The following is a 66,157-nucleotide window of genomic DNA, read 5'->3' on the forward strand; positions in this document are numbered from 1 at the left end:
GGGCCTCCAGGCCCGGGGCTGCTCGCCCCGGGCCTCCAGGCCCGGGGCTGCTCGCCCCGGGCCTCCAGGCCCGGGGCTGCTCGCCCCGGGCCTCCAGGCCCGGGGCTGCTCGCCCCGGGCCTCCAGGCCCGGGGCTGCTCGCCCCGGGCCTCCAGGCCCGGGGCTGCTCGCCCCGGGCCTCCAGGCCCGGGGCTGCTCGCCCCGGGCCTCCAGGCCCGGGGCTGCTCGCCCCGGGCCTCCAGGCCCGGGGCTGCTCGCCCCGGGCCTCCAGGCCCGGGGCTGCTCGCCCCGGGCCTCCAGGCCCGGGGCTGCTCGCCCCGGGCCTCCAGGCCCGGGGCTGCTCGCCCCGGGCCTCCAGGCCCGGGGCTGCTCGCCCCGGGCCTCCAGGCCCGGGGCTGCTCGCCCCGGGCCTCCAGGCCCGGGGCTGCTCGCCCCGGGCCTCCAGGCCCGGGGCTGCTCGCCCCGGGCCTCCTCGCCCGGGGCTGCTCGCCCCGGGCCTCCTCGCCCGGGGCTGCTCGCCCCGGGCCTCCAGGCCCGGGGCTGCTCGCCCCGGGCCTCCAGGCCCGGGGCTGCTCGCCCCGGGCCTCCTCGCCCGGGGCTGCTCGCCCCGGGCCTCCAGGCCCGGGGCTGCTCGCCCCGGGCCTCCTCGCCCGGGGCTGCTCGCCCCGGGCCTCCAGGCCCGGGGCTGCTCGCCCCGGGCCTCCTCGCCCGGGGCTGCTCGCCCCGGGCCTCCTCGCCCGGGGCTGCTCGCCCCGGGCCTCCTCGCCCGGGGCTGCTCGCCCCGGGCCTCCTCGCCCGGGGCTGCTCGCCCCGGGCCTCCTCGCCCGGGGCTGCTCGCCCCGGGCCTCCAGGCCCGGGGCTGCTCGCCCCGGGCCTCCAGGCCCGGGGCTGCTCGCCCCGGGCCTCCAGGCCCGGGGCTGCTCGCCCCGGGCCTCCAGGCCCGGGGCTGCTCGCCCCGGGCCTCCTCGCCCGGGGCTGCTCGCCCCGGGCCTCCTCGCCCGGGGCTGCTCGCCCCGGGCCTCCTCGCCCGGGGCTGCTCGCCCCGGGCCTCCTCGCCCGGGGCTGCTCGCCCCGGGCCTCCTCGCCCGGGGCTGCTCGCCCCGGGCCTCCTCGCCCGGGGCTGCTCGCCCCGGGCCTCCTCGCCCGGGGCTGCTCGCCCCGGGCCTCCTCGCCCGGGGCTGTCTCTTACCATGGCTAATCATGCCTGAAGCCTCTGCCTGTACCCGAGAGGAACGGGTCAGAGTATCCCACACAGCCTCCAGTCCATGGGGTCTAAGCTGAGAACCTTACGGGGAATGTTGGAGAAGTGGGAGACACAGAATCCCAAGCAGCCCCTCCAGGGGCTATGCAGCGAGCACAAAATCCCAAGGAGACAGATGCCTGACTCCGAAAAGGAAACAAACCCTTCCTCTCGGCCCAGAAATGCCGGGGTTAGGTCCGAGAGTAGGGAAACACAGAATCCCAAAAACCTGCTACGAGACACGGCATCCAAGCCCTGAGTCATTACCTTGTCTCACCGTGGGTGAAGCCGCTCCCTGTACCTGAGAGAAAGGGTTCACAGGACCCGAAACAGCCTCCAGACCCTGGGGACTCAGTGCAGAGATTCCCCGCAAAGGTCCGAGGCATTGGAGACCCAGAATGGGAAGTGCCCCGCTCGCCCCGGGCCTCCAGGCCCGGGGCTGCTCGCCCCGGACCTCCAGGCCCGGGGCTGCTCGCCCCGGGCCTCCAGGCCCGGGGCTGCTCGCCCCGGGCCTCCAGGCCCGGGGCTGCTCGCCCCGGGCCTCCAGGCCCGGGGCTGCTCGCCCCGGGCCTCCAGGCCCGGGGCTGCTCGCCCCGGGCCTCCAGGCCCGGGGCTGCTCGCCCCGGGCCTCCTCGCCCGGGGCTGCTCGCCCCGGGCCTCCTCGCCCGGGGCTGCTCGCCCCGGGCCTCCTCGCCCGGGGCTGCTCGCCCCGGGCCTCCTCGCCCGGGGCTGCTCGCCCCGGGCCTCCTCGCCCGGGGCTGCTCGCCCCGGGCCTCCTCGCCCGGGGCTGTCTCTTACCATTGCTAATCATGCCTGAAGCCTCTGCCTGTACCCGAGAGGAACGGGTCAGAGTATCCCACACAGCCTCCAGTCCATGGGGTCTAAGCTGAGAACCTTACGGGGAATGTTGGAGAAGTGGGAGACACAGAATCCCAAGCAGCCCCTCCAGGGGCTATGCAGCGAGCACAAAATCCCAAGGAGACAGATGCCTGACTCCGAAAAGGAAACAAACCCTTCCTCTCGGCCCAGAAATGCCGGGGTTAGGTCCGAGAGTAGGGAAACACAGAATCCCAAACACCTGCTACGAGACACGGCATCCAAGCCCTGAGTCATTACCTTGGCTCACCGTGGGTGAAGCCGCTCCCTGTACCTGAGAGAAAGGGTTCACAGGACCCGAAACAGCCTCCAGACCCTGGGGACTCAGTACAGAGATTCCCCGCAAAGGTCCGAGGCATTGGAGACCCAGAAAGGGAAGTGCCCCGCTCGCCCCGGGCCTCCAGGCCCGGGGCTGCTCGCCCCGGGCCTCCAGGCCCGGGGCTGCTCGCCCCGGGCCTCCAGGCCCGGGGCTGCTCGCCCCGGGCCTCCAGGCCCGGGGCTGCTCGCCCCGGGCCTCCAGGCCCGGGGCTGCTCGCCCCGGGCCTCCAGGCCCGGGGCTGCTCGCCCCGGGCCTCCAGGCCCGGGGCTGCTCGCCCCGGGCCTCCAGGCCCGGGGCTGCTCGCCCCGGGCCTCCTCGCCCGGGGCTGCTCGCCCCGGGCCTCCAGGCCCGGGGCTGCTCGCCCCGGGCCTCCTCGCCCGGGGCTGCTCGCCCCGGGCCTCCTCGCCCGGGGCTGCTCGCCCCGGGCCTCCTCGCCCGGGGCTGCTCGCCCCGGGCCTCCAGGCCCGGGGCTGCTCGCCCCGGGCCTCCAGGCCCGGGGCTGCTCGCCCCGGGCCTCCAGGCCCGGGGCTGCTCGCCCCGGGCCTCCAGGCCCGGGGCTGCTCGCCCCGGGCCTCCTCGCCCGGGGCTGCTCGCCCCGGGCCTCCTCGCCCGGGGCTGCTCGCCCCGGGCCTCCTCGCCCGGGGCTGCTCGCCCCGGGCCTCCTCGCCCGGGGCTGCTCGCCCCGGGCCTCCTCGCCCGGGGCTGCTCGCCCCGGGCCTCCTCGCCCGGGGCTGCTCGCCCCGGGCCTCCTCGCCCGGGGCTGTCTCTTACCATGGCTAATCATGCCTGAAGCCTCTGCCTGTACCCGAGAGGAACGGGTCAGAGTATCCCACACAGCCTCCAGTCCATGGGGTCTAAGCTGAGAACCTTACGGGGAATGTTGGAGAAGTGGGAGACACAGAATCCCAAGCAGCCCCTCCAGGGGCTATGCAGCGAGCACAAAATCCCAAGGAGACAGATGCCTGACTCCGAAAAGGAAACAAACCCTTCCTCTCGGCCCAGAAATGCCGGGGTTAGGTCCGAGAGTAGGGAAACACAGAATCCCAAAAACCTGCTACGAGACACGGCATCCAAGCCCTGAGTCATTACCTTGTCTCACCGTGGGTGAAGCCGCTCCCTGTACCTGAGAGAAAGGGTTCACAGGACCCGAAACAGCCTCCAGACCCTGGGGACTCAGTGCAGAGATTCCCCGCAAAGGTCCGAGGCATTGGAGACCCAGAATGGGAAGTGCCCCGCTCGCCCCGGGCCTCCAGGCCCGGGGCTGCTCGCCCCGGACCTCCAGGCCCGGGGCTGCTCGCCCCGGGCCTCCAGGCCCGGGGCTGCTCGCCCCGGGCCTCCAGGCCCGGGGCTGCTCGCCCCGGGCCTCCAGGCCCGGGGCTGCTCGCCCCGGGCCTCCAGGCCCGGGGCTGCTCGCCCCGGGCCTCCAGGCCCGGGGCTGCTCGCCCCGGGCCTCCTCGCCCGGGGCTGCTCGCCCCGGGCCTCCTCGCCCGGGGCTGCTCGCCCCGGGCCTCCTCGCCCGGGGCTGCTCGCCCCGGGCCTCCTCGCCCGGGGCTGCTCGCCCCGGGCCTCCTCGCCCGGGGCTGCTCGCCCCGGGCCTCCTCGCCCGGGGCTGTCTCTTACCATTGCTAATCATGCCTGAAGCCTCTGCCTGTACCCGAGAGGAACGGGTCAGAGTATCCCACACAGCCTCCAGTCCATGGGGTCTAAGCTGAGAACCTTACGGGGAATGTTGGAGAAGTGGGAGACACAGAATCCCAAGCAGCCCCTCCAGGGGCTATGCAGCGAGCACAAAATCCCAAGGAGACAGATGCCTGACTCCGAAAAGGAAACAAACCCTTCCTCTCGGCCCAGAAATGCCGGGGTTAGGTCCGAGAGTAGGGAAACACAGAATCCCAAACACCTGCTACGAGACACGGCATCCAAGCCCTGAGTCATTACCTTGGCTCACCGTGGGTGAAGCCGCTCCCTGTACCTGAGAGAAAGGGTTCACAGGACCCAAAACAGCCTCCAGACCCTGGGGACTCAGTACAGAGATTCCCCGCAAAGGTCCGAGGCATTGGAGACCCAGAAAGGGAAGTGCCCCGCTCGCCCCGGGCCTCCAGGCCCGGGGCTGCTCGCCCCGGGCCTCCAGGCCCGGGGCTGCTCGCCCCGGGCCTCCAGGCCCGGGGCTGCTCGCCCCGGGCCTCCAGGCCCGGGGCTGCTCGCCCCGGGCCTCCAGGCCCGGGGCTGCTCGCCCCGGGCCTCCAGGCCCGGGGCTGCTCGCCCCGGGCCTCCAGGCCCGGGGCTGCTCGCCCCGGGCCTCCAGGCCCGGGGCTGCTCGCCCCGGGCCTCCAGGCCCGGGGCTGCTCGCCCCGGGCCTCCAGGCCCGGGGCTGCTCGCCCCGGGCCTCCAGGCCCGGGGCTGCTCGCCCCGGGCCTCCAGGCCCGGGGCTGCTCGCCCCGGGCCTCCAGGCCCGGGGCTGCTCGCCCCGGGCCTCCAGGCCCGGGGCTGCTCGCCCCGGGCCTCCAGGCCCGGGGCTGCTCGCCCCGGGCCTCCAGGCCCGGGGCTGCTCGCCCCGGGCCTCCAGGCCCGGGGCTGCTCGCCCCGGGCCTCCAGGCCCGGGGCTGCTCGCCCCGGGCCTCCAGGCCCGGGGCTGCTCGCCCCGGGCCTCCAGGCCCGGGGCTGCTCGCCCCGGGCCTCCAGGCCCGGGGCTGCTCGCCCCGGGCCTCCAGGCCCGGGGCTGCTCGCCCCGGGCCTCCAGGCCCGGGGCTGCTCGCCCCGGGCCTCCAGGCCCGGGGCTGCTCGCCCCGGGCCTCCAGGCCCGGGGCTGCTCGCCCCGGGCCTCCAGGCCCGGGGCTGCTCGCCCCGGGCCTCCAGGCCCGGGGCTGCTCGCCCCGGGCCTCCAGGCCCGGGGCTGCTCGCCCCGGGCCTCCAGGCCCGGGGCTGCTCGCCCCGGGCCTCCAGGCCCGGGGCTGCTCGCCCCGGGCCTCCAGGCCCGGGGCTGCTCGCCCCGGGCCTCCAGGCCCGGGGCTGCTCGCCCCGGGCCTCCAGGCCCGGGGCTGCTCGCCCCGGGCCTCCAGGCCCGGGGCTGCTCGCCCCGGGCCTCCAGGCCCGGGGCTGCTCGCCCCGGGCCTCCAGGCCCGGGGCTGCTCGCCCCGGGCCTCCAGGCCCGGGGCTGCTCGCCCCGGGCCTCCAGGCCCGGGGCTGCTCGCCCCGGGCCTCCAGGCCCGGGGCTGCTCGCCCCGGGCCTCCAGGCCCGGGGCTGCTCGCCCCGGGCCTCCAGGCCCGGGGCTGCTCGCCCCGGGCCTCCAGGCCCGGGGCTGCTCGCCCCGGGCCTCCAGGCCCGGGGCTGCTCGCCCCGGGCCTCCAGGCCCGGGGCTGCTCGCCCCGGGCCTCCAGGCCCGGGGCTGCTCGCCCCGGGCCTCCAGGCCCGGGGCTGCTCGCCCCGGGCCTCCAGGCCCGGGGCTGCTCGCCCCGGGCCTCCAGGCCCGGGGCTGCTCGCCCCGGGCCTCCAGGCCCGGGGCTGCTCGCCCCGGGCCTCCAGGCCCGGGGCTGCTCGCCCCGGGCCTCCAGGCCCGGGGCTGCTCGCCCCGGGCCTCCAGGCCCGGGGCTGCTCGCCCCGGGCCTCCAGGCCCGGGGCTGCTCGCCCCGGGCCTCCAGGCCCGGGGCTGCTCGCCCCGGGCCTCCAGGCCCGGGGCTGCTCGCCCCGGGCCTCCAGGCCCGGGGCTGCTCGCCCCGGGCCTCCAGGCCCGGGGCTGCTCGCCCCGGGCCTCCAGGCCCGGGGCTGCTCGCCCCGGGCCTCCAGGCCCGGGGCTGCTCGCCCCGGGCCTCCAGGCCCGGGGCTGCTCGCCCCGGGCCTCCAGGCCCGGGGCTGCTCGCCCCGGGCCTCCAGGCCCGGGGCTGCTCGCCCCGGGCCTCCAGGCCCGGGGCTGCTCGCCCCGGGCCTCCAGGCCCGGGGCTGCTCGCCCCGGGCCTCCAGGCCCGGGGCTGCTCGCCCCGGGCCTCCAGGCCCGGGGCTGCTCGCCCCGGGCCTCCAGGCCCGGGGCTGCTCGCCCCGGGCCTCCAGGCCCGGGGCTGCTCGCCCCGGGCCTCCAGGCCCGGGGCTGCTCGCCCCGGGCCTCCAGGCCCGGGGCTGCTCGCCCCGGGCCTCCAGGCCCGGGGCTGCTCGCCCCGGGCCTCCAGGCCCGGGGCTGCTCGCCCCGGGCCTCCAGGCCCGGGGCTGCTCGCCCCGGGCCTCCAGGCCCGGGGCTGCTCGCCCCGGGCCTCCAGGCCCGGGGCTGCTCGCCCCGGGCCTCCAGGCCCGGGGCTGCTCGCCCCGGGCCTCCAGGCCCGGGGCTGCTCGCCCCGGGCCTCCAGGCCCGGGGCTGCTCGCCCCGGGCCTCCAGGCCCGGGGCTGCTCGCCCCGGGCCTCCAGGCCCGGGGCTGCTCGCCCCGGGCCTCCAGGCCCGGGGCTGCTCGCCCCGGGCCTCCAGGCCCGGGGCTGCTCGCCCCGGGCCTCCAGGCCCGGGGCTGCTCGCCCCGGGCCTCCAGGCCCGGGGCTGCTCGCCCCGGGCCTCCAGGCCCGGGGCTGCTCGCCCCGGGCCTCCAGGCCCGGGGCTGCTCGCCCCGGGCCTCCAGGCCCGGGGCTGCTCGCCCCGGGCCTCCAGGCCCGGGGCTGCTCGCCCCGGGCCTCCAGGCCCGGGGCTGCTCGCCCCGGGCCTCCAGGCCCGGGGCTGCTCGCCCCGGGCCTCCAGGCCCGGGGCTGCTCGCCCCGGGCCTCCAGGCCCGGGGCTGCTCGCCCCGGGCCTCCAGGCCCGGGGCTGCTCGCCCCGGGCCTCCAGGCCCGGGGCTGCTCGCCCCGGGCCTCCAGGCCCGGGGCTGCTCGCCCCGGGCCTCCAGGCCCGGGGCTGCTCGCCCCGGGCCTCCAGGCCCGGGGCTGCTCGCCCCGGGCCTCCAGGCCCGGGGCTGCTCGCCCCGGGCCTCCAGGCCCGGGGCTGCTCGCCCCGGGCCTCCAGGCCCGGGGCTGCTCGCCCCGGGCCTCCAGGCCCGGGGCTGCTCGCCCCGGGCCTCCAGGCCCGGGGCTGCTCGCCCCGGGCCTCCTCGCCCGGGGCTGCTCGCCCCGGGCCTCCAGGCCCGGGGCTGCTCGCCCCGGGCCTCCAGGCCCGGGGCTGCTCGCCCCGGGCCTCCTCGCCCGGGGCTGCTCGCCCCGGGCCTCCTCGCCCGGGGCTGCTCGCCCCGGGCCTCCTCGCCCGGGGCTGCTCGCCCCGGGCCTCCTCGCCCGGGGCTGCTCGCCCCGGGCCTCCTCGCCCGGGGCTGCTCGCCCCGGGCCTCCTCGCCCGGGGCTGCTCGCCCCGGGCCTCCTCGCCCGGGGCTGCTCGCCCCGGGCCTCCTCGCCCGGGGCTGCTCGCCCCGGGCCTCCTCGCCCGGGGCTGCTCGCCCCGGGCCTCCAGGCCCGGGGCTGCTCGCCCCGGGCCTCCTCGCCCGGGGCTGCTCGCCCCGGGCCTCCTCGCCCGGGGCTGCTCGCCCCGGGCCTCCAGGCCCGGGGCTGCTCGCCCCGGGCCTCCAGGCCCGGGGCTGCTCGCCCCGGGCCTCCTCGCCCGGGGCTGCTCGCCCCGGGCCTCCTCGCCCGGGGCTGCTCGCCCCGGGCCTCCAGGCCCGGGGCTGCTCGCCCCGGGCCTCCAGGCCCGGGGCTGCTCGCCCCGGGCCTCCAGGCCCGGGGCTGCTCGCCCCGGGCCTCCAGGCCCGGGGCTGCTCGCCCCGGGCCTCCAGGCCCGGGGCTGCTCGCCCCGGGCCTCCAGGCCCGGGGCTGCTCGCCCCGGGCCTCCAGGCCCGGGGCTGCTCGCCCCGGGCCTCCAGGCCCGGGGCAGCTCGCCCCGGGCCTCCAGGCCCGGGGCAGCTCGCCCCGGGCCTCCAGGCCCGGGGCAGCTCGCCCCGGGCCTCCAGGCCCGGGGCTGCTCGCCCCGGGCCTCCAGGCCCGGGGCAGCTCGCCCCGGGCCTCCAGGCCCGGGGCTGCTCGCCCCGGGCCTCCAGGCCCGGGGCTGCTCGCCCCGGGCCTCCAGGCCCGGGGCTGCTCGCCCCGGGCCTCCAGGCCCGGGGCTGCTCGCCCCGGGCCTCCTCGCCCGGGGCTGCTCGCCCCGGGCCTCCTCGCCCGGGGCTGCTCGCCCCGGGCCTCCTCGCCCGGGGCTGCTCGCCCCGGGCCTCCTCGCCCGGGGCTGCTCGCCCCGGGCCTCCTCGCCCGGGGCTGCTCGCCCCGGGCCTCCTCGCCCGGGGCTGCTCGCCCCGGGCCTCCTCGCCCGGGGCTGCTCGCCCCGGGCCTCCTCGCCCGGGGCTGCTCGCCCCGGGCCTCCTCGCCCGGGGCTGCTCGCCCCGGGCCTCCTCGCCCGGGGCTGCTCGCCCCGGGCCTCCTCGCCCGGGGCTGCTCGCCCCGGGCCTCCTCGCCCGGGGCTGCTCGCCCCGGGCCTCCTCGCCCGGGGCTGCTCGCCCCGGGCCTCCTCGCCCGGGGCTGCTCGCCCCGGGCCTCCTCGCCCGGGGCTGCTCGCCCCGGGCCTCCTCGCCCGGGGCTGCTCGCCCCGGGCCTCCTCGCCCGGGGCTGCTCGCCCCGGGCCTCCTCGCCCGGGGCTGCTCGCCCCGGGCCTCCAGGCCCGGGGCTGCTCGCCCCGGGCCTCCTCGCCCGGGGCTGCTCGCCCCGGGCCTCCTCGCCCGGGGCTGCTCGCCCCGGGCCTCCTCGCCCGGGGCTGCTCGCCCCGGGCCTCCTCGCCCGGGGCTGCTCGCCCCGGGCCTCCTCGCCCGGGGCTGCTCGCCCCGGGCCTCCTCGCCCGGGGCTGCTCGCCCCGGGCCTCCTCGCCCGGGGCTGCTCGCCCCGGGCCTCCAGGCCCGGGGCTGCTCGCCCCGGGCCTCCAGGCCCGGGTTGCTCGCCCCGGGCCTCCAGGCCCGGGGCTGCTCGCCCCGGGCCTCCAGGCCCGGGGCTGCTCGCCCCGGGCCTCCAGGCCCGGGGCTGCTCGCCCCGGGCCTCCTCGCCCGGGGCTGCTCGCCCCGGGCCTCCTCGCCCGGGGCTGCTCGCCCCGGGCCTCCAGGCCCGGGGCTGCTCGCCCCGGGCCTCCAGGCCCGGGGCTGCTCGCCCCGGGCCTCCGAGGCCCGGGGCTGCTCGCCCCGGGCCTCCAGGCCCGGGGCTGCTCGCCCCGGGCCTCCAGGCCCGGGGCTGCTCGCCCCGGGCCTCCAGGCCCGGGGCTGCTCGCCCCGGGCCTCCAGGCCCGGCGCTGCTCGCCCCGGGCCTCCAGGCCCGGGGCTGCTCGCCCCGGGCCTCCAGGCCCGGGGCTGCTCGCCCCGGGCCTCCAGGCCCGGGGCTGCTCGCCCCGGGCCTCCAGGACCGGGGCTGCTCGCCCCGGGCCTCCAGGACCGGGGCTGCTCGCCCCGGGCCTCCAGGCCCGGGGCTGCTCGCCCCGGGCCTCCAGGCCCGGGGCTGCTCGCCCCGGGCCTCCAGGCCCGGGGCTGCTCGCCCCGGGCCTCCAGGCCCGGGGCAGCTCGCCCCGGGCCTCCAGGCCCGGGGCAGCTCGCCCCGGGCCTCCAGGCCCGGGGCAGCTCGCCCCGGGCCTCCAGGCCCGGGGCAGCTCGCCCCGGGCCTCCAGGCCCGGGGCTGCTCGCCCCGGGCCTCCAGGCCCGGGGCAGCTCGCCCCGGGCCTCCAGGCCCGGGGCTGCTCGCCCCGGGCCTCCAGGCCCGGGGCTGCTCGCCCCGGGCCTCCAGGCCCGGGGCTGCTCGCCCCGGGCCTCCAGGCCCGGGGCTGCTCGCCCCGGGCCTCCAGGCCCGGGGCTGCTCGCCCCGGGCCTCCAGGCCCGGGGCTGCTCGCCCCGGGCCTCCAGGCCCGGGGCTGCTCGCCCCGGGCCTCCTCGCCCGGGGCTGCTCGCCCCGGGCCTCCTCGCCCGGGGCTGCTCGCCCCGGGCCTCCTCGCCCGGGGCTGCTCGCCCCGGGCCTCCTCGCCCGGGGCTGCTCGCCCCGGGCCTCCAGGCCCGGGGCTGCTCGCCCCGGGCCTCCAGGCCCGGGGCTGCTCGCCCCGGGCCTCCTCGCCCGGGGCTGCTCGCCCCGGGCCTCCTCGCCCGGGGCTGCTCGCCCCGGGCCTCCTCGCCCGGGGCTGCTCGCCCCGGGCCTCCTCGCCCGGGGCTGCTCGCCCCGGGCCTCCTCGCCCGGGGCTGCTCGCCCCGGGCCTCCTCGCCCGGGGCTGCTCGCCCCGGGCCTCCTCGCCCGGGGCTGCTCGCCCCGGGCCTCCTCGCCCGGGGCTGCTCGCCCCGGGCCTCCTCGCCCGGGGCTGTCTCTTACCATGGCTAATCATGCCTGAAGCCTCTGCCTGTACCCGAGAGGAACGGGTCAGAGTATCCCACACAGCCTCCAGTCCATGGGGTCTAAGCTGAGAACCTTACGGGGAATGTTGGAGAAGTGGGAGACACAGAATCCCAAGCAGCCCCTCCAGGGGCTATGCAGCGAGCACAAAATCCCAAGGAGACAGATGCCTGACTCCGAAAAGGAAACAAACCCTTCCTCTCGGCCCAGAAATGCCGGGGTTAGGTCCGAGAGTAGGGAAACACAGAATCCCAAAAACCTGCTACGAGACACGGCATCCAAGCCCTGAGTCATTACCTTGTCTCACCGTGGGTGAAGCCGCTCCCTGTACCTGAGAGAAAGGGTTCACAGGACCCGAAACAGCCTCCAGACCCTGGGGACTCAGTGCAGAGATTCCCCGCAAAGGTCCGAGGCATTGGAGACCCAGAATGGGAAGTGCCCCGCTCGCCCCGGGCCTCCAGGCCCGGGGCTGCTCGCCCCGGACCTCCAGGCCCGGGGCTGCTCGCCCCGGGCCTCCAGGCCCGGGGCTGCTCGCCCCGGGCCTCCAGGCCCGGGGCTGCTCGCCCCGGGCCTCCAGGCCCGGGGCTGCTCGCCCCGGGCCTCCAGGCCCGGGGCTGCTCGCCCCGGGCCTCCTCGCCCGGGGCTGCTCGCCCCGGGCCTCCTCGCCCGGGGCTGCTCGCCCCGGGCCTCCTCGCCCGGGGCTGCTCGCCCCGGGCCTCCTCGCCCGGGGCTGCTCGCCCCGGGCCTCCTCGCCCGGGGCTGCTCGCCCCGGGCCTCCTCGCCCGGGGCTGTCTCTTACCATTGCTAATCATGCCTGAAGCCTCTGCCTGTACCCGAGAGGAACGGGTCAGAGTATCCCACACAGCCTCCAGTCCATGGGGTCTAAGCTGAGAACCTTACGGGGAATGTTGGAGAAGTGGGAGACACAGAATCCCAAGCAGCCCCTCCAGGGGCTATGCAGCGAGCACAAAATCCCAAGGAGACAGATGCCTGACTCCGAAAAGGAAACAAACCCTTCCTCTCGGCCCAGAAATGCCGGGGTTAGGTCCGAGAGTAGGGAAACACAGAATCCCAAACACCTGCTACGAGACACGGCATCCAAGCCCTGAGTCATTACCTTGGCTCACCGTGGGTGAAGCCGCTCCCTGTACCTGAGAGAAAGGGTTCACAGGACCCGAAACAGCCTCCAGACCCTGGGGACTCAGTACAGAGATTCCCCGCAAAGGTCCGAGGCATTGGAGACCCAGAAAGGGAAGTGCCCCGCTCGCCCCGGGCCTCCAGGCCCGGGGCTGCTCGCCCCGGGCCTCCAGGCCCGGGGCTGCTCGCCCCGGGCCTCCAGGCCCGGGGCTGCTCGCCCCGGGCCTCCAGGCCCGGGGCTGCTCGCCCCGGGCCTCCAGGCCCGGGGCTGCTCGCCCCGGGCCTCCAGGCCCGGGGCTGCTCGCCCCGGGCCTCCAGGCCCGGGGCTGCTCGCCCCGGGCCTCCAGGCCCGGGGCTGCTCGCCCCGGGCCTCCAGGCCCGGGGCTGCTCGCCCCGGGCCTCCAGGCCCGGGGCTGCTCGCCCCGGGCCTCCAGGCCCGGGGCTGCTCGCCCCGGGCCTCCAGGCCCGGGGCTGCTCGCCCCGGGCCTCCAGGCCCGGGGCTGCTCGCCCCGGGCCTCCAGGCCCGGGGCTGCTCGCCCCGGGCCTCCAGGCCCGGGGCTGCTCGCCCCGGGCCTCCAGGCCCGGGGCTGCTCGCCCCGGGCCTCCAGGCCCGGGGCTGCTCGCCCCGGGCCTCCAGGCCCGGGGCTGCTCGCCCCGGGCCTCCAGGCCCGGGGCTGCTCGCCCCGGGCCTCCAGGCCCGGGGCTGCTCGCCCCGGGCCTCCAGGCCCGGGGCTGCTCGCCCCGGGCCTCCAGGCCCGGGGCTGCTCGCCCCGGGCCTCCAGGCCCGGGGCTGCTCGCCCCGGGCCTCCAGGCCCGGGGCTGCTCGCCCCGGGCCTCCAGGCCCGGGGCTGCTCGCCCCGGGCCTCCAGGCCCGGGGCTGCTCGCCCCGGGCCTCCAGGCCCGGGGCTGCTCGCCCCGGGCCTCCAGGCCCGGGGCTGCTCGCCCCGGGCCTCCAGGCCCGGGGCTGCTCGCCCCGGGCCTCCAGGCCCGGGGCTGCTCGCCCCGGGCCTCCAGGCCCGGGGCTGCTCGCCCCGGGCCTCCAGGCCCGGGGCTGCTCGCCCCGGGCCTCCAGGCCCGGGGCTGCTCGCCCCGGGCCTCCAGGCCCGGGGCTGCTCGCCCCGGGCCTCCAGGCCCGGGGCTGCTCGCCCCGGGCCTCCAGGCCCGGGGCTGCTCGCCCCGGGCCTCCAGGCCCGGGGCTGCTCGCCCCGGGCCTCCAGGCCCGGGGCTGCTCGCCCCGGGCCTCCAGGCCCGGGGCTGCTCGCCCCGGGCCTCCAGGCCCGGGGCTGCTCGCCCCGGGCCTCCAGGCCCGGGGCTGCTCGCCCCGGGCCTCCAGGCCCGGGGCTGCTCGCCCCGGGCCTCCAGGCCCGGGGCTGCTCGCCCCGGGCCTCCAGGCCCGGGGCTGCTCGCCCCGGGCCTCCAGGCCCGGGGCTGCTCGCCCCGGGCCTCCAGGCCCGGGGCTGCTCGCCCCGGGCCTCCAGGCCCGGGGCTGCTCGCCCCGGGCCTCCAGGCCCGGGGCTGCTCGCCCCGGGCCTCCAGGCCCGGGGCTGCTCGCCCCGGGCCTCCAGGCCCGGGGCTGCTCGCCCCGGGCCTCCAGGCCCGGGGCTGCTCGCCCCGGGCCTCCAGGCCCGGGGCTGCTCGCCCCGGGCCTCCAGGCCCGGGGCTGCTCGCCCCGGGCCTCCAGGCCCGGGGCTGCTCGCCCCGGGCCTCCAGGCCCGGGGCTGCTCGCCCCGGGCCTCCAGGCCCGGGGCTGCTCGCCCCGGGCCTCCAGGCCCGGGGCTGCTCGCCCCGGGCCTCCAGGCCCGGGGCTGCTCGCCCCGGGCCTCCAGGCCCGGGGCTGCTCGCCCCGGGCCTCCAGGCCCGGGGCTGCTCGCCCCGGGCCTCCAGGCCCGGGGCTGCTCGCCCCGGGCCTCCAGGCCCGGGGCTGCTCGCCCCGGGCCTCCAGGCCCGGGGCTGCTCGCCCCGGGCCTCCAGGCCCGGGGCTGCTCGCCCCGGGCCTCCAGGCCCGGGGCTGCTCGCCCCGGGCCTCCAGGCCCGGGGCTGCTCGCCCCGGGCCTCCAGGCCCGGGGCTGCTCGCCCCGGGCCTCCAGGCCCGGGGCTGCTCGCCCCGGGCCTCCAGGCCCGGGGCTGCTCGCCCCGGGCCTCCAGGCCCGGGGCTGCTCGCCCCGGGCCTCCAGGCCCGGGGCTGCTCGCCCCGGGCCTCCAGGCCCGGGGCTGCTCGCCCCGGGCCTCCAGGCCCGGGGCTGCTCGCCCCGGGCCTCCAGGCCCGGGGCTGCTCGCCCCGGGCCTCCAGGCCCGGGGCTGCTCGCCCCGGGCCTCCAGGCCCGGGGCTGCTCGCCCCGGGCCTCCAGGCCCGGGGCTGCTCGCCCCGGGCCTCCAGGCCCGGGGCTGCTCGCCCCGGGCCTCCAGGCCCGGGGCTGCTCGCCCCGGGCCTCCAGGCCCGGGGCTGCTCGCCCCGGGCCTCCAGGCCCGGGGCTGCTCGCCCCGGGCCTCCAGGCCCGGGGCTGCTCGCCCCGGGCCTCCAGGCCCGGGGCTGCTCGCCCCGGGCCTCCAGGCCCGGGGCTGCTCGCCCCGGGCCTCCAGGCCCGGGGCTGCTCGCCCCGGGCCTCCAGGCCCGGGGCTGCTCGCCCCGGGCCTCCTCGCCCGGGGCTGCTCGCCCCGGGCCTCCAGGCCCGGGGCTGCTCGCCCCGGGCCTCCTCGCCCGGGGCTGCTCGCCCCGGGCCTCCTCGCCCGGGGCTGCTCGCCCCGGGCCTCCTCGCCCGGGGCTGCTCGCCCCGGGCCTCCTCGCCCGGGGCTGCTCGCCCCGGGCCTCCAGGCCCGGGGCTGCTCGCCCCGGGCCTCCTCGCCCGGGGCTGCTCGCCCCGGGCCTCCTCGCCCGGGGCTGCTCGCCCCGGGCCTCCTCGCCCGGGGCTGCTCGCCCCGGGCCTCCTCGCCCGGGGCTGCTCGCCCCGGGCCTCCTCGCCCGGGGCTGCTCGCCCCGGGCCTCCTCGCCCGGGGCTGCTCGCCCCGGGCCTCCTCGCCCGGGGCTGCTCGCCCCGGGCCTCCTCGCCCGGGGCTGCTCGCCCCGGGCCTCCTCGCCCGGGGCTGCTCGCCCCGGGCCTCCTCGCCCGGGGCTGCTCGCCCCGGGCCTCCTCGCCCGGGGCTGCTCGCCCCGGGCCTCCTCGCCCGGGGCTGCTCGCCCCGGGCCTCCTCGCCCGGGGCTGCTCGCCCCGGGCCTCCTCGCCCGGGGCTGCTCGCCCCGGGCCTCCAGGCCCGGGGCTGCTCGCCCCGGGCCTCCAGGCCCGGGGCTGCTCGCCCCGGGCCTCCAGGCCCGGGGCTGCTCGCCCCGGGCCTCCTCGCCCGGGGCTGCTCGCCCCGGGCCTCCTCGCCCGGGGCTGCTCGCCCCGGGCCTCCTCGCCCGGGGCTGCTCGCCCCGGGCCTCCTCGCCCGGGGCTGCTCGCCCCGGGCCTCCTCGCCCGGGGCTGCTCGCCCCGGGCCTCCTCGCCCGGGGCTGCTCGCCCCGGGCCTCCTCGCCCGGGGCTGCTCGCCCCGGGCCTCCTCGCCCGGGGCTGCTCGCCCCGGGCCTCCTCGCCCGGGGCTGCTCGCCCCGGGCCTCCTCGCCCGGGGTTGTCTCTTACCATGGCTAATCATGCCTGAAGCCTCTGCCTGTACCCGAGAGGAACGGGTCAGAGTATCCCACACAGCCTCCAGTCCATGGGGTCTAAGCTGAGAACCTTACGGGGAATGTTGGAGAAGTGGGAGACACAGAATCCCAAGCAGCCCCTCCAGGGGCTATGCAGCGAGCACAAAATCCCAAGGAGACAGATGCCTGACTCCGAAAAGGAAACAAACCCTTCCTCTCGGCCCAGAAATGCCGGGGTTAGGTCCGAGAGTAGGGAAACACAGAATCCCAAAAACCTGCTACGAGACACGGCATCCAAGCCCTGAGTCATTACCTTGTCTCACCGTGGGTGAAGCCGCTCCCTGTACCTGAGAGAAAGGGTTCACAGGACCCGAAACAGCCTCCAGACCCTGGGGACTCAGTGCAGAGATTCCCCGCAAAGGTCCGAGGCATTGGAGACCCAGAATGGGAAGTGCCCCGCTCGCCCCGGGCCTCCAGGCCCGGGGCTGCTCGCCCCGGGCCTCCAGGCCCGGGGCTGCTCGCCCCGGGCCTCCAGGCCCGGGGCTGCTCGCCCCGGGCCTCCAGGCCCGGGGCTGCTCGCCCCGGGCCTCCAGGCCCGGGGCTGCTCGCCCCGGGCCTCCTCGCCCGGGGCTGCTCGCCCCGGGCCTCCTCGCCCGGGGCTGCTCGCCCCGGGCCTCCTCGCCCGGGGCTGCTCGCCCCGGGCCTCCTCGCCCGGGGCTGCTCGCCCCGGGCCTCCTCGCCCGGGGCTGCTCGCCCCGGGCCTCCTCGCCCGGGGCTGCTCGCCCCGGGCCTCCTCGCCCGGGGCTGTCTCTTACCATTGCTAATCATGCCTGAAGCCTCTGCCTGTACCCGAGAGGAACGGGTCAGAGTATCCCACACAGCCTCCAGTCCATGGGGTCTAAGCTGAGAACCTTACGGGGAATGTTGGAGAAGTGGGAGACACAGAATCCCAAGCAGCCCCTCCAGGGGCTATGCAGCGAGCACAAAATCCCAAGGAGACAGATGCCTGACTCCGAAAAGGAAACAAACCCTTCCTCTCGGCCCAGAAATGCCGGGGTTAGGTCCGAGAGTAGGGAAACACAGAATCCCAAACACCTGCTACGAGACACGGCATCCAAGCCTTGAGTCTTTACCTTGGCTCACCGTGGGTGAAGCCGCTCCCTGTACCTGAGAGAAAGGGTTCACAGGACCCGAAACAGCCTCCAGACCCTGGGGACTCAGTACAGAGATTCCCCGCAAAGGTCCGAGGCATTGGAGACCCAGAAAGGGAAGTGCCCCGCTCGCCCCGGGCCTCCAGGCCCGGGGCTGCTCGCCCCGGGCCTCCAGGCCCGGGGCTGCTCGCCCCGGGCCTCCAGGCCCGGGGCTGCTCGCCCCGGGCCTCCAGGCCCGGGGCTGCTCGCCCCGGGCCTCCAGGCCCGGGGCTGCTCGCCCCGGGCCTCCAGGCCCGGGGCTGCTCGCCCCGGGCCTCCAGGCCCGGGGCTGCTCGCCCCGGGCCTCCAGGCCCGGGGCTGCTCGCCCCGGGCCTCCAGGCCCGGGGCTGCTCGCCCCGGGCCTCCAGGCCCGGGGCTGCTCGCCCCGGGCCTCCAGGCCCGGGGCTGCTCGCCCCGGGCCTCCAGGCCCGGGGCTGCTCGCCCCGGGCCTCCAGGCCCGGGGCTGCTCGCCCCGGGCCTCCAGGCCCGGGGCTGCTCGCCCCGGGCCTCCAGGCCCGGGGCTGCTCGCCCCGGGCCTCCAGGCCCGGGGCTGCTCGCCCCGGGCCTCCAGGCCCGGGGCTGCTCGCCCCGGGCCTCCAGGCCCGGGGCTGCTCGCCCCGGGCCTCCAGGCCCGGGGCTGCTCGCCCCGGGCCTCCTCGCCCGGGGCTGCTCGCCCCGGGCCTCCTCGCCCGGGGCTGCTCGCCCCGGGCCTCCTCGCCCGGGGCTGCTCGCCCCGGGCCTCCTCGCCCGGGGCTGCTCGCCCCGGGCCTCCTCGCCCGGGGCTGCTCGCCCCGGGCCTCCTCGCCCGGGGCTGCTCGCCCCGGGCCTCCTCGCCCGGGGCTGCTCGCCCCGGGCCTCCAGGCCCGGGGCTGCTCGCCCCGGGCCTCCAGGCCCGGGGCTGCTCGCCCCGGGCCTCCAGGCCCGGGGCTGCTCGCCCCGGGCCTCCAGGCCCGGGGCTGCTCGCCCCGGGCCTCCAGGCCCGGGGCTGCTCGCCCCGGGCCTCCAGGCCCGGGGCTGCTCGCCCCGGGCCTCCTCGCCCGGGGCTGCTCGCCCCGGGCCTCCTCGCCCGGGGCTGCTCGCCCCGGGCCTCCTCGCCCGGGGCTGCTCGCCCCGGGCCTCCTCGCCCGGGGCTGCTCGCCCCGGGCCTCCTCGCCCGGGGCTGTCTCTTACCATGGCTAATCATGCCTGAAGCCTCTGCCTGTACCCGAGAGGAACGGGTCAGAGTATCCCACACAGCCTCCAGTCCATGGGGTCTAAGCTGAGAACCTTACGGGGAATGTTGGAGAAGTGGGAGACACAGAATCCCAAGCAGCCCCTCCAGGGGCTATGCAGCGAGCACAAAATCCCAAGGAGACAGATGCCTGACTCCGAAAAGGAAACAAACCCTTCCTCTCGGCCCAGAAATGCCGGGGTTAGGTCCGAGAGTAGGGAAACACAGAATCCCAAAAACCTGCTACGAGACACGGCATCCAAGCCCTGAGTCATTACCTTGTCTCACCGTGGGTGAAGCCGCTCCCTGTACCTGAGAGAAAGGGTTCACAGGACCCGAAACAGCCTCCAGACCCTGGGGACTCAGTGCAGAGATTCCCCGCAAAGGTCCGAGGCATTGGAGACCCAGAATGGGAAGTGCCCCGCTCGCCCCGGGCCTCCAGGCCCGGGGCTGCTCGCCCCGGGCCTCCAGGCCCGGGGCTGCTCGCCCCGGGCCTCCAGGCCCGGGGCTGCTCGCCCCGGGCCTCCAGGCCCGGGGCTGCTCGCCCCGGGCCTCCAGGCCCGGGGCTGCTCGCCCCGGGCCTCCAGGCCCGGGGCTGCTCGCCCCGGGCCTCCAGGCCCGGGGCTGCTCGCCCCGGGCCTCCAGGCCCGGGGCTGCTCGCCCCGGGCCTCCAGGCCCGGGGCTGCTCGCCCCGGGCCTCCAGGCCCGGGGCTGCTCGCCCCGGGCCTCCAGGCCCGGGGCTGCTCGCCCCGGGCCTCCAGGCCCGGGGCTGCTCGCCCCGGGCCTCCTCGCCCGGGGCTGCTCGCCCCGGGCCTCCTCGCCCGGGGCTGCTCGCCCCGGGCCTCCTCGCCCGGGGCTGCTCGCCCCGGGCCTCCTCGCCCGGGGCTGCTCGCCCCGGGCCTCCTCGCCCGGGGCTGCTCGCCCCGGGCCTCCTCGCCCGGGGCTGCTCGCCCCGGGCCTCCTCGCCCGGGGCTGCTCGCCCCGGGCCTCCTCGCCCGGGGCTGCTCGCCCCGGGCCTCCTCGCCCGGGGCTGCTCGCCCCGGGCCTCCTCGCCCGGGGCTGCTCGCCCCGGGCCTCCTCGCCCGGGGCTGCTCGCCCCGGGCCTCCTCGCCCGGGGCTGTCTCTTACCATTGCTAATCATGCCTGAAGCCTCTGCCTGTACCCGAGAGGAACGGGTCAGAGTATCCCACACAGCCTCCAGTCCATGGGGTCTAAGCTGAGAACCTTACGGGGAATGTTGGAGAAGTGGGAGACACAGAATCCCAAGCAGCCCCTCCAGGGGCTATGCAGCGAGCACAAAATCCCAAGGAGACAGATGCCTGACTCCGAAAAGGAAACAAACCCTTCCTCTCGGCCCAGAAATGCCGGGGTTAGGTCCGAGAGTAGGGAAACACAGAATCCCAAACACCTGCTACGAGACACGGCATCCAAGCCCTGAGTCATTACCTTGGCTCACCGTGGGTGAAGCCGCTCCCTGTACCTGAGAGAAAGGGTTCACAGGACCCGAAACAGCCTCCAGACCCTGGGGACTCAGTACAGAGATTCCCCGCAAAGGTCCGAGGCATTGGAGACCCAGAAAGGGAAGTGCCCCGCTCGCCCCGGGCCTCCAGGCCCGGGGCTGCTCGCCCCGGGCCTCCAGGCCCGGGGCTGCTCGCCCCGGGCCTCCAGGCCCGGGGCTGCTCGCCCCGGGCCTCCAGGCCCGGGGCTGCTCGCCCCGGGCCTCCAGGCCCGGGGCTGCTCGCCCCGGGCCTCCAGGCCCGGGGCTGCTCGCCCCGGGCCTCCAGGCCCGGGGCTGCTCGCCCCGGGCCTCCTCGCCCGGGGCTGCTCGCCCCGGGCCTCCTCGCCCGGGGCTGCTCGCCCCGGGCCTCCTCGCCCGGGGCTGCTCGCCCCGGGCCTCCTCGCCCGGGGCTGCTCGCCCCGGGCCTCCTCGCCCGGGGCTGCTCGCCCCGGTCCTCCTCGCCCGGGGCTGCTCGCCCCGGGCCTCCTCGCCCGGGGCTGTCTCTTACCATTGCTAATCATGCCTGAAGCCTCTGCCTGTACCCGAGAGGAACGGGTCAGAGTATCCCACACAGCCTCCAGTCCATGGGGTCTAAGCTGAGAACCTTACGGGGAATGTTGGAGAAGTGGGAGACACAGAATCCCAAGCAGCCCCTCCAGGGGCTATGCAGCGAGCACAAAATCCCAAGGAGACAGATGCCTGACTCCGAAAAGGAAACAAACCCTTCCTCTCGGCCCAGAAATGCCGGGGTTAGGTCCGAGAGTAGGGAAACACAGAATCCCAAACACCTGCTACGAGACACGGCATCCAAGCCTTGAGTCTTTACCTTGGCTCACCGTGGGTGAAGCCGCTCCCTGTACCTGAGAGAAAGGGTTCACAGGACCCGAAACAGCCTCCAGACCCTGGGGACTCAGTACAGAGATTCCCCGCAAAGGTCCGAGGCATTGGAGACCCAGAAAGGGAAGTGCCCCGCTCGCCCCGGGCCTCCAGGCCCGGGGCTGCTCGCCCCGGGCCTCCAGGCCCGGGGCTGCTCGCCCCGGGCCTCCAGGCCCGGGGCTGCTCGCCCCGGGCCTCCAGGCCCGGGGCTGCTCGCCCCGGGCCTCCAGGCCCGGGGCTGCTCGCCCCGGGCCTCCAGGCCCGGGGCTGCTCGCCCCGGGCCTCCAGGCCCGGGGCTGCTCGCCCCGGGCCTCCAGGCCCGGGGCTGCTCGCCCCGGGCCTCCAGGCCCGGGGCTGCTCGCCCCGGGCCTCCAGGCCCGGGGCTGCTCGCCCCGGGCCTCCAGGCCCGGGGCTGCTCGCCCCGGGCCTCCAGGCCCGGGGCTGCTCGCCCCGGGCCTCCAGGCCCGGGGCTGCTCGCCCCGGGCCTCCAGGCCCGGGGCTGCTCGCCCCGGGCCTCCAGGCCCGGGGCTGCTCGCCCCGGGCCTCCAGGCCCGGGGCTGCTCGCCCCGGGCCTCCAGGCCCGGGGCTGCTCGCCCCGGGCCTCCAGGCCCGGGGCTGCTCGCCCCGGGCCTCCAGGCCCGGGGCTGCTCGCCCCGGGCCTCCAGGCCCGGGGCTGCTCGCCCCGGGCCTCCAGGCCCGGGGCTGCTCGCCCCGGGCCTCCAGGCCCGGGGCTGCTCGCCCCGGGCCTCCAGGCCCGGGGCTGCTCGCCCCGGGCCTCCAGGCCCGGGGCTGCTCGCCCCGGGCCTCCAGGCCCGGGGCTGCTCGCCCCGGGCCTCCAGGCCCGGGGCTGCTCGCCCCGGGCCTCCAGGCCCGGGGCTGCTCGCCCCGGGCCTCCAGGCCCGGGGCTGCTCGCCCCGGGCCTCCAGGCCCGGGGCTGCTCGCCCCGGGCCTCCAGGCCCGGGGCTGCTCGCCCCGGGCCTCCAGGCCCGGGGCTGCTCGCCCCGGGCCTCCAGGCCCGGGGCTGCTCGCCCCGGGCCTCCAGGCCCGGGGCTGCTCGCCCCGGGCCTCCAGGCCCGGGGCTGCTCGCCCCGGGCCTCCAGGCCCGGGGCTGCTCGCCCCGGGCCTCCAGGCCCGGGGCTGCTCGCCCCGGGCCTCCAGGCCCGGGGCTGCTCGCCCCGGGCCTCCAGGCCCGGGGCTGCTCGCCCCGGGCCTCCAGGCCCGGGGCTGCTCGCCCCGGGCCTCCAGGCCCGGGGCTGCTCGCCCCGGGCCTCCAGGCCCGGGGCTGCTCGCCCCGGGCCTCCAGGCCCGGGGCTGCTCGCCCCGGGCCTCCAGGCCCGGGGCTGCTCGCCCCGGGCCTCCAGGCCCGGGGCTGCTCGCCCCGGGCCTCCAGGCCCGGGGCTGCTCGCCCCGGGCCTCCAGGCCCGGGGCTGCTCGCCCCGGGCCTCCAGGCCCGGGGCTGCTCGCCCCGGGCCTCCAGGCCCGGGGCTGCTCGCCCCGGGCCTCCAGGCCCGGGGCTGCTCGCCCCGGGCCTCCAGGCCCGGGGCTGCTCGCCCCGGGCCTCCAGGCCCGGGGCTGCTCGCCCCGGGCCTCCAGGCCCGGGGCTGCTCGCCCCGGGCCTCCAGGCCCGGGGCTGCTCGCCCCGGGCCTCCAGGCCCGGGGCTGCTCGCCCCGGGCCTCCTCGCCCGGGGCTGCTCGCCCCGGGCCTCCTCGCCCGGGGCTGCTCGCCCCGGGCCTCCAGGCCCGGGGCTGCTCGCCCCGGGCCTCCTCGCCCGGGGCTGCTCGCCCCGGGCCTCCTCGCCCGGGGCTGCTCGCCCCGGGCCTCCTCGCCCGGGGCTGCTCGCCCCGGGCCTCCAGGCCCGGGGCTGCTCGCCCCGGGCCTCCTCGCCCGGGGCTGCTCGCCCCGGGCCTCCAGGCCCGGGGCTGCTCGCCCCGGGCCTCCTCGCCCGGGGCTGCTCGCCCCGGGCCTCCTCGCCCGGGGCTGCTCGCCCCGGGCCTCCTCGCCCGGGGCTGCTCGCCCCGGGCCTCCTCGCCCGGGGCTGCTCGCCCCGGGCCTCCTCGCCCGGGGCTGCTCGCCCCGGGCCTCCTCGCCCGGGGCTGCTCGCCCCGGGCCTCCTCGCCCGGGGCTGCTCGCCCCGGGCCTCCTCGCCCGGGGCTGCTCGCCCCGGGCCTCCTCGCCCGGGGCTGCTCGCCCCGGGCCTCCAGGCCCGGGGCTGCTCGCCCCGGGCCTCCAGGCCCGGGGCTGCTCGCCCCGGGCCTCCAGGCCCGGGGCTGCTCGCCCCGGGCCTCCTCGCCCGGGGCTGCTCGCCCCGGGCCTCCTCGCCCGGGGCTGCTCGCCCCGGGCCTCCTCGCCCGGGGCTGCTCGCCCCGGGCCTCCTCGCCCGGGGCTGCTCGCCCCGGGCCTCCTCGCCCGGGGCTGCTCGCCCCGGGCCTCCTCGCCCGGGGCTGCTCGCCCCGGGCCTCCTCGCCCGGGGCTGCTCGCCCCGGGCCTCCTCGCCCGGGGCTGCTCGCCCCGGGCCTCCTCGCCCGGGGCTGCTCGCCCCGGGCCTCCTCGCCCGGGGCTGCTCGCCCCGGGCCTCCTCGCCCGGGGTTGTCTCTTACCATGGCTAATCATGCCTGAAGCCTCTGCCTGTACCCGAGAGGAACGGGTCAGAGTATCCCACACAGCCTCCAGTCCATGGGGTCTAAGCTGAGAACCTTACGGGGAATGTTGGAGAAGTGGGAGACACAGAATCCCAAGCAGCCCCTCCAGGGGCTATGCAGCGAGCACAAAATCCCAAGGAGACAGATGCCTGACTCCGAAAAGGAAACAAACCCTTCCTCTCGGCCCAGAAATGCCGGGGTTAGGTCCGAGAGTAGGGAAACACAGAATCCCAAAAACCTGCTACGAGACACGGCATCCAAGCCCTGAGTCATTACCTTGTCTCACCGTGGGTGAAGCCGCTCCCTGTACCTGAGAGAAAGGGTTCACAGGACCCGAAACAGCCTCCAGACCCTGGGGACTCAGTGCAGAGATTCCCCGCAAAGGTCCGAGGCATTGGAGACCCAGAATGGGAAGTGCCCCGCTCGCCCCGGGCCTCCAGGCCCGGGGCTGCTCGCCCCGGGCCTCCAGGCCCGGGGCTGCTCGCCCCGGGCCTCCAGGCCCGGGGCTGCTCGCCCCGGGCCTCCAGGCCCGGGGCTGCTCGCCCCGGGCCTCCAGGCCCGGGGCTGCTCGCCCCGGGCCTCCAGGCCCGGGGCTGCTCGCCCCGGGCCTCCAGGCCCGGGGCTGCTCGCCCCGGGCCTCCAGGCCCGGGGCTGCTCGCCCCGGGCCTCCAGGCCCGGGGCTGCTCGCCCCGGGCCTCCTCGCCCGGGGCTGCTCGCCCCGGGCCTCCTCGCCCGGGGCTGCTCGCCCCGGGCCTCCTCGCCCGGGGCTGCTCGCCCCGGGCCTCCTCGCCCGGGGCTGCTCGCCCCGGGCCTCCTCGCCCGGGGCTGCTCGCCCCGGGCCTCCTCGCCCGGGGCTGCTCGCCCCGGGCCTCCTCGCCCGGGGCTGCTCGCCCCGGGCCTCCTCGCCCGGGGCTGTCTCTTACCATTGCTAATCATGCCTGAAGCCTCTGCCTGTACCCGAGAGGAACGGGTCAGAGTATCCCACACAGCCTCCAGTCCATGGGGTCTAAGCTGAGAACCTTACGGGGAATGTTGGAGAAGTGGGAGACACAGAATCCCAAGCAGCCCCTCCAGGGGCTATGCAGCGAGCACAAAATCCCAAGGAGACAGATGCCTGACTCCGAAAAGGAAACAAACCCTTCCTCTCGGCCCAGAAATGCCGGGGTTAGGTCCGAGAGTAGGGAAACACAGAATCCCAAACACCTGCTACGAGACACGGCATCCAAGCCTTGAGTCTTTACCTTGGCTCACCGTGGGTGAAGCCGCTCCCTGTACCTGAGAGAAAGGGTTCACAGGACCCGAAACAGCCTCCAGACCCTGGGGACTCAGTACAGAGATTCCCCGCAAAGGTCCGAGGCATTGGAGACCCAGAAAGGGAAGTGCCCCGCTCGCCCCGGGCCTCCAGGCCCGGGGCTGCTCGCCCCGGGCCTCCAGGCCCGGGGCTGCTCGCCCCGGGCCTCCAGGCCCGGGGCTGCTCGCCCCGGGCCTCCAGGCCCGGGGCTGCTCGCCCCGGGCCTCCAGGCCCGGGGCTGCTCGCCCCGGGCCTCCAGGCCCGGGGCTGCTCGCCCCGGGCCTCCAGGCCCGGGGCTGCTCGCCCCGGGCCTCCAGGCCCGGGGCTGCTCGCCCCGGGCCTCCAGGCCCGGGGCTGCTCGCCCCGGGCCTCCAGGCCCGGGGCTGCTCGCCCCGGGCCTCCAGGCCCGGGGCTGCTCGCCCCGGGCCTCCAGGCCCGGGGCTGCTCGCCCCGGGCCTCCAGGCCCGGGGCTGCTCGCCCCGGGCCTCCAGGCCCGGGGCTGCTCGCCCCGGGCCTCCAGGCCCGGGGCTGCTCGCCCCGGGCCTCCAGGCCCGGGGCTGCTCGCCCCGGGCCTCCAGGCCCGGGGCTGCTCGCCCCGGGCCTCCAGGCCCGGGGCTGCTCGCCCCGGGCCTCCAGGCCCGGGGCTGCTCGCCCCGGGCCTCCAGGCCCGGGGCTGCTCGCCCCGGGCCTCCAGGCCCGGGGCTGCTCGCCCCGGGCCTCCAGGCCCGGGGCTGCTCGCCCCGGGCCTCCAGGCCCGGGGCTGCTCGCCCCGGGCCTCCAGGCCCGGGGCTGCTCGCCCCGGGCCTCCAGGCCCGGGGCTGCTCGCCCCGGGCCTCCAGGCCCGGGGCTGCTCGCCCCGGGCCTCCAGGCCCGGGGCTGCTCGCCCCGGGCCTCCAGGCCCGGGGCTGCTCGCCCCGGGCCTCCAGGCCCGGGGCTGCTCGCCCCGGGCCTCCTCGCCCGGGGCTGCTCGCCCCGGGCCTCCTCGCCCGGGGCTGCTCGCCCCGGGCCTCCTCGCCCGGGGCTGCTCGCCCCGGGCCTCCTCGCCCGGGGCTGCTCGCCCCGGGCCTCCAGGCCCGGGGCTGCTCGCCCCGGGCCTCCAGGCCCGGGGCTGCTCGCCCCGGGCCTCCAGGCCCGGGGCTGCTCGCCCCGGGCCTCCAGGCCCGGGGCTGCTCGCCCCGGGCCTCCTCGCCCGGGGCTGCTCGCCCCGGGCCTCCTCGCCCGGGGCTGCTCGCCCCGGGCCTCCTCGCCCGGGGCTGCTCGCCCCGGGCCTCCTCGCCCGGGGCTGCTCGCCCCGGGCCTCCTCGCCCGGGGCTGCTCGCCCCGGGCCTCCTCGCCCGGGGCTGCTCGCCCCGGGCCTCCTCGCCCGGGGCTGTCTCTTACCATGGCTAATCATGCCTGAAGCCTCTGCCTGTACCCGAGAGGAACGGGTCAGAGTATCCCACACAGCCTCCAGTCCATGGGGTCTAAGCTGAGAACCTTACGGGGAATGTTGGAGAAGTGGGAGACACAGAATCCCAAGCAGCCCCTCCAGGGGCTATGCAGCGAGCACAAAATCCCAAGGAGACAGATGCCTGACTCCGAAAAGGAAACAAACCCTTCCTCTCGGCCCAGAAATGCCGGGGTTAGGTCCGAGAGTAGGGAAACACAGAATCCCAAAAACCTGCTACGAGACACGGCATCCAAGCCCTGAGTCATTACCTTGTCTCACCGTGGGTGAAGCCGCTCCCTGTACCTGAGAGAAAGGGTTCACAGGACCCGAAACAGCCTCCAGACCCTGGGGACTCAGTGCAGAGATTCCCCGCAAAGGTCCGAGGCATTGGAGACCCAGAATGGGAAGTGCCCCGCTCGCCCCGGGCCTCCAGGCCCGGGGCTGCTCGCCCCGGGCCTCCAGGCCCGGGGCTGCTCGCCCCGGGCCTCCAGGCCCGGGGCTGCTCGCCCCGGGCCTCCAGGCCCGGGGCTGCTCGCCCCGGGCCTCCAGGCCCGGGGCTGCTCGCCCCGGGCCTCCAGGCCCGGGGCTGCTCGCCCCGGGCCTCCAGGCCCGGGGCTGCTCGCCCCGGGCCTCCAGGCCCGGGGCTGCTCGCCCCGGGCCTCCAGGCCCGGGGCTGCTCGCCCCGGGCCTCCAGGCCCGGGGCTGCTCGCCCCGGGCCTCCAGGCCCGGGGCTGCTCGCCCCGGGCCTCCAGGCCCGGGGCTGCTCGCCCCGGGCCTCCAGGCCCGGGGCTGCTCGCCCCGGGCCTCCAGGCCCGGGGCTGCTCGCCCCGGGCCTCCAGGCCCGGGGCTGCTCGCCCCGGGCCTCCAGGCCCGGGGCTGCTCGCCCCGGGCCTCCAGGCCCGGGGCTGCTCGCCCCGGGCCTCCAGGCCCGGGGCTGCTCGCCCCGGGCCTCCAGGCCCGGGGCTGCTCGCCCCGGGCCTCCTCGCCCGGGGCTGCTCGCCCCGGGCCTCCTCGCCCGGGGCTGCTCGCCCCGGGCCTCCTCGCCCGGGGCTGCTCGCCCCGGGCCTCCTCGCCCGGGGCTGCTCGCCCCGGGCCTCCTCGCCCGGGGCTGCTCGCCCCGGGCCTCCTCGCCCGGGGCTGCTCGCCCCGGGCCTCCTCGCCCGGGGCTGCTCGCCCCGGGCCTCCTCGCCCGGGGCTGCTCGCCCCGGGCCTCCTCGCCCGGGGCTGCTCGCCCCGGGCCTCCTCGCCCGGGGCTGCTCGCCCCGGGCCTCCTCGCCCGGGGCTGCTCGCCCCGGGCCTCCTCGCCCGGGGCTGCTCGCCCCGGGCCTCCTCGCCCGGGGCTGTCTCTTACCATTGCTAATCATGCCTGAAGCCTCTGCCTGTACCCGAGAGGAACGGGTCAGAGTATCCCACACAGCCTCCAGTCCATGGGGTCTAAGCTGAGAACCTTACGGGGAATGTTGGAGAAGTGGGAGACACAGAATCCCAAGCAGCCCCTCCAGGGGCTATGCAGCGAGCACAAAATCCCAAGGAGACAGATGCCTGACTCCGAAAAGGAAACAAACCCTTCCTCTCGGCCCAGAAATGCCGGGGTTAGGTCCGAGAGTAGGGAAACACAGAATCCCAAACACCTGCTACGAGACACGGCATCCAAGCCCTGAGTCATTACCTTGGCTCACCGTGGGTGAAGCCGCTCCCTGTACCTGAGAGAAAGGGTTCACAGGACCCGAAACAGCCTCCAGACCCTGGGGACTCAGTACAGAGATTCCCCGCAAAGGTCCGAGGCATTGGAGACCCAGAAAGGGAAGTGCCCCGCTCGCCCCGGGCCTCCAGGCCCGGGGCTGCTCGCCCCGGGCCTCCAGGCCCGGGGCTGCTCGCCCCGGGCCTCCAGGCCCGGGGCTGCTCGCCCCGGGCCTCCAGGCCCGGGGCTGCTCGCCCCGGGCCTCCAGGCCCGGGGCTGCTCGCCCCGGGCCTCCAGGCCCGGGGCTGCTCGCCCCGGGCCTCCAGGCCCGGGGCTGCTCGCCCCGGGCCTCCAGGCCCGGGGCTGCTCGCCCCGGGCCTCCAGGCCCGGGGCTGCTCGCCCCGGGCCTCCTCGCCCGGGGCTGCTCGCCCCGGGCCTCCTCGCCCGGGGCTGCTCGCCCCGGGCCTCCTCGCCCGGGGCTGCTCGCCCCGGGCCTCCTCGCCCGGGGCTGCTCGCCCCGGGCCTCCTCGCCCGGGGCTGCTCGCCCCGGGCCTCCTCGCCCGGGGCTGCTCGCCCCGGGCCTCCTCGCCCGGGGCTGTCTCTTACCATTGCTAATCATGCCTGAAGCCTCTGCCTGTACCCGAGAGGAACGGGTCAGAGTATCCCACACAGCCTCCAGTCCATGGGGTCTAAGCTGAGAACCTTACGGGGAATGTTGGAGAAGTGGGAGACACAGAATCCCAAGCAGCCCCTCCAGGGGCTATGCAGCGAGCACAAAATCCCAAGGAGACAGATGCCTGACTCCGAAAAGGAAACAAACCCTTCCTCTCGGCCCAGAAATGCCGGGGTTAGGTCCGAGAGTAGGGAAACACAGAATCCCAAACACCTGCTACGAGACACGGCATCCAAGCCTTGAGTCTTTACCTTGGCTCACCGTGGGTGAAGCCGCTCCCTGTACCTGAGAGAAAGGGTTCACAGGACCCGAAACAGCCTCCAGACCCTGGGGACTCAGTACAGAGATTCCCCGCAAAGGTCCGAGGCATTGGAGACCCAGAAAGGGAAGTGCCCCGCTCGCCCCGGGCCTCCAGGCCCGGGGCTGCTCGCCCCGGGCCTCCAGGCCCGGGGCTGCTCGCCCCGGGCCTCCAGGCCCGGGGCTGCTCGCCCCGGGCCTCCAGGCCCGGGGCTGCTCGCCCCGGGCCTCCAGGCCCGGGGCTGCTCGCCCCGGGCCTCCAGGCCCGGGGCTGCTCGCCCCGGGCCTCCAGGCCCGGGGCTGCTCGCCCCGGGCCTCCAGGCCCGGGGCTGCTCGCCCCGGGCCTCCAGGCCCGGGGCTGCTCGCCCCGGGCCTCCAGGCCCGGGGCTGCTCGCCCCGGGCCTCCAGGCCCGGGGCTGCTCGCCCCGGGCCTCCAGGCCCGGGGCTGCTCGCCCCGGGCCTCCAGGCCCGGGGCTGCTCGCCCCGGGCCTCCAGGCCCGGGGCTGCTCGCCCCGGGCCTCCAGGCCCGGGGCTGCTCGCCCCGGGCCTCCAGGCCCGGGGCTGCTCGCCCCGGGCCTCCAGGCCCGGGGCTGCTCGCCCCGGGCCTCCAGGCCCGGGGCTGCTCGCCCCGGGCCTCCTCGCCCGGGGCTGCTCGCCCCGGGCCTCCTCGCCCGGGGCTGCTCGCCCCGGGCCTCCTCGCCCGGGGCTGCTCGCCCCGGGCCTCCTCGCCCGGGGCTGCTCGCCCCGGGCCTCCTCGCCCGGGGCTGCTCGCCCCGGGCCTCCTCGCCCGGGGCTGCTCGCCCCGGGCCTCCAGGCCCGGGGCTGCTCGCCCCGGGCCTCCAGGCCCGGGGCTGCTCGCCCCGGGCCTCCAGGCCCGGGGCTGCTCGCCCCGGGCCTCCAGGCCCGGGGCTGCTCGCCCCGGGCCTCCAGGCCCGGGGCTGCTCGCCCCGGGCCTCCAGGCCCGGGGCTGCTCGCCCCGGGCCTCCTCGCCCGGGGCTGCTCGCCCCGGGCCTCCTCGCCCGGGGCTGCTCGCCCCGGGCCTCCTCGCCCGGGGCTGCTCGCCCCGGGCCTCCTCGCCCGGGGCTGCTCGCCCCGGGCCTCCTCGCCCGGGGCTGCTCGCCCCGGGCCTCCTCGCCCGGGGCTGTCTCTTACCATGGCTAATCATGCCTGAAGCCTCTGCCTGTACCCGAGAGGAACGGGTCAGAGTATCCCACACAGCCTCCAGTCCATGGGGTCTAAGCTGAGAACCTTACGGGGAATGTTGGAGAAGTGGGAGACACAGAATCCCAAGCAGCCCCTCCAGGGGCTATGCAGCGAGCACAAAATCCCAAGGAGACAGATGCCTGACTCCGAAAAGGAAACAAACCCTTCCTCTCGGCCCAGAAATGCCGGGGTTAGGTCCGAGAGTAGGGAAACACAGAATCCCAAAAACCTGCTACGAGACACGGCATCCAAGCCCTGAGTCATTACCTTGTCTCACCGTGGGTGAAGCCGCTCCCTGTACCTGAGAGAAAGGGTTCACAGGACCCGAAACAGCCTCCAGACCCTGGGGACTCAGTGCAGAGATTCCCCGCAAAGGTCCGAGGCATTGGAGACCCAGAATGGGAAGTGCCCCGCTCGCCCCGGGCCTCCAGGCCCGGGGCTGCTCGCCCCGGGCCTCCAGGCCCGGGGCTGCTCGCCCCGGGCCTCCAGGCCCGGGGCTGCTCGCCCCGGGCCTCCAGGCCCGGGGCTGCTCGCCCCGGGCCTCCAGGCCCGGGGCTGCTCGCCCCGGGCCTCCAGGCCCGGGGCTGCTCGCCCCGGGCCTCCAGGCCCGGGGCTGCTCGCCCCGGGCCTCCAGGCCCGGGGCTGCTCGCCCCGGGCCTCCAGGCCCGGGGCTGCTCGCCCCGGGCCTCCAGGCCCGGGGCTGCTCGCCCCGGGCCTCCAGGCCCGGGGCTGCTCGCCCCGGGCCTCCAGGCCCGGGGCTGCTCGCCCCGGGCCTCCAGGCCCGGGGCTGCTCGCCCCGGGCCTCCAGGCCCGGGGCTGCTCGCCCCGGGCCTCCAGGCCCGGGGCTGCTCGCCCCGGGCCTCCAGGCCCGGGGCTGCTCGCCCCGGGCCTCCAGGCCCGGGGCTGCTCGCCCCGGGCCTCCAGGCCCGGGGCTGCTCGCCCCGGGCCTCCTCGCCCGGGGCTGCTCGCCCCGGGCCTCCTCGCCCGGGGCTGCTCGCCCCGGGCCTCCTCGCCCGGGGCTGCTCGCCCCGGGCCTCCTCGCCCGGGGCTGCTCGCCCCGGGCCTCCTCGCCCGGGGCTGCTCGCCCCGGGCCTCCTCGCCCGGGGCTGCTCGCCCCGGGCCTCCTCGCCCGGGGCTGCTCGCCCCGGGCCTCCTCGCCCGGGGCTGCTCGCCCCGGGCCTCCTCGCCCGGGGCTGTCTCTTACCATTGCTAATCATGCCTGAAGCCTCTGCCTGTACCCGAGAGGAACGGGTCAGAGTATCCCACACAGCCTCCAGTCCATGGGGTCTAAGCTGAGAACCTTACGGGGAATGTTGGAGAAGTGGGAGACACAGAATCCCAAGCAGCCCCTCCAGGGGCTATGCAGCGAGCACAAAATCCCAAGGAGACAGATGCCTGACTCCGAAAAGGAAACAAACCCTTCCTCTCGGCCCAGAAATGCCGGGGTTAGGTCCGAGAGTAGGGAAACACAGAATCCCAAACACCTGCTACGAGACACGGCATCCAAGCCCTGAGTCATTACCTTGGCTCACCGTGGGTGAAGCCGCTCCCTGTACCTGAGAGAAAGGGTTCACAGGACCCGAAACAGCCTCCAGACCCTGGGGACTCAGTACAGAGATTCCCCGCAAAGGTCCGAGGCATTGGAGACCCAGAAAGGGAAGTGCCCCGCTCGCCCCGGGCCTCCAGGCCCGGGGCTGCTCGCCCCGGGCCTCCAGGCCCGGGGCTGCTCGCCCCGGGCCTCCAGGCCCGGGGCTGCTCGCCCCGGGCCTCCAGGCCCGGGGCAGCTCGCCCCGGGCCTCCAGGCCCGGGGCTGCTCGCCCCGGGCCTCCAGGCCCGGGGCTGCTCGCCCCGGGCCTCCAGGCCCGGGGCTGCTCGCCCCGGGCCTCCAGGCCCGGGGCTGCTCGCCCCGGGCCTCCAGGCCCGGGGCTGCTCGCCCCGGGCCTCCAGGCCCGGGGCTGCTCGCCCCGGGCCTCCAGGCCCGGGGCTGCTCGCCCCGGGCCTCCAGGCCCGGGGCTGCTCGCCCCGGGCCTCCTCGCCCGGGGCTGCTCGCCCCGGGCCTCCTCGCCCGGGGCTGCTCGCCCCGGGCCTCCTCGCCCGGGGCTGCTCGCCCCGGGCCTCCAGGCCCGGGGCTGCTCGCCCCGGGCCTCCTCGCCCGGGGCTGCTCGCCCCGGGCCTCCTCGCCCGGGGCTGCTCGCCCCGGGCCTCCTCGCCCGGGGCTGCTCGCCCCGGGCCTCCAGGCCCGGGGCTGCTCGCCCCGGGCCTCCTCGCCCGGGGCTGCTCGCCCCGGGCCTCCAGGCCCGGGGCTGCTCGCCCCGGGCCTCCAGGCCCGGGGCTGCTCGCCCCGGGCCTCCTCGCCCGGGGCTGCTCGCCCCGGGCCTCCTCGCCCGGGGCTGCTCGCCCCGGGCCTCCTCGCCCGGGGCTGCTCGCCCCGGGCCTCCTCGCCCGGGGCTGCTCGCCCCGGGCCTCCTCGCCCGGGGCTGCTCGCCCCGGGCCTCCTCGCCCGGGGCTGCTCGCCCCGGGCCTCCTCGCCCGGGGCTGCTCGCCCCGGGCCTCCTCGCCCGGGGCTGCTCGCCCCGGGCCTCCTCGCCCGGGGTTGTCTCTTACCATGGCTAATCATGCCTGAAGCCTCTGCCTGTACCCGAGAGGAACGGGTCAGAGTATCCCACACAGCCTCCAGTCCATGGGGTCTAAGCTGAGAACCTTACGGGGAATGTTGGAGAAGTGGGAGACACAGAATCCCAAGCAGCCCCTCCAGGGGCTATGCAGCGAGCACAAAATCCCAAGGAGACAGATGCCTGACTCCGAAAAGGAAACAAACCCTTCCTCTCGGCCCAGAAATGCCGGGGTTAGGTCCGAGAGTAGGGAAACACAGAATCCCAAAAACCTGCTACGAGACACGGCATCCAAGCCCTGAGTCATTACCTTGTCTCACCGTGGGTGAAGCCGCTCCCTGTACCTGAGAGAAAGGGTTCACAGGACCCGAAACAGCCTCCAGACCCTGGGGACTCAGTGCAGAGATTCCCCGCAAAGGTCCGAGGCATTGGAGACCCAGAATGGGAAGTGCCCCGCTCGCCCCGGGCCTCCAGGCCCGGGGCTGCTCGCCCCGGGCCTCCAGGCCCGGGGCTGCTCGCCCCGGGCCTCCAGGCCCGGGGCTGCTCGCCCCGGGCCTCCAGGCCCGGGGCTGCTCGCCCCGGGCCTCCAGGCCCGGGGCTGCTCGCCCCGGGCCTCCAGGCCCGGGGCTGCTCGCCCCGGGCCTCCAGGCCCGGGGCTGCTCGCCCCGGGCCTCCAGGCCCGGGGCTGCTCGCCCCGGGCCTCCAGGCCCGGGGCTGCTCGCCCCGGGCCTCCAGGCCCGGGGCTGCTCGCCCCGGGCCTCCAGGCCCGGGGCTGCTCGCCCCGGGCCTCCTCGCCCGGGGCTGCTCGCCCCGGGCCTCCTCGCCCGGGGCTGCTCGCCCCGGGCCTCCTCGCCCGGGGCTGCTCGCCCCGGGCCTCCTCGCCCGGGGCTGCTCGCCCCGGGCCTCCTCGCCCGGGGCTGCTCGCCCCGGGCCTCCTCGCCCGGGGCTGCTCGCCCCGGGCCTCCTCGCCCGGGGCTGCTCGCCCCGGGCCTCCTCGCCCGGGGCTGTCTCTTACCATTGCTAATCATGCCTGAAGCCTCTGCCTGTACCCGAGAGGAACGGGTCAGAGTATCCCACACAGCCTCCAGTCCATGGGGTCTAAGCTGAGAACCTTACGGGGAATGTTGGAGAAGTGGGAGACACAGAATCCCAAGCAGCCCCTCCAGGGGCTATGCAGCGAGCACAAAATCCCAAGGAGACAGATGCCTGACTCCGAAAAGGAAACAAACCCTTCCTCTCGGCCCAGAAATGCCGGGGTTAGGTCCGAGAGTAGGGAAACACAGAATCCCAAACACCTGCTACGAGACACGGCATCCAAGCCTTGAGTCTTTACCTTGGCTCACCGTGGGTGAAGCCGCTCCCTGTACCTGAGAGAAAGGGTTCACAGGACCCGAAACAGCCTCCAGACCCTGGGGACTCAGTACAGAGATTCCCCGCAAAGGTCCGAGGCATTGGAGACCCAGAAAGGGAAGTGCCCCGCTCGCCCCGGGCCTCCAGGCCCGGGGCTGCTCGCCCCGGGCCTCCAGGCCCGGGGCTGCTCGCCCCGGGCCTCCAGGCCCGGGGCTGCTCGCCCCGGGCCTCCAGGCCCGGGGCTGCTCGCCCCGGGCCTCCAGGCCCGGGGCTGCTCGCCCCGGGCCTCCAGGCCCGGGGCTGCTCGCCCCGGGCCTCCAGGCCCGGGGCTGCTCGCCCCGGGCCTCCAGGCCCGGGGCTGCTCGCCCCGGGCCTCCAGGCCCGGGGCTGCTCGCCCCGGGCCTCCAGGCCCGGGGCTGCTCGCCCCGGGCCTCCAGGCCCGGGGCTGCTCGCCCCGGGCCTCCAGGCCCGGGGCTGCTCGCCCCGGGCCTCCAGGCCCGGGGCTGCTCGCCCCGGGCCTCCAGGCCCGGGGCTGCTCGCCCCGGGCCTCCAGGCCCGGGGCTGCTCGCCCCGGGCCTCCAGGCCCGGGGCTGCTCGCCCCGGGCCTCCAGGCCCGGGGCTGCTCGCCCCGGGCCTCCAGGCCCGGGGCTGCTCGCCCCGGGCCTCCAGGCCCGGGGCTGCTCGCCCCGGGCCTCCAGGCCCGGGGCTGCTCGCCCCGGGCCTCCAGGCCCGGGGCTGCTCGCCCCGGGCCTCCTCGCCCGGGGCTGCTCGCCCCGGGCCTCCTCGCCCGGGGCTGCTCGCCCCGGGCCTCCTCGCCCGGGGCTGCTCGCCCCGGGCCTCCTCGCCCGGGGCTGCTCGCCCCGGGCCTCCAGGCCCGGGGCTGCTCGCCCCGGGCCTCCAGGCCCGGGGCTGCTCGCCCCGGGCCTCCAGGCCCGGGGCTGCTCGCCCCGGGCCTCCAGGCCCGGGGCTGCTCGCCCCGGGCCTCCAGGCCCGGGGCTGCTCGCCCCGGGCCTCCTCGCCCGGGGCTGCTCGCCCCGGGCCTCCTCGCCCGGGGCTGCTCGCCCCGGGCCTCCTCGCCCGGGGCTGCTCGCCCCGGGCCTCCTCGCCCGGGGCTGCTCGCCCCGGGCCTCCTCGCCCGGGGCTGTCTCTTACCATGGCTAATCATGCCTGAAGCCTCTGCCTGTACCCGAGAGGAACGGGTCAGAGTATCCCACACAGCCTCCAGTCCATGGGGTCTAAGCTGAGAACCTTACGGGGAATGTTGGAGAAGTGGGAGACACAGAATCCCAAGCAGCCCCTCCAGGGGCTATGCAGCGAGCACAAAATCCCAAGGAGACAGATGCCTGACTCCGAAAAGGAAACAAACCCTTCCTCTCGGCCCAGAAATGCCGGGGTTAGGTCCGAGAGTAGGGAAACACAGAATCCCAAAAACCTGCTACGAGACACGGCATCCAAGCCCTGAGTCATTACCTTGTCTCACCGTGGGTGAAGCCGCTCCCTGTACCTGAGAGAAAGGGTTCACAGGACCCGAAACAGCCTCCAGACCCTGGGGACTCAGTGCAGAGATTCCCCGCAAAGGTCCGAGGCATTGGAGACCCAGAATGGGAAGTGCCCCGCTCGCCCCGGGCCTCCAGGCCCGGGGCTGCTCGCCCCGGGCCTCCAGGCCCGGGGCTGCTCGCCCCGGGCCTCCAGGCCCGGGGCTGCTCGCCCCGGGCCTCCAGGCCCGGGGCTGCTCGCCCCGGGCCTCCAGGCCCGGGGCTGCTCGCCCCGGGCCTCCAGGCCCGGGGCTGCTCGCCCCGGGCCTCCAGGCCCGGGGCTGCTCGCCCCGGGCCTCCAGGCCCGGGGCTGCTCGCCCCGGGCCTCCAGGCCCGGGGCTGCTCGCCCCGGGCCTCCAGGCCCGGGGCTGCTCGCCCCGGGCCTCCAGGCCCGGGGCTGCTCGCCCCGGGCCTCCAGGCCCGGGGCTGCTCGCCCCGGGCCTCCAGGCCCGGGGCTGCTCGCCCCGGGCCTCCAGGCCCGGGGCTGCTCGCCCCGGGCCTCCAGGCCCGGGGCTGCTCGCCCCGGGCCTCCAGGCCCGGGGCTGCTCGCCCCGGGCCTCCAGGCCCGGGGCTGCTCGCCCCGGGCCTCCAGGCCCGGGGCTGCTCGCCCCGGGCCTCCAGGCCCGGGGCTGCTCGCCCCGGGCCTCCAGGCCCGGGGCTGCTCGCCCCGGGCCTCCTCGCCCGGGGCTGCTCGCCCCGGGCCTCCTCGCCCGGGGCTGCTCGCCCCGGGCCTCCTCGCCCGGGGCTGCTCGCCCCGGGCCTCCTCGCCCGGGGCTGCTCGCCCCGGGCCTCCTCGCCCGGGGCTGCTCGCCCCGGGCCTCCTCGCCCGGGGCTGCTCGCCCCGGGCCTCCTCGCCCGGGGCTGCTCGCCCCGGGCCTCCTCGCCCGGGGCTGCTCGCCCCGGGCCTCCTCGCCCGGGGCTGCTCGCCCCGGGCCTCCTCGCCCGGGGCTGCTCGCCCCGGGCCTCCTCGCCCGGGGCTGCTCGCCCCGGGCCTCCTCGCCCGGGGCTGTCTCTTACCATTGCTAATCATGCCTGAAGCCTCTGCCTGTACCCGAGAGGAACGGGTCAGAGTATCCCACACAGCCTCCAGTCCATGGGGTCTAAGCTGAGAACCTTACGGGGAATGTTGGAGAAGTGGGAGACACAGAATCCCAAGCAGCCCCTCCAGGGGCTATGCAGCGAGCACAAAATCCCAAGGAGACAGATGCCTGACTCCGAAAAGGAAACAAACCCTTCCTCTCGGCCCAGAAATGCCGGGGTTAGGTCCGAGAGTAGGGAAACACAGAATCCCAAACACCTGCTACGAGACACGGCATCCAAGCCCTGAGTCATTACCTTGGCTCACCGTGGGTGAAGCCGCTCCCTGTACCTGAGAGAAAGGGTTCACAGGACCCGAAACAGCCTCCAGACCCTGGGGACTCAGTACAGAGATTCCCCGCAAAGGTCCGAGGCATTGGAGACCCAGAAAGGGAAGTGCCCCGCTCGCCCCGGGCCTCCAGGCCCGGGGCTGCTCGCCCCGGGCCTCCAGGCCCGGGGCTGCTCGCCCCGGGCCTCCAGGCCCGGGGCTGCTCGCCCCGGGCCTCCAGGCCCGGGGCTGCTCGCCCCGGGCCTCCAGGCCCGGGGCTGCTCGCCCCGGGCCTCCAGGCCCGGGGCTGCTCGCCCCGGGCCTCCAGGCCCGGGGCTGCTCGCCCCGGGCCTCCAGGCCCGGGGCTGCTCGCCCCGGGCCTCCTCGCCCGGGGCTGCTCGCCCCGGGCCTCCTCGCCCGGGGCTGCTCGCCCCGGGCCTCCTCGCCCGGGGCTGCTCGCCCCGGGCCTCCTCGCCCGGGGCTGCTCGCCCCGGGCCTCCTCGCCCGGGGCTGCTCGCCCCGGGCCTCCTCGCCCGGGGCTGCTCGCCCCGGGCCTCCTCGCCCGGGGCTGTCTCTTACCATTGCTAATCATGCCTGAAGCCTCTGCCTGTACCCGAGAGGAACGGGTCAGAGTATCCCACACAGCCTCCAGTCCATGGGGTCTAAGCTGAGAACCTTACGGGGAATGTTGGAGAAGTGGGAGACACAGAATCCCAAGCAGCCCCTCCAGGGGCTATGCAGCGAGCACAAAATCCCAAGGAGACAGATGCCTGACTCCGAAAAGGAAACAAACCCTTCCTCTCGGCCCAGAAATGCCGGGGTTAGGTCCGAGAGTAGGGAAACACAGAATCCCAAACACCTGCTACGAGACACGGCATCCACAAACACCTGCTACGAGACACGGCATCCAAGCCTTGAGTCTTTACCTTGGCTCACCGTGGGTGAAGCCGCTCCCTGTACCTGAGAGAAAGGGTTCACAGGACCCGAAACAGCCTCCAGACCCTGGGGACTCAGTACAGAGATTCCCCGCAAAGGTCCGAGGCATTGGAGACCCAGAAAGGGAAGTGCCCCGCTCGCCCCGGGCCTCCAGGCCCGGGGCTGCTCGCCCCGGGCCTCCAGGCCCGGGGCTGCTCGCCCCGGGCCTCCAGGCCCGGGGCTGCTCGCCCCGGGCCTCCAGGCCCGGGGCTGCTCGCCCCGGGCCTCCAGGCCCGGGGCTGCTCGCCCCGGGCCTCCAGGCCCGGGGCTGCTCGCCCCGGGCCTCCAGGCCCGGGGCTGCTCGCCCCGGGCCTCCAGGCCCGGGGCTGCTCGCCCCGGGCCTCCAGGCCCGGGGCTGCTCGCCCCGGGCCTCCAGGCCCGGGGCTGCTCGCCCCGGGCCTCCAGGCCCGGGGCTGCTCGCCCCGGGCCTCCAGGCCCGGGGCTGCTCGCCCCGGGCCTCCAGGCCCGGGGCTGCTCGCCCCGGGCCTCCAGGCCCGGGGCTGCTCGCCCCGGGCCTCCAGGCCCGGGGCTGCTCGCCCCGGGCCTCCAGGCCCGGGGCTGCTCGCCCCGGGCCTCCAGGCCCGGGGCTGCTCGCCCCGGGCCTCCAGGCCCGGGGCTGCTCGCCCCGGGCCTCCAGGCCCGGGGCTGCTCGCCCCGGGCCTCCAGGCCCGGGGCTGCTCGCCCCGGGCCTCCAGGCCCGGGGCTGCTCGCCCCGGGCCTCCAGGCCCGGGGCTGCTCGCCCCGGGCCTCCAGGCCCGGGGCTGCTCGCCCCGGGCCTCCAGGCCCGGGGCTGCTCGCCCCGGGCCTCCAGGCCCGGGGCTGCTCGCCCCGGGCCTCCAGGCCCGGGGCTGCTCGCCCCGGGCCTCCAGGCCCGGGGCTGCTCGCCCCGGGCCTCCAGGCCCGGGGCTGCTCGCCCCGGGCCTCCAGGCCCGGGGCTGCTCGCCCCGGGCCTCCAGGCCCGGGGCTGCTCGCCCCGGGCCTCCAGGCCCGGGGCTGCTCGCCCCGGGCCTCCAGGCCCGGGGCTGCTCGCCCCGGGCCTCCAGGCCCGGGGCTGCTCGCCCCGGGCCTCCAGGCCCGGGGCTGCTCGCCCCGGGCCTCCAGGCCCGGGGCTGCTCGCCCCGGGCCTCCAGGCCCGGGGCTGCTCGCCCCGGGCCTCCAGGCCCGGGGCTGCTCGCCCCGGGCCTCCAGGCCCGGGGCTGCTCGCCCCGGGCCTCCAGGCCCGGGGCTGCTCGCCCCGGGCCTCCAGGCCCGGGGCTGCTCGCCCCGGGCCTCCAGGCCCGGGGCTGCTCGCCCCGGGCCTCCAGGCCCGGGGCTGCTCGCCCCGGGCCTCCAGGCCCGGGGCTGCTCGCCCCGGGCCTCCAGGCCCGGGGCTGCTCGCCCCGGGCCTCCAGGCCCGGGGCTGCTCGCCCCGGGCCTCCAGGCCCGGGGCTGCTCGCCCCGGGCCTCCAGGCCCGGGGCTGCTCGCCCCGGGCCTCCAGGCCCGGGGCTGCTCGCCCCGGGCCTCCTCGCCCGGGGCTGCTCGCCCCGGGCCTCCTCGCCCGGGGCTGCTCGCCCCGGGCCTCCAGGCCCGGGGCTGCTCGCCCCGGGCCTCCTCGCCCGGGGCTGCTCGCCCCGGGCCTCCTCGCCCGGGGCTGCTCGCCCCGGGCCTCCTCGCCCGGGGCTGCTCGCCCCGGGCCTCCAGGCCCGGGGCTGCTCGCCCCGGGCCTCCTCGCCCGGGGCTGCTCGCCCCGGGCCTCCAGGCCCGGGGCTGCTCGCCCCGGGCCTCCTCGCCCGGGGCTGCTCGCCCCGGGCCTCCTCGCCCGGGGCTGCTCGCCCCGGGCCTCCTCGCCCGGGGCTGCTCGCCCCGGGCCTCCTCGCCCGGGGCTGCTCGCCCCGGGCCTCCTCGCCCGGGGCTGCTCGCCCCGGGCCTCCTCGCCCGGGGCTGCTCGCCCCGGGCCTCCTCGCCCGGGGCTGCTCGCCCCGGGCCTCCTCGCCCGGGGCTGCTCGCCCCGGGCCTCCTCGCCCGGGGCTGCTCGCCCCGGGCCTCCAGGCCCGGGGCTGCTCGCCCCGGGCCTCCAGGCCCGGGGCTGCTCGCCCCGGGCCTCCAGGCCCGGGGCTGCTCGCCCCGGGCCTCCTCGCCCGGGGCTGCTCGCCCCGGGCCTCCTCGCCCGGGGCTGCTCGCCCCGGGCCTCCTCGCCCGGGGCTGCTCGCCCCGGGCCTCCTCGCCCGGGGCTGCTCGCCCCGGGCCTCCTCGCCCGGGGCTGCTCGCCCCGGGCCTCCTCGCCCGGGGCTGCTCGCCCCGGGCCTCCTCGCCCGGGGCTGCTCGCCCCGGGCCTCCTCGCCCGGGGCTGCTCGCCCCGGGCCTCCTCGCCCGGGGCTGCTCGCCCCGGGCCTCCTCGCCCGGGGTTGTCTCTTACCATGGCTAATCATGCCTGAAGCCTCTGCCTGTACCCGAGAGGAACGGGTCAGAGTATCCCACACAGCCTCCAGTCCATGGGGTCTAAGCTGAGAACCTTACGGGGAATGTTGGAGAAGTGGGAGACACAGAATCCCAAGCAGCCCCTCCAGGGGCTATGCAGCGAGCACAAAATCCCAAGGAGACAGATGCCTGACTCCGAAAAGGAAACAAACCCTTCCTCTCGGCCCAGAAATGCCGGGGTTAGGTCCGAGAGTAGGGAAACACAGAATCCCAAAAACCTGCTACGAGACACGGCATCCAAGCCCTGAGTCATTACCTTGTCTCACCGTGGGTGAAGCCGCTCCCTGTACCTGAGAGAAAGGGTTCACAGGACCCGAAACAGCCTCCAGACCCTGGGGACTCAGTGAACAGCCTCCAGACCCTGGGGACTCAGTGCAGAGATTCCCCGCAAAGGTCCGAGGCATTGGAGACCCAGAATGGGAAGTGCCCCGCTCGCCCCGGGCCTCCAGGCCCGGGGCTGCTCGCCCCGGGCCTCCAGGCCCGGGGCTGCTCGCCCCGGGCCTCCAGGCCCGGGGCTGCTCGCCCCGGGCCTCCAGGCCCGGGGCTGCTCGCCCCGGGCCTCCAGGCCCGGGGCTGCTCGCCCCGGGCCTCCAGGCCCGGGGCTGCTCGCCCCGGGCCTCCAGGCCCGGGGCTGCTCGCCCCGGGCCTCCAGGCCCGGGGCTGCTCGCCCCGGGCCTCCAGGCCCGGGGCTGCTCGCCCCGGGCCTCCAGGCCCGGGGCTGCTCGCCCCGGGCCTCCAGGCCCGGGGCTGCTCGCCCCGGGCCTCCAGGCCCGGGGCTGCTCGCCCCGGTCCTCCTCGCCCGGGGCTGCTCGCCCCGGGCCTCCTCGCCCGGGGCTGCTCGCCCCGGGCCTCCTCGCCCGGGGCTGCTCGCCCCGGGCCTCCTCGCCCGGGGCTGCTCGCCCCGGGCCTCCTCGCCCGGGGCTGCTCGCCCCGGGCCTCCTCGCCCGGGGCTGCTCGCCCCGGGCCTCCTCGCCCGGGGCTGCTCGCCCCGGGCCTCCTCGCCCGGGGCTGCTCGCCCCGGGCCTCCTCGCCCGGGGCTGTCTCTTACCATTGCTAATCATGCCTGAAGCCTCTGCCTGTACCCGAGAGGAACGGGTCAGAGTATCCCACACAGCCTCCAGTCCATGGGGTCTAAGCTGAGAACCTTACGGGGAATGTTGGAGAAGTGGGAGACACAGAATCCCAAGCAGCCCCTCCAGGGGCTATGCAGCGAGCACAAAATCCCAAGGAGACAGATGCCTGACTCCGAAAAGGAAACAAACCCTTCCTCTCGGCCCAGAAATGCCGGGGTTAGGTCCGAGAGTAGGGAAACACAGAATCCCAAACACCTGCTACGAGACACGGCATCCAAGCCTTGAGTCTTTACCTTGGCTCACCGTGGGTGAAGCCGCTCCCTGTACCTGAGAGAAAGGGTTCACAGGACCCGAAACAGCCTCCAGACCCTGGGGACTCAGTACAGAGATTCCCCGCAAAGGTCCGAGGCATTGGAGACCCAGAAAGGGAAGTGCCCCGCTCGCCCCGGGCCTCCAGGCCCGGGGCTGCTCGCCCCGGGCCTCCAGGCCCGGGGCTGCTCGCCCCGGGCCTCCAGGCCCGGGGCTGCTCGCCCCGGGCCTCCAGGCCCGGGGCTGCTCGCCCCGGGCCTCCAGGCCCGGGGCTGCTCGCCCCGGGCCTCCAGGCCCGGGGCTGCTCGCCCCGGGCCTCCAGGCCCGGGGCTGCTCGCCCCGGGCCTCCAGGCCCGGGGCTGCTCGCCCCGGGCCTCCAGGCCCGGGGCTGCTCGCCCCGGGCCTCCAGGCCCGGGGCTGCTCGCCCCGGGCCTCCAGGCCCGGGGCTGCTCGCCCCGGGCCTCCAGGCCCGGGGCTGCTCGCCCCGGGCCTCCAGGCCCGGGGCTGCTCGCCCCGGGCCTCCAGGCCCGGGGCTGCTCGCCCCGGGCCTCCAGGCCCGGGGCTGCTCGCCCCGGGCCTCCAGGCCCGGGGCTGCTCGCCCCGGGCCTCCAGGCCCGGGGCTGCTCGCCCCGGGCCTCCAGGCCCGGGGCTGCTCGCCCCGGGCCTCCAGGCCCGGGGCTGCTCGCCCCGGGCCTCCAGGCCCGGGGCTGCTCGCCCCGGGCCTCCAGGCCCGGGGCTGCTCGCCCCGGGCCTCCAGGCCCGGGGCTGCTCGCCCCGGGCCTCCAGGCCCGGGGCTGCTCGCCCCGGGCCTCCAGGCCCGGGGCTGCTCGCCCCGGGCCTCCAGGCCCGGGGCTGCTCGCCCCGGGCCTCCAGGCCCGGGGCTGCTCGCCCCGGGCCTCCAGGCCCGGGGCTGCTCGCCCCGGGCCTCCAGGCCCGGGGCTGCTCGCCCCGGGCCTCCAGGCCCGGGGCTGCTCGCCCCGGGCCTCCAGGCCCGGGGCTGCTCGCCCCGGGCCTCCAGGCCCGGGGCTGCTCGCCCCGGGCCTCCAGGCCCGGGGCTGCTCGCCCCGGGCCTCCAGGCCCGGGGCTGCTCGCCCCGGGCCTCCAGGCCCGGGGCTGCTCGCCCCGGGCCTCCAGGCCCGGGGCTGCTCGCCCCGGGCCTCCAGGCCCGGGGCTGCTCGCCCCGGGCCTCCTCGCCCGGGGCTGCTCGCCCCGGGCCTCCTCGCCCGGGGCTGCTCGCCCCGGGCCTCCTCGCCCGGGGCTGCTCGCCCCGGGCCTCCTCGCCCGGGGCTGCTCGCCCCGGGCCTCCAGGCCCGGGGCTGCTCGCCCCGGGCCTCCAGGCCCGGGGCTGCTCGCCCCGGGCCTCCAGGCCCGGGGCTGCTCGCCCCGGGCCTCCAGGCCCGGGGCTGCTCGCCCCGGGCCTCCTCGCCCGGGGCTGCTCGCCCCGGGCCTCCTCGCCCGGGGCTGCTCGCCCCGGGCCTCCTCGCCCGGGGCTGCTCGCCCCGGGCCTCCTCGCCCGGGGCTGCTCGCCCCGGGCCTCCTCGCCCGGGGCTGCTCGCCCCGGGCCTCCTCGCCCGGGGCTGTCTCTTACCATGGCTAATCATGCCTGAAGCCTCTGCCTGTACCCGAGAGGAACGGGTCAGAGTATCCCACACAGCCTCCAGTCCATGGGGTCTAAGCTGAGAACCTTACGGGGAATGTTGGAGAAGTGGGAGACACAGAATCCCAAGCAGCCCCTCCAGGGACTATGCAGCGAGCACAAAATCCCAAGGAGACAGATGCCTGACTCCGAAAAGGAAACAAACCCTTCCTCTCGGCCCAGAAATGCCGGGGTTAGGTCCGAGAGTAGGGAAACACAGAATCCCAAAAACCTGCTACGAGACACGGCATCCAAGCCCTGAGTCATTACCTTGTCTCACCGTGGGTGAAGCCGCTCCCTGTACCTGAGAGAAAGGGTTCACAGGACCCGAAACAGCCTCCAGACCCTGGGGACTCAGTGCAGAGATTCCCCGCAAAGGTCCGAGGCATTGGAGACCCAGAATGGGAAGTGCCCCGCTCGCCCCGGGCCTCCAGGCCCGGGGCTGCTCGCCCCGGGCCTCCAGGCCCGGGGCTGCTCGCCCCGGGCCTCCAGGCCCGGGGCTGCTCGCCCCGGGCCTCCAGGCCCGGGGCTGCTCGCCCCGGGCCTCCAGGCCCGGGGCTGCTCGCCCCGGGCCTCCAGGCCCGGGGCTGCTCGCCCCGGGCCTCCAGGCCCGGGGCTGCTCGCCCCGGGCCTCCAGGCCCGGGGCTGCTCGCCCCGGGCCTCCAGGCCCGGGGCTGCTCGCCCCGGGCCTCCAGGCCCGGGGCTGCTCGCCCCGGGCCTCCAGGCCCGGGGCTGCTCGCCCCGGGCCTCCAGGCCCGGGGCTGCTCGCCCCGGGCCTCCAGGCCCGGGGCTGCTCGCCCCGGGCCTCCAGGCCCGGGGCTGCTCGCCCCGGGCCTCCAGGCCCGGGGCTGCTCGCCCCGGGCCTCCAGGCCCGGGGCTGCTCGCCCCGGGCCTCCAGGCCCGGGGCTGCTCGCCCCGGGCCTCCAGGCCCGGGGCTGCTCGCCCCGGGCCTCCAGGCCCGGGGCTGCTCGCCCCGGGCCTCCTCGCCCGGGGCTGCTCGCCCCGGGCCTCCTCGCCCGGGGCTGCTCGCCCCGGGCCTCCTCGCCCGGGGCTGCTCGCCCCGGGCCTCCTCGCCCGGGGCTGCTCGCCCCGGGCCTCCTCGCCCGGGGCTGCTCGCCCCGGGCCTCCTCGCCCGGGGCTGCTCGCCCCGGGCCTCCTCGCCCGGGGCTGCTCGCCCCGGGCCTCCTCGCCCGGGGCTGCTCGCCCCGGGCCTCCTCGCCCGGGGCTGCTCGCCCCGGGCCTCCTCGCCCGGGGCTGCTCGCCCCGGGCCTCCTCGCCCGGGGCTGCTCGCCCCGGGCCTCCTCGCCCGGGGCTGTCTCTTACCATTGCTAATCATGCCTGAAGCCTCTGCCTGTACCCGAGAGGAACGGGTCAGAGTATCCCACACAGCCTCCAGTCCATGGGGTCTAAGCTGAGAACCTTACGGGGAATGTTGGAGAAGTGGGAGACACAGAATCCCAAGCAGCCCCTCCAGGGGCTATGCAGCGAGCACAAAATCCCAAGGAGACAGATGCCTGACTCCGAAAAGGAAACAAACCCTTCCTCTCGGCCCAGAAATGCCGGGGTTAGGTCCGAGAGTAGGGAAACACAGAATCCCAAACACCTGCTACGAGACACGGCATCCAAGCCCTGAGTCATTACCTTGGCTCACCGTGGGTGAAGCCGCTCCCTGTACCTGAGAGAAAGGGTTCACAGGACCCGAAACAGCCTCCAGACCCTGGGGACTCAGTACAGAGATTCCCCGCAAAGGTCCGAGGCATTGGAGACCCAGAAAGGGAAGTGCCCCGCTCGCCCCGGGCCTCCAGGCCCGGGGCTGCTCGCCCCGGGCCTCCAGGCCCGGGGCTGCTCGCCCCGGGCCTCCAGGCCCGGGGCTGCTCGCCCCGGGCCTCCAGGCCCGGGGCTGCTCGCCCCGGGCCTCCAGGCCCGGGGCTGCTCGCCCCGGGCCTCCAGGCCCGGGGCTGCTCGCCCCGGGCCTCCAGGCCCGGGGCTGCTCGCCCCGGGCCTCCAGGCCCGGGGCTGCTCGCCCCGGGCCTCCAGGCCCGGGGCTGCTCGCCCCGGGCCTCCAGGCCCGGGGCTGCTCGCCCCGGGCCTCCAGGCCCGGGGCTGCTCGCCCCGGGCCTCCAGGCCCGGGGCTGCTCGCCCCGGGCCTCCTCGCCCGGGGCTGCTCGCCCCGGGCCTCCTCGCCCGGGGCTGCTCGCCCCGGGCCTCCTCGCCCGGGGCTGCTCGCCCCGGGCCTCCTCGCCCGGGGCTGCTCGCCCCGGGCCTCCTCGCCCGGGGCTGCTCGCCCCGGGCCTCCTCGCCCGGGGCTGTCTCTTACCATTGCTAATCATGCCTGAAGCCTCTGCCTGTACCCGAGAGGAACGGGTCAGAGTATCCCACACAGCCTCCAGTCCATGGGGTCTAAGCTGAGAACCTTACGGGGAATGTTGGAGAAGTGGGAGACACAGAATCCCAAGCAGCCCCTCCAGGGGCTATGCAGCGAGCACAAAATCCCAAGGAGACAGATGCCTGACTCCGAAAAGGAAACAAACCCTTCCTCTCGGCCCAGAAATGCCGGGGTTAGGTCCGAGAGTAGGGAAACACAGAATCCCAAACACCTGCTACGAGACACGGCATCCAAGCCTTGAGTCTTTACCTTGGCTCACCGTGGGTGAAGCCGCTCCCTGTACCTGAGAGAAAGGGTTCACAGGACCCGAAACAGCCTCCAGACCCTGGGGACTCAGTACAGAGATTCCCCGCAAAGGTCCGAGGCATTGGAGACCCAGAAAGGGAAGTGCCCCGCTCGCCCCGGGCCTCCAGGCCCGGGGCTGCTCGCCCCGGGCCTCCAGGCCCGGGGCTGCTCGCCCCGGGCCTCCAGGCCCGGGGCTGCTCGCCCCGGGCCTCCAGGCCCGGGGCTGCTCGCCCCGGGCCTCCAGGCCCGGGGCTGCTCGCCCCGGGCCTCCAGGCCCGGGGCTGCTCGCCCCGGGCCTCCAGGCCCGGGGCTGCTCGCCCCGGGCCTCCAGGCCCGGGGCTGCTCGCCCCGGGCCTCCAGGCCCGGGGCTGCTCGCCCCGGGCCTCCAGGCCCGGGGCTGCTCGCCCCGGGCCTCCAGGCCCGGGGCTGCTCGCCCCGGGCCTCCAGGCCCGGGGCTGCTCGCCCCGGGCCTCCAGGCCCGGGGCTGCTCGCCCCGGGCCTCCAGGCCCGGGGCTGCTCGCCCCGGGCCTCCAGGCCCGGGGCTGCTCGCCCCGGGCCTCCAGGCCCGGGGCTGCTCGCCCCGGGCCTCCAGGCCCGGGGCTGCTCGCCCCGGGCCTCCAGGCCCGGGGCTGCTCGCCCCGGGCCTCCTCGCCCGGGGCTGCTCGCCCCGGGCCTCCTCGCCCGGGGCTGCTCGCCCCGGGCCTCCTCGCCCGGGGCTGCTCGCCCCGGGCCTCCTCGCCCGGGGCTGCTCGCCCCGGGCCTCCTCGCCCGGGGCTGCTCGCCCCGGGCCTCCTCGCCCGGGGCTGCTCGCCCCGGGCCTCCAGGCCCGGGGCTGCTCGCCCCGGGCCTCCAGGCCCGGGGCTGCTCGCCCCGGGCCTCCAGGCCCGGGGCTGCTCGCCCCGGGCCTCCAGGCCCGGGGCTGCTCGCCCCGGGCCTCCAGGCCCGGGGCTGCTCGCCCCGGGCCTCCTCGCCCGGGGCTGCTCGCCCCGGGCCTCCTCGCCCGGGGCTGCTCGCCCCGGGCCTCCTCGCCCGGGGCTGCTCGCCCCGGGCCTCCTCGCCCGGGGCTGCTCGCCCCGGGCCTCCTCGCCCGGGGCTGCTCGCCCCGGGCCTCCTCGCCCGGGGCTGTCTCTTACCATGGCTAATCATGCCTGAAGCCTCTGCCTGTACCCGAGAGGAACGGGTCAGAGTATCCCACACAGCCTCCAGTCCATGGGGTCTAAGCTGAGAACCTTACGGGGAATGTTGGAGAAGTGGGAGACACAGAATCCCAAGCAGCCCCTCCAGGGGCTATGCAGCGAGCACAAAATCCCAAGGAGACAGATGCCTGACTCCGAAAAGGAAACAAACCCTTCCTCTCGGCCCAGAAATGCCGGGGTTAGGTCCGAGAGTAGGGAAACACAGAATCCCAAAAACCTGCTACGAGACACGGCATCCAAGCCCTGAGTCATTACCTTGTCTCACCGTGGGTGAAGCCGCTCCCTGTACCTGAGAGAAAGGGTTCACAGGACCCGAAACAGCCTCCAGACCCTGGGGACTCAGTGCAGAGATTCCCCGCAAAGGTCCGAGGCATTGGAGACCCAGAATGGGAAGTGCCCCGCTCGCCCCGGGCCTCCAGGCCCGGGGCTGCTCGCCCCGGGCCTCCAGGCCCGGGGCTGCTCGCCCCGGGCCTCCAGGCCCGGGGCTGCTCGCCCCGGGCCTCCAGGCCCGGGGCTGCTCGCCCCGGGCCTCCAGGCCCGGGGCTGCTCGCCCCGGGCCTCCAGGCCCGGGGCTGCTCGCCCCGGGCCTCCAGGCCCGGGGCTGCTCGCCCCGGGCCTCCAGGCCCGGGGCTGCTCGCCCCGGGCCTCCAGGCCCGGGGCTGCTCGCCCCGGGCCTCCAGGCCCGGGGCTGCTCGCCCCGGGCCTCCAGGCCCGGGGCTGCTCGCCCCGGGCCTCCAGGCCCGGGGCTGCTCGCCCCGGGCCTCCAGGCCCGGGGCTGCTCGCCCCGGGCCTCCAGGCCCGGGGCTGCTCGCCCCGGGCCTCCAGGCCCGGGGCTGCTCGCCCCGGGCCTCCAGGCCCGGGGCTGCTCGCCCCGGGCCTCCAGGCCCGGGGCTGCTCGCCCCGGGCCTCCAGGCCCGGGGCTGCTCGCCCCGGGCCTCCAGGCCCGGGGCTGCTCGCCCCGGGCCTCCAGGCCCGGGGCTGCTCGCCCCGGGCCTCCAGGCCCGGGGCTGCTCGCCCCGGGCCTCCAGGCCCGGGGCTGCTCGCCCCGGGCCTCCAGGCCCGGGGCTGCTCGCCCCGGGCCTCCTCGCCCGGGGCTGCTCGCCCCGGGCCTCCTCGCCCGGGGCTGCTCGCCCCGGGCCTCCTCGCCCGGGGCTGCTCGCCCCGGGCCTCCTCGCCCGGGGCTGCTCGCCCCGGGCCTCCTCGCCCGGGGCTGCTCGCCCCGGGCCTCCTCGCCCGGGGCTGCTCGCCCCGGGCCTCCTCGCCCGGGGCTGCTCGCCCCGGGCCTCCTCGCCCGGGGCTGCTCGCCCCGGGCCTCCTCGCCCGGGGCTGCTCGCCCCGGGCCTCCTCGCCCGGGGCTGCTCGCCCCGGGCCTCCTCGCCCGGGGCTGCTCGCCCCGGGCCTCCTCGCCCGGGGCTGCTCGCCCCGGGCCTCCTCGCCCGGGGCTGTCTCTTACCATTGCTAATCATGCCTGAAGCCTCTGCCTGTACCCGAGAGGAACGGGTCAGAGTATCCCACACAGCCTCCAGTCCATGGGGTCTAAGCTGAGAACCTTACGGGGAATGTTGGAGAAGTGGGAGACACAGAATCCCAAGCAGCCCCTCCAGGGGCTATGCAGCGAGCACAAAATCCCAAGGAGACAGATGCCTGACTCCGAAAAGGAAACAAACCCTTCCTCTCGGCCCAGAAATGCCGGGGTTAGGTCCGAGAGTAGGGAAACACAGAATCCCAAACACCTGCTACGAGACACGGCATCCAAGCCCTGAGTCATTACCTTGGCTCACCGTGGGTGAAGCCGCTCCCTGTACCTGAGAGAAAGGGTTCACAGGACCCGAAACAGCCTCCAGACCCTGGGGACTCAGTACAGAGATTCCCCGCAAAGGTCCGAGGCATTGGAGACCCAGAAAGGGAAGTGCCCCGCTCGCCCCGGGCCTCCAGGCCCGGGGCTGCTCGCCCCGGGCCTCCAGGCCCGGGGCTGCTCGCCCCGGGCCTCCAGGCCCGGGGCTGCTCGCCCCGGGCCTCCAGGCCCGGGGCTGCTCGCCCCGGGCCTCCAGGCCCGGGGCTGCTCGCCCCGGGCCTCCAGGCCCGGGGCTGCTCGCCCCGGGCCTCCAGGCCCGGGGCTGCTCGCCCCGGGCCTCCAGGCCCGGGGCTGCTCGCCCCGGGCCTCCAGGCCCGGGGCTGCTCGCCCCGGGCCTCCAGGCCCGGGGCTGCTCGCCCCGGGCCTCCAGGCCCGGGGCTGCTCGCCCCGGGCCTCCAGGCCCGGGGCTGCTCGCCCCGGGCCTCCAGGCCCGGGGCTGCTCGCCCCGGGCCTCCAGGCCCGGGGCTGCTCGCCCCGGGCCTCCAGGCCCGGGGCAGCTCGCCCCGGGCCTCCAGGCCCGGGGCTGCTCGCCCCGGGCCTCCAGGCCCGGGGCTGCTCGCCCCGGGCCTCCAGGCCCGGGGCTGCTCGCCCCGGGCCTCCAGGCCCGGGGCTGCTCGCCCCGGGCCTCCAGGCCCGGGGCTGCTCGCCCCGGGCCTCCAGGCCCGGGGCTGCTCGCCCCGGGCCTCCAGGCCCGGGGCTGCTCGCCCCGGGCCTCCTCGCCCGGGGCTGCTCGCCCCGGGCCTCCAGGCCCGGGGCTGCTCGCCCCGGGCCTCCTCGCCCGGGGCTGCTCGCCCCGGGCCTCCAGGCCCGGGGCTGCTCGCCCCGGGCCTCCTCGCCCGGGGCTGCTCGCCCCGGGCCTCCTCGCCCGGGGCTGCTCGCCCCGGGCCTCCTCGCCCGGGGCTGCTCGCCCCGGGCCTCCAGGCCCGGGGCTGCTCGCCCCGGGCCTCCTCGCCCGGGGCTGCTCGCCCCGGGCCTCCAGGCCCGGGGCTGCTCGCCCCGGGCCTCCTCGCCCGGGGCTGCTCGCCCCGGGCCTCCTCGCCCGGGGCTGCTCGCCCCGGGCCTCCTCGCCCGGGGCTGCTCGCCCCGGGCCTCCTCGCCCGGGGCTGCTCGCCCCGGGCCTCCTCGCCCGGGGCTGCTCGCCCCGGGCCTCCTCGCCCGGGGCTGCTCGCCCCGGGCCTCCTCGCCCGGGGCTGCTCGCCCCGGGCCTCCAGGCCCGGGGCTGCTCGCCCCGGGCCTCCTCGCCCGGGGCTGCTCGCCCCGGGCCTCCTCGCCCGGGGCTGCTCGCCCCGGGCCTCCTCGCCCGGGGCTGCTCGCCCCGGGCCTCCAGGCCCGGGGCTGCTCGCCCCGGGCCTCCAGGCCCGGGGCTGCTCGCCCCGGGCCTCCTCGCCCGGGGCTGCTCGCCCCGGGCCTCCTCGCCCGGGGCTGTCTCTTACCATTGCTAATCATGCCTGAAGCCTCTGCCTGTACCCGAGAGGAACGGGTCAGAGTATCCCACACAGCCTCCAGTCCATGGGGTCCAAGCTGAGAACCTTACGGGGAATGTTGGAGAAGTGGGAGACACAGAATCCCAAGCAGCCCCTCCAGGGGCTATGCAGCGAGCACAAAATCCCAAGGAGACAGATGCCTGACTCCGAAAAGGAAACAAACCCTTCCTCTCGGCCCAGAAATGCCGGGGTTAGGTCCGAGAGTAGGGAAACACAGAATCCCAAACACCTGCTACGAGACACGGCATCCAAGCCCTGAGTCATTACCTTGGCTCACCGTGGGTGAAGCCGCTCCCTGTACCTGAGAGAAAGGGTTCACAGGACCCGAAACAGCCTCCAGACCCTGGGGACTCAGTACAGAGATTCCCCGCAAAGGTCCGAGGCATTGGAGACCCAGAAAGGGAAGTGCCCCGCTCGCCCCGGGCCTCCAGGCCCGGGGCTGCTCGCCCCGGGCCTCCAGGCCCGGGGCTGCTCGCCCCGGGCCTCCAGGCCCGGGGCTGCTCGCCCCGGGCCTCCAGGCCCGGGGCTGCTCGCCCCGGGCCTCCTCGCCCGGGGCTGCTCGCCCCGGGCCTCCAGGCCCGGGGCTGCTCGCCCCGGGCCTCCTCGCCCGGGGCTGCTCGCCCCGGGCCTCCAGGCCCGGGGCTGCTCGCCCCGGGCCTCCTCGCCCGGGGCTGCTCGCCCCGGGCCTCCTCGCCCGGGGCTGCTCGCCCCGGGCCTCCTCGCCCGGGGCTGCTCGCCCCGGGCCTCCTCGCCCGGGGCTGCTCGCCCCGGGCCTCCTCGCCCGGGGCTGTCTCTTACCATGGCTAATCATGCCTGAAGCCTCTGCCTGTACCCGAGAGGAACGGGTCAGAGTATCCCACACAGCCTCCAGTCCATGGGGTCTAAGCTGAGAACCTTACGGGGAATGTTGGAGAAGTGGGAGACACAGAATCCCAAGCAGCCCCTCCAGGGGCTATGCAGCGAGCACAAAATCCCAAGGAGACAGATGCCTGACTCCGAAAAGGAAACAAACCCTTCCTCTCGGCCCAGAAATGCCGGGGTTAGGTCCGAGAGTAGGGAAACACAGAATCCCAAACACCTGCTACGAGACACGGCATCCAAGCCCTGAGTCATTACCTTGGCTCACCGTGGGTGAAGCCGCTCCCTGTACCTGAGAGAAAGGGTTCACAGGACCCGAAACAGCCTCCAGACCTTAGGGACTCAGTGCAGAGATTCCCCGCAAAGGTCCGAGGCATTGGAGACCCAGAAAGGGAAGTGCCCCGCTCGCCCCGGGCCTCCAGGCCCGGGGCTGCTCGCCCCGGGCCTCCAGGCCCGGGGCTGCTCGCCCCGGGCCTCCTCGCCCGGGGCTGCTCGCCCCGGGCCTCCAGGCCCGGGGCTGCTCGCCCCGGGCCTCCTCGCCCGGGGCTGCTCGCCCCGGGCCTCCAGGCCCGGGGCTGCTCGCCCCGGGCCTCCTCGCCCGGGGCTGCTCGCCCCGGGCCTCCTCGCCCGGGGCTGCTCGCCCCGGGCCTCCTCGCCCGGGGCTGCTCGCCCCGGGCCTCCTCGCCCGGGGCTGCTCGCCCCGGGCCTCCTCGCCCGGGGCTGCTCGCCCCGGGCCTCCTCGCCCGGGGCTGTCTCTTACCATGGCTAATCATGCCTGAAGCCTCTGCCTGTACCCGAGAGGAACGGGTCAGAGTATCCCACACAGCCTCCAGTCCATGGGGTCTAAGCTGAGAACCTTACGGGGAATGTTGGAGAAGTGGGAGACACAGAATCCCAAGCAGCCCCTCCAGGGGCTATGCAGCGAGCACAAAATCCCAAGGAGACAGATGCCTGACTCCGAAAAGGAAACAAACCCTTCCTCTCGGCCCAGAAATGCCGGGGTTAGGTCCGAGAGTAGGGAAACACAGAATCCCAAACACCTGCTACGAGACACGGCATCCAAGCCCTGAGTCATTACCTTGGCTCACCGTGGGTGAAGCCGCTCCCTGTACCTGAGAGAAAGGGTTCACAGGACCCGAAACAGCCTCCAGACCTTAGGGACTCAGTGCAGAGATTCCCCGCAAAGGTCCGAGGCATTGGAGACCCAGAAAGGGAAGTGCCCCGCTCGCCCCGGGCCTCCAGGCCCGGGGCTGCTCGCCCCGGGCCTCCAGGCCCGGGGCTGCTCGCCCCGGGCCTCCAGGCCCGGGGCTGCTCGCCCCGGGCCTCCAGGCCCGGGGCTGCTCGCCCCGGGCCTCCAGGCCCGGGGCTGCTCGCCCCGGGCCTCCAGGCCCGGGGCTGCTCGCCCCGGGCCTCCAGGCCCGGGGCTGCTCGCCCCGGGCCTCCAGGCCCGGGGCTGCTCGCCCCGGGCCTCCAGGCCCGGGGCTGCTCGCCCCGGGCCTCCAGGCCCGGGGCTGCTCGCCCCGGGCCTCCAGGCCCGGGGCTGCTCGCCCCGGGCCTCCAGGCCCGGGGCTGCTCGCCCCGGGCCTCCAGGCCCGGGGCTGCTCGCCCCGGGCCTCCAGGCCCGGGGCTGCTCGCCCCGGGCCTCCAGGCCCGGGGCTGCTCGCCCCGGGCCTCCAGGCCCGGGGCTGCTCGCCCCGGGCCTCCAGGCCCGGGGCTGCTCGCCCCGGGCCTCCAGGCCCGGGGCTGCTCGCCCCGGGCCTCCAGGCCCGGGGCTGCTCGCCCCGGGCCTCCTCGCCCGGGGCTGCTCGCCCCGGGCCTCCTCGCCCGGGGCTGCTCGCCCCGGGCCTCCAGGCCCGGGGCTGCTCGCCCCGGGCCTCCAGGCCCGGGGCTGCTCGCCCCGGGCCTCCAGGCCCGGGGCTGCTCGCCCCGGGCATCCTCGCCCGGGGCTGCTCGCCCCGGGCCTCCAGGCCCGGGGCTGCTCGCCCCGGGCCTCCTCGCCCGGGGCTGCTCGCCCCGGGCCTCCTCGCCCGGGGCTGCTCGCCCCGGGCCTCCAGGCCCGGGGCTGCTCGCCCCGGGCCTCCTCGCCCGGGGCTGCTCGCCCCGGGCCTCCAGGCCCGGGGCTGCTCGCCCCGGGCCTCCTCGCCCGGGGCTGCTCGCCCCGGGCCTCCTCGCCCGGGGCTGTCTCTTACCATTGCTAATCATGCCTGAAGCCTCTGCGTGTACCCGAGAGGAACGGGTCAGAGTATCCCACACAGCCTCCAGTCCATGGGGTCTAAGCTGAGAACCTTACGGGGAATGTTGGAGAAGTGGGAGACACAGAATCCCAAGCAGCCCCTCCAGGGGCTATGCAGCGAGCACAAAATCCCAAGGAGACAGATGCCTGACTCCGAAAAGGAAACAAACCCTTCCTCTCGGCCCAGAAATCCCGGGGTTAGGTCCGAGAGTAGGGAAACACAGAATCCCAAACACCTGCTACGAGACACGGCATCCAGCCCTGAGTCATTACCTTCGCTCACCGTGGGTGAAGCCGCTCCCTGTACCTGAGAGAAAGGGTTCACAGGACCCGAAACAGCCTCCAGACCCTGGGGACTCAGTGCAGAGATTCCCCGCAAAGGTCCGAGGCATTGGAGACCCAGAAAGGGAAGTGCCCCGCTCGCCCCGGGCCTCCAGGCCCGGGGCTGCTCGCCCCGGGCCTCCAGGCCCGGGGCTGCTCGCCCCGGGCCTCCAGGCCCGGGGCTGCTCGCCCCGGGCCTCCAGGCCCGGGGCTGCTCGCCCCGGGCCTCCAGGCCCGGGGCTGCTCGCCCCGGGCCTCCAGGCCCGGGGCTGCTCGCACAGGGCCTCCAGGCCCGGGGCTGCTCGCCCCGGGCCTCCAGGCCCGGGGCTGCTCGCCCCGGGCCTCCAGGCCCGGGGCTGCTCGCCCCGGGCCTCCTCGCCCGGGGCTGCTCGCCCCGGGCCTCCAGGCCCGGGGCTGCTCGCCCCGGGCCTCCAGGCCCGGGGCTGCTCGCCCCGGGCCTCCAGGCCCGGGGCTGCTCGCCCCGGGCCTCCAGGCCCGGGGCTGCTCGCCCCGGGCCGCCAGGCCCGGGGCTGCTCGCCCCGGGCCGCCAGGCCCGGGGCTGCTCGCCCCGGGCCTCCTCGCCCGGGGCTGCTCGCCCCGGGCCTCCTCGCCCGGGGCTGCTCGCCCCGGGCCTCCTCGCCCGGGGCTGCTCGCCCCGGGCCTCCTCGCCCTGGGCTGCTCGCCCCGGGACTCCTCGCCCGGGGCTGCTCGCCCCGGGCCTCCTCGCCCTGGGCTGTCTCTTACCATTGCTAATCATGCCTGAAGCCTCTGCCTGTACCCGAGAGGAACGGGTCAGAGTATCCCACACAGCCTCCAGTCCATGGGGTCTAAGCTGAGAACCTTACGGGGAATGTTGGAGAAGTGGGAGACACAGAATCCCAAGCAGCCCCTCCAGGGGCTATGCAGCGAGCACAAAATCCCAAGGAGACAGATGCCTGACTCCGAAAAGGAAACAAACCCTTCCTCTCGGCCCAGAAATGCCGGGGTTAGGTCCGAGAGTAGGGAAACACAGAATCCCAAACACCTGCTACGAGACACGGCATCCAAGCCCTGAGTCATTACCTTGGCTCACCGTGGGTGAAGCCGTTCCCTGTACCTAAGAGAAAGGGTTCACAGGACCCGAAACAGCCTCCAGACCCTGGGGACTCAGTGCAGAGATTCCCCGCAAAGGTCCGAGGCATTGGAGACCCAGAAAGGGAAGTGCCCCGCTCGCCCCGGGCCTCCAGGCCCGGGGCTGCTCGCCCCGGGCCTCCAGGCCCGGGGCTGCTCGCCCCGGGCCTCCAGGCCCGGGGCTGCTCGCCCCGGGCCTCCAGGCCCGGGGCTGCTCGCCCCGGGCCTCCAGGCCCGGGGCTGCTCGCCCCGGGCCTCCAGGCCCGGGGCTGCTCGCCCCGGGCCTCCAGGCCCGGGGCTGCTCGCCCCGGGCCTCCAGGCCCGGGGCTGCTCGCCCCGGGCCTCCAGGCCCGGGGCTGCTCGCCCCGGGCCTCCAGGCCCGGGGCTGCTCGCCCCGGGCCTCCAGGCCCGGGGCTGCTCGCCCCGGGCCTCCAGGCCCGGGGCTGCTCGCCCCGGGCCTCCTCGCCCGGGGCTGCTCGCCCCGGGCCTCCAGGCCCGGGGCTGCTCGCCCCGGGCCTCCAGGCCCGGGGCTGCTCGCCCCGGGCCTCCAGGCCCGGGGCTGCTCGCCCCGGGCCTCCTAGCCCGGGGCTGCTCGCCCCGGGCCTCCAGGCCCGGGGCTGCTCGCCCCGGGCCTCCTCGCCCGGGGCTGCTCGCCCCGGGCCTCCTCGCCCGGGGCTGTCTCTTACCATGGCTAATCATGCCTGAAGCCTCTGCCTGTACCCGAGAGGAACGGGTCAGAGTATCCCACACAGCCTCCAGTCCATGGGGTCTAAGCTGAGAACCTTACGGGGAATGTTGGAGAAGTGGGAGACACAGAATCCCAAGCAGCCCCTCCAGGGGCTATGCAGCGAGCACAAAATCCCAAGGAGACAGATGCCTGACTCCGAAAAGGAAACAAACCCTTCCTCTCGGCCCAGAAATGCCGGGGTTAGGTCCGAGAGTAGGGAAACACAGAATCCCAAACACCTGCTACGAGACACGGCATCCAAGCCCTGAGTCATTACCTTGGCTCACCGTGGGTGAAGCCGCTCCCTGTACCTGAGAGAAAGGGTTCACAGGACCCGAAACAGCCTCCAGACCCTAGGGACTCAGTGCAGAGATTCCCCGCAAAGGTCCGAGGCATTGGAGACCCAGAAAGGGAAGTGCCCCGCTCGCCCCGGGCCTCCAGGCCCGGGGCTGCTCGCCCCGGGCCTCCAGGCCCGGGGCTGCTCGCCCCGGGCCTCCAGGCCCGGGGCTGCTCGCCCCGGGCCTCCAGGCCCGGGGCTGCTCGCCCCGGGCCTCCAGGCCCGGGGCTGCTCGCCCCGGGCCTCCAGGCCCGGGGCTGCTCGCCCCGGGCCTCCAGGCCCGGGGCTGCTCGCCCCGGGCCTCCAGGCCCGGGGCTGCTCGCCCCGGGCCTCCAGGCCCGGGGCTGCTCGCCCCGGGCCTCCTCGCCCGGGGCTGCTCGCCCCGGGCCTCCTCGCCCGGGGCTGCTCGCCCCGGGCCTCCAGGCCCGGGGCTGCTCGCCCCGGGCCTCCAGGCCCGGGGCTGCTCGCCCCGGGCCTCCTCGCCCGGGGCTGCTCGCCCCGGGCCTCCTCGCCCGGGGCTGCTCGCCCCGGGCCTCCTCGCCCGGGGCTGCTCGCCCCGGGCCTCCTCGCCCGGGGCTGCTCGCCCCGGGCCTCCTCGCCCGGGGCTGCTCGCCCCGGGCCTCCTCGCCCGGGGCTGTCTCTTACCATTGCTAATCATGCCTGAAGCCTCTGCCTGTACCCGAGAGGAACGGGTCAGAGTATCCCACACAGCCTCCAGTCCATGGGGTCTAAGCTGAGAACCTTACGGGGAATGTTGGAGAAGTGGGAGACACAGAATCCCAAGCAGCCCCTCCAGGGGCTATGCAGCGAGCACAAAATCCCAAGGAGACAGATGCCTGACTCCGAAAAGGAAACAAACCCTTCCTCTCGGCCCAGAAATGCCGGGGTTAGGTCCGAGAGTAGGGAAACACAGAATCCCAAACACCTGCTACGAGACACGGCATCCAAGCCCTGAGTCATTACCTTGGCTCACCGTGGGTGAAGCCGTTCCCTGTACCTAAGAGAAAGGGTTCACAGGACCCGAAACAGCCTCCAGACCCTGGGGACTCAGTGCAGAGATTCCCCGCAAAGGTCCGAGGCATTGGAGACCCAGAAAGGGAAGTGCCCCGCTCGCCCCGGGCCTCCAGGCCCGGGGCTGCTCGCCCCGGGCCTCCAGGCCCGGGGCTGCTCGCCCCGGGCCTCCAGGCCCGGGGCTGCTCGCCCCGGGCCTCCAGGCCCGGGGCTGCTCGCCCCGGGCCTCCAGGCCCGGGGCTGCTCGCCCCGGGCCTCCAGGCCCGGGGCTGCTCGCCCCGGGCCTCCAGGCCCGGGGCTGCTCGCCCCGGGCCTCCAGGCCCGGGGCTGCTCGCCCCGGGCCTCCAGGCCCGGGGCTGCTCGCCCCGGGCCTCCAGGCCCGGGGCTGCTCGCCCCGGGCCTCCAGGCCCGGGGCTGCTCGCCCCGGGCCTCCAGGCCCGGGGCTGCTCGCCCCGGGCCTCCTCGCCCGGGGCTGCTCGCCCCGGGCCTCCAGGCCCGGGGCTGCTCGCCCCGGGCCTCCAGGCCCGGGGCTGCTCGCCCCGGGCCTCCTCGCCCGGGGCTGCTCGCCCCGGGCCTCCTCGCCCGGGGCTGCTCGCCCCGGGCCTCCTCGCCCGGGGCTGCTCGCCCCGGGCCTCCTCGCCCGGGGCTGCTCGCCCCGGGCCTCCTCGCCCGGGGCTGCTCGCCCCGGGCCTCCTCGCCCGGGGCTGTCTCTTACCATTGCTAATCATGCCTGAAGCCTCTGCCTGTACCCGAGAGGAACGGGTCAGAGTATCCCACACAGCCTCCAGTCCATGGGGTCTAAGCTGAGAACCTTACGGGGAATGTTGGAGAAGTGGGAGACACAGAATCCCAAGCAGCCCCTCCAGGGGCTATGCAGCGAGCACAAAATCCCAAGGAGACAGATGCCTGACTCCGAAAAGGAAACAAACCCTTCCTCTCGGCCCAGAAATGCCGGGGTTAGGTCCGAGAGTAGGGAAACACAGAATCCCAAACACCTGCTACGAGACACGGCATCCAAGCCCTGAGTCATTACCTTGGCTCACCGTGGGTGAAGCCGTTCCCTGTACCTAAGAGAAAGGGTTCACAGGACCCGAAACAGCCTCCAGACCCTGGGGACTCAGTGCAGAGATTCCCCGCAAAGGTCCGAGGCATTGGAGACCCAGAAAGGGAAGTGCCCCGCTCGCCCCGGGCCTCCAGGCCCGGGGCTGCTCGCCCCGGGCCTCCAGGCCCGGGGCTGCTCGCCCCGGGCCTCCAGGCCCGGGGCTGCTCGCCCCGGGCCTCCAGGCCCGGGGCTGCTCGCCCCGGGCCTCCAGGCCCGGGGCTGCTCGCCCCGGGCCTCCAGGCCCGGGGCTGCTCGCCCCGGGCCTCCAGGCCCGGGGCTGCTCGCCCCGGGCCTCCAGGCCCGGGGCTGCTCGCCCCGGGCCTCCAGGCCCGGGGCTGCTCGCCCCGGGCCTCCAGGCCCGGGGCTGCTCGCCCCGGGCCTCCAGGCCCGGGGCTGCTCGCCCCGGGCCTCCAGGCCCGGGGCTGCTCGCCCCGGGCCTCCAGGCCCGGGGCTGCTCGCCCCGGGCCTCCAGGCCCGGGGCTGCTCGCCCCGGGCCTCCAGGCCCGGGGCTGCTCGCCCCGGGCCTCCTCGCCCGGGGCTGCTCGCCCCGGGCCTCCAGGCCCGGGGCTGCTCGCCCCGGGCCTCCAGGCCCGGGGCTGCTCGCCCCGGGCCTCCTCGCCCGGGGCTGCTCGCCCCGGGCCTCCTCGCCCGGGGCTGCTCGCCCCGGGCCTCCTCGCCCGGGGCTGCTCGCCCCGGGCCTCCTCGCCCGGGGCTGCTCGCCCCGGGCCTCCTCGCCCGGGGCTGCTCGCCCCGGGCCTCCTCGCCCGGGGCTGCTCGCCCCGGGCCTCCAGGCCCGGGGCTGCTCGCCCCGGGCCTCCTCGCCCGGGGCTGCTCGCCCCGGGCCTCCTCGCCCGGGGCTGCTCGCCCCGGGCCTCCTCGCCCGGGGCTGCTCGCCCCGGGCCTCCTCGCCCGGGGCTGTCTCTTACCATGGCTAATCATGCCTGAAGCCTCTGCCTGTACCCGAGAGGAATGGGTCAGAGTATCCCACACAGCCTCCAGTCCATGGGGTCTAAGCTGAGAACCTTACGGGGAATGTTGGAGAAGTGGGAGACACAGAATCCCAAGCAGCCCCTCCAGGGGCTATGCAGCGAGCACAAAATCCCAAGGAGACAGATGCCTGACTCCGAAAAGGAAACAAACCCTTCCTCTCGGCCCAGAAATCCCGGGGTTAGGTCCGAGAGTAGGGAAACACAGAATCCCAAACACCTGCTACGAGACACGGCATCCAAGCCCTGAGTCATTACCTTGGCTCACCGTGGGTGAAGCCGCTCCCTGTACCTGAGAGAAAGGGTTCACAGGACCCGAAACAGCCTCCAGACCCTAGGGACTCAGTGCAGAGATTCCCCGCAAAGGTCCGAGGCATTGGAGACCAAGAAAGGGAAGTGCCCCGCTCGCCCCGGGCCTCCAGGCCCGGGGCTGCTCGCCCCGGGCCTCCAGGCCCGGGGCTGCTCGCCCCGGGCCTCCAGGCCCGGGGCTGCTCGCCCCGGGCCTCCAGGCCCGGGGCTGCTCGCCCCGGGCCTCCAGGCCCGGGGCTGCTCGCCCCGGGCCTCCAGGCCCGGGGCTGCTCGCCCCGGGCCTCCAGGCCCGGGGCTGCTCGCCCCGGGCCTCCAGGCCCGGGGCTGCTCGCCCCGGGCCTCCAGGCCCGGGGCTGCTCGCCCCGGGCCTCCAGGCCCGGGGCTGCTCGCCCCGGGCCTCCAGGCCCGGGGCTGCTCGCCCCGGGCCTCCAGGCCCGGGGCTGCTCGCCCCGGGCCTCCAGGCCCGGGGCTGCTCGCCCCGGGCCTCCAGGCCCGGGGCTGCTCGCCCCGGGCCTCCAGGCCCGGGGCTGCTCGCCCCGGGCCTCCAGGCCCGGGGCTGCTCGCCCCGGGCCTCCAGGCCCGGGGCTGCTCGCCCCGGGCCTCCAGGCCCGGGGCTGCTCGCCCCGGGCCTCCAGGCCCGGGGCTGCTCGCCCCGGGCCTCCAGGCCCGGGGCTGCTCGCCCCGGGCCTCCAGGCCCGGGGCTGCTCGCCCCGGGCCTCCAGGCCCGGGGCTGCTCGCCCCGGGCCTCCAGGCCCGGGGCTGCTCGCCCCGGGCCTCCAGGCCCGGGGCTGCTCGCCCCGGGCCTCCAGGCCCGGGGCTGCTCGCCCCGGGCCTCCAGGCCCGGGGCTGCTCGCCCCGGGCCTCCAGGCCCGGGGCTGCTCGCCCCGGGCCTCCAGGCCCGGGGCTGCTCGCCCCGGGCCTCCAGGCCCGGGGCTGCTCGCCCCGGGCCTCCAGGCCCGGGGCTGCTCGCCCCGGGCCTCCAGGCCCGGGGCTGCTCGCCCCGGGCCTCCAGGCCCGGGGCTGCTCGCCCCGGGCCTCCAGGCCCGGGGCTGCTCGCCCCGGGCCTCCAGGCCCGGGGCTGCTCGCCCCGGGCCTCCAGGCCCGGGGCTGCTCGCCCCGGGCCTCCAGGCCCGGGGCTGCTCGCCCCGGGCCTCCAGGCCCGGGGCTGCTCGCCCCGGGCCTCCAGGCCCGGGGCTGCTCGCCCCGGGCCTCCAGGCCCGGGGCTGCTCGCCCCGGGCCTCCAGGCCCGGGGCTGCTCGCCCCGGGCCTCCAGGCCCGGGGCTGCTCGCCCCGGGCCTCCAGGCCCGGGGCTGCTCGCCCCGGGCCTCCAGGCCCGGGGCTGCTCGCCCCGGGCCTCCAGGCCCGGGGCTGCTCGCCCCGGGCCTCCTCGCCCGGGGCTGCTCGCCCCGGGCCTCCTCGCCCGGGGCTGCTCGCCCCGGGCCTCCTCGCCCGGGGCTGCTCGCCCCGGGCCTCCTCGCCCGGGGCTGCTCGCCCCGGGCCTCCTCGCCCGGGGCTGCTCGCCCCGGGCCTCCTCGCCCGGGGCTGCTCGCCCCGGGCCTCCTCGCCCGGGGCTGCTCGCCCCGGGCCTCCTCGCCCGGGGCTGCTCGCCCCGGGCCTCCAGGCCCGGGGCTGCTCGCCCCGGGCCTCCAGGCCCGGGGCTGCTCGCCCCGGGCCTCCTCGCCCGGGGCTGCTCGCCCCGGGCCTCCTCGCCCGGGGCTGCTCGCCCCGGGCCTCCTCGCCCGGGGCTGCTCGCCCCGGGCCTCCTCGCCCGGGGCTGCTCGCCCCGGGCCTCCTCGCCCGGGGCTGCTCGCCCCGGGCCTCCTCGCCCGGGGCTGCTCGCCCCGGGCCTCCTCGCCCGGGGCTGTCTCTTACCATTGCTAATCATGCCTGAAGCCTCTGCCTGTACCCGAGAGGAACGGGTCAGAGTATCCCACACAGCCTCCAGTCCATGGGGTCTAAGCTGAGAACCTTACGGGGAATGTTGGAGAAGTGGGAGACACAGAATCCCAAGCAGCCCCTCCAGGGGCTATGCAGCGAGCAAAAATCCCAAGGAGACAGATGCCTGACTCCGAAAAGGAAACAAACCCTTCCTCTCGGCCCAGAAATGCCGGGGTTAGGTCCGAGAGTAGGGAAACACAGAATCCCAAACACCTGCTACGAGACACGGCATCCAAGCCCTGAGTCATTACCTTGGCTCACCGTGGGTGAAGCCGCTCCCTGTACCTGAGAGAAAGGGTTCACAGGACCCGAAACAGCCTCCAGACCCTGGGGACTCAGTGCAGAGATTCCCCGCAAAGGTCCGAGGCATTGGAGACCCAGAAAGGGAAGTGCCCCGCTCGCCCCGGGCCTCCAGGCCCGGGGCTGCTCGCCGCGGGCCTCCAGGCCCGGGGCTGCTCGCCGCGGGCCTCCAGGCCCGGGGCTGCTCGCCGCGGGCCTCCAGGCCCGGGGCTGCTCGCCGCGGGCCTCCAGGCCCGGGGCTGCTCGCCCCGGGCCTCCAGGCCCGGGGCTGCTCGCCCCGGGCCTCCAGGCCCGGGGCTGCTCGCCCCGGGCCTCCAGGCCCGGGGCTGCTCGCCGCGGGCCTCCAGGCCCGGGGCTGCTCGCCGCGGGCCTCCAGGCCCGGGGCTGCTCGCCCCGGGCCTCCAGGCCCGGGGCTGCTCGCCCCGGGCCTCCAGGCCCGGGGCTGCTCGCCCCGGGCCTCCAGGCCCGGGGCTGCTCGCCCCGGGCCTCCTGGCCCGGGGCTGCTCGCCCCGGGCCTCCAGGCCGGGGCTGCTCGCCCCGGGCCTCCTCGCCCGGGGCTGCTCGCCCCGGGCCTCCAGGCCCGGGGCTGCTCGCCCCGGGCCTCCTCGCCCGGGGCTGCTCGCCCCGGGCCTCCTCGCCCGGGGCTGCTCGCCCCGGGCCTCCTCGCCCGGGGCTGCTCGCCCCGGGCCTCCTCGCCCGGGGCTGTCTCTTACCATGGCTAATCATGCCTGAAGCCTCTGCCTGTACCCGAGAGGAACGGGTCAGAGTATCCCACACAGCCTCCAGTCCATGGGGTCTAAGCTGAGAACCTTACGGGGAATGTTGGAGAAGTGGGAGACACAGAATCCCAAGCAGCCCCTCCAGGGGCTATGCAGCGAGCACAAAATCCCAAGGAGACAGATGCCTGACTCCGAAAAGGAAACAAACCCTTCCTCTCGGCCCAGAAATGCCGGGGTTAGGTCCGAGAGTAGGGAAACACAGAATCCCAAAAACCTGCTACGAGACACGGCATCCAAGCCCTGAGTCATTACCTTGTCTCACCGTGGGTGAAGCCGCTCCCTGTACCTGAGAGAAAGGGTTCACAGGACCCGAAACAGCCTCCAGACCCTGGGGACTCAGTGCAGAGATTCCCCGCAAAGGTCCGAGGCATTGGAGACCCAGAATGGGAAGTGCCCCGCTCGCCCCGGGCCTCCAGGCCCGGGGCTGCTCGCCCCGGGCCTCCAGGCCCGGGGCTGCTCGCCCCGGGCCTCCAGGCCCGGGGCTGCTCGCCCCGGGCCTCCAGGCCCGGGGCTGCTCGCCCCGGGCCTCCAGGCCCGGGGCTGCTCGCCCCGGGCCTCCAGGCCCGGGGCTGCTCGCCCCGGGCCTCCAGGCCCGGGGCTGCTCGCCCCGGGCCTCCAGGCCCGGGGCTGCTCGCCCCGGGCCTCCAGGCCCGGGGCTGCTCGCCCCGGGCCTCCAGGCCCGGGGCTGCTCGCCCCGGGCCTCCAGGCCCGGGGCTGCTCGCCCCGGGCCTCCAGGCCCGGGGCTGCTCGCCCCGGGCCTCCAGGCCCGGGGCTGCTCGCCCCGGGCCTCCAGGCCCGGGGCTGCTCGCCCCGGGCCTCCAGGCCCGGGGCTGCTCGCCCCGGGCCTCCAGGCCCGGGGCTGCTCGCCCCGGGCCTCCAGGCCCGGGGCTGCTCGCCCCGGGCCTCCAGGCCCGGGGCTGCTCGCCCCGGGCCTCCAGGCCCGGGGCTGCTCGCCCCGGGCCTCCAGGCCCGGGGCTGCTCGCCCCGGGCCTCCAGGCCCGGGGCTGCTCGCCCCGGGCCTCCAGGCCCGGGGCTGCTCGCCCCGGGCCTCCAGGCCCGGGGCTGCTCGCCCCGGGCCTCCAGGCCCGGGGCTGCTCGCCCCGGGCCTCCAGGCCCGGGGCTGCTCGCCCCGGGCCTCCAGGCCCGGGGCTGCTCGCCCCGGGCCTCCAGGCCCGGGGCTGCTCGCCCCGGGCCTCCAGGCCCGGGGCTGCTCGCCCCGGGCCTCCAGGCCCGGGGCTGCTCGCCCCGGGCCTCCAGGCCCGGGGCTGCTCGCCCCGGGCCTCCAGGCCCGGGGCTGCTCGCCCCGGGCCTCCAGGCCCGGGGCTGCTCGCCCCGGGCCTCCAGGCCCGGGGCTGCTCGCCCCGGGCCTCCAGGCCCGGGGCTGCTCGCCCCGGGCCTCCAGGCCCGGGGCTGCTCGCCCCGGGCCTCCAGGCCCGGGGCTGCTCGCCCCGGGCCTCCAGGCCCGGGGCTGCTCGCCCCGGGCCTCCAGGCCCGGGGCTGCTCGCCCCGGGCCTCCAGGCCCGGGGCTGCTCGCCCCGGGCCTCCAGGCCCGGGGCTGCTCGCCCCGGGCCTCCAGGCCCGGGGCTGCTCGCCCCGGGCCTCCAGGCCCGGGGCTGCTCGCCCCGGGCCTCCAGGCCCGGGGCTGCTCGCCCCGGGCCTCCAGGCCCGGGGCTGCTCGCCCCGGGCCTCCAGGCCCGGGGCTGCTCGCCCCGGGCCTCCAGGCCCGGGGCTGCTCGCCCCGGGCCTCCAGGCCCGGGGCTGCTCGCCCCGGGCCTCCAGGCCCGGGGCTGCTCGCCCCGGGCCTCCAGGCCCGGGGCTGCTCGCCCCGGGCCTCCAGGCCCGGGGCTGCTCGCCCCGGGCCTCCAGGCCCGGGGCTGCTCGCCCCGGGCCTCCAGGCCCGGGGCTGCTCGCCCCGGGCCTCCAGGCCCGGGGCTGCTCGCCCCGGGCCTCCAGGCCCGGGGCTGCTCGCCCCGGGCCTCCTCGCCCGGGGCTGCTCGCCCCGGGCCTCCTCGCCCGGGGCTGCTCGCCCCGGGCCTCCTCGCCCGGGGCTGCTCGCCCCGGGCCTCCTCGCCCGGGGCTGCTCGCCCCGGGCCTCCAGGCCCGGGGCTGCTCGCCCCGGGCCTCCAGGCCCGGGGCTGCTCGCCCCGGGCCTCCTCGCCCGGGGCTGCTCGCCCCGGGCCTCCAGGCCCGGGGCTGCTCGCCCCGGGCCTCCTCGCCCGGGGCTGCTCGCCCCGGGCCTCCTCGCCCGGGGCTGCTCGCCCCGGGCCTCCAGGCCCGGGGCTGCTCGCCCCGGGCCTCCTCGCCCGGGGCTGCTCGCCCCGGGCCTCCAGGCCCGGGGCTGCTCGCCCCGGGCCTCCTCGCCCGGGGCTGCTCGCCCCGGGCCTCCTCGCCCGGGGCTGCTCGCCCCGGGCCTCCAGGCCCGGGGCTGCTCGCCCCGGGCCTCCTCGCCCGGGGCTGCTCGCCCCGGGCCTCCTCGCCCGGGGCTGTCTCTTACCATTGCTAATCATGCCTGAAGCCTCTGCGTGTACCCGAGAGGAACGGGTCAGAGTATCCCACACAGCCTCCAGTCCATGGGGTCTAAGCTGAGAACCTTACGGGGAATGTTGGAGAAGTGGGAGACACAGAATCCCAAGCAGCCCCTCCAGGGGCTATGCAGCGAGCACAAAATCCCAAGGAGACAGATGCCTGACTCCGAAAAGGAAACAAACCCTTCCTCTCGGCCCAGAAATCCCGGGGTTAGGTCCGAGAGTAGGGAAACACAGAATCCCAAACACCTGCTACGAGACACGGCATCCAGCCCTGAGTCATTACCTTCGCTCACCGTGGGTGAAGCCGCTCCCTGTACCTGAGAGAAAGGGTTCACAGGACCCGAAACAGCCTCCAGACCCTGGGGACTCAGTGCAGAGATTCCCCGCAAAGGTCCGAGGCATTGGAGACCCAGAAAGGGAAGTGCCCCGCTCGCCCCGGGCCTCCAGGCCCGGGGCTGCTCGCCCCGGGCCTCCAGGCCCGGGGCTGCTCGCCCCGGGCCTCCAGGCCCGGGGCTGCTCGCCCCGGGCCTCCAGGCCCGGGGCTGCTCGCCCCGGGCCTCCAGGCCCGGGGCTGCTCGCCCCGGGCCTCCAGGCCCGGGGCTGCTCGCCCCGGGCCTCCAGGCCCGGGGCTGCTCGCCCCGGGCCTCCAGGCCCGGGGCTGCTCGCCCCGGGCCTCCAGGCCCGGGGCTGCTCGCCCCGGGCCTCCAGGCCCGGGGCTGCTCGCCCCGGGCCTCCAGGCCCGGGGCTGCTCGCCCCGGGCCTCCAGGCCCGGGGCTGCTCGCCCCGGGCCTCCAGGCCCGGGGCTGCTCGCCCCGGGCCTCCAGGCCCGGGGCTGCTCGCCCCGGGCCTCCAGGCCCGGGGCTGCTCGCCCCGGGCCTCCTCGCCCGGGGCTGCTCGCCCCGGGCCTCCAGGCCCGGGGCTGCTCGCCCCGGGCCTCCAGGCCCGGGGCTGCTCGCCCCGGGCCTCCAGGCCCGGGGCTGCTCGCCCCGGGCCGCCAGGCCCGGGGCTGCTCGCCCCGGGCCTCCAGGCCCGGGGCTGCTCGCCCCGGGCCTCCTCGCCCGGGGCTGCTCGCCCCGGGCCTCCTCGCCCGGGGCTGCTCGCCCCGGGCCTCCTCGCCCGGGGCTGCTCGCCCCGGGCCTCCTCGCCCTGGGCTGCTCGCCCCGGGACTCCTCGCCCGGGGCTGCTCGCCCCGGGCCTCCTCGCCCTGGGCTGTCTCTTACCATTGCTAATCATGCCTGAAGCCTCTGCCTGTACCCGAGAGGAACGGGTCAGAGTATCCCACACAGCCTCCAGTCCATGGGGTCTAAGCTGAGAACCTTACGGGGAATGTTGGAGAAGTGGGAGACACAGAATCCCAAGCAGCCCCTCCAGGGGCTATGCAGCGAGCACAAAATCCCAAGGAGACAGATGCCTGACTCCGAAAAGGAAACAAACCCTTCCTCTCGGCCCAGAAATGCCGGGGTTAGGTCCGAGAGTAGGGAAACACAGAATCCCAAACACCTGCTACGAGACACGGCATCCAAGCCCTGAGTCATTACCTTGGCTCACCGTGGGTGAAGCCGTTCCCTGTACCTAAGAGAAAGGGTTCACAGGACCCGAAACAGCCTCCAGACCCTGGGGACTCAGTGCAGAGATTCCCCGCAAAGGTCC

This window comes from Puma concolor, chromosome E2 (genome assembly GCF_028749965.1).
Source record: "Puma concolor isolate L17-30 chromosome E2, mPumCon1.1.hap2, whole genome shotgun sequence".
Classification (NCBI taxonomy): Eukaryota; Metazoa; Chordata; class Mammalia; order Carnivora; family Felidae; genus Puma; species Puma concolor.